At 37.1% G+C, this 72,089-nt stretch overlaps 1 protein-coding gene and 1 long non-coding RNA gene across 3 annotated transcripts; one reads left to right on the plus strand and one right to left on the minus strand.

Annotated features, from left to right (window-relative positions):
- Positions 1 to 15,258: 15,258 nt before the first annotated feature.
- LOC129255364 (translocating chain-associated membrane protein 1-like 1) lies at positions 15,259 to 50,145 on the plus strand. Of its 2 annotated transcripts, XR_010293776.1 has the most exons (11): positions 15,259 to 15,331; positions 17,962 to 18,083; positions 19,094 to 19,210; positions 21,135 to 21,224; positions 25,732 to 25,785; positions 33,202 to 33,272; positions 35,276 to 35,386; positions 36,051 to 36,194; positions 37,358 to 37,509; positions 47,143 to 47,336; positions 48,058 to 50,145. XR_010293776.1 is itself a non-coding variant. In XM_054893728.2 (10 exons), exons 1-10 carry the CDS (start codon positions 15,259 to 15,261, stop codon positions 47,259 to 47,261), a joined length of 1,053 nt encoding a protein of 350 aa, XP_054749703.1. In that variant the 3' UTR covers positions 47,262 to 50,145. The 2 variants fall into 2 exon arrangements, 1 of the variants encoding a protein (XP_054749703.1); XM_054893728.2 differs by having other exon boundaries at positions 47,143 to 50,145.
- Positions 50,146 to 62,424: 12,279 nt separating this feature from the next.
- Positions 62,425 to 69,205, minus strand: LOC135154397 (uncharacterized). Its single transcript, XR_010293810.1, has 2 exons — positions 68,861 to 69,205; positions 62,425 to 63,190 (listed from the first exon to the last, which is right to left on the minus strand). It is a non-coding gene; the product is annotated as an uncharacterized LOC135154397 (long non-coding RNA).
- Positions 69,206 to 72,089: the final 2,884 nt, after the last annotated feature.

The raw sequence follows: 72,089 nt of genomic DNA on the forward strand, positions 1-72,089 counted from the left end.
GCTGAATTTCTTACTTTACACCCTAATTTCGCTCCATATCCTTCCTCCGGTTTATACTATAGCCAGGCTCAAAATTGGTGATTTAGAGTCACCCAAGGCTAAGGGTTCATCATGTTCATTATTTATTTACATGCCGCCGCACACAGAAAAATCAAGCCATAGAAGTTGTGTGTTGTGGACACCAGAAGTGAGATCCCAGCACTCGCGACCCACTAGTTAGAAATCCACTGCCAAACGCGGTTCATGGTGCGAGGTTAGTATAGTATACAAATACTAACCTCGCAATACGTGTGAGTGATTTAGACTATTAGAGTAGCCTTGGCCTTGCCAAGCCCCACTCACACAACATGCGAGGTTAGTACAGGGGCCGCGGAACCGGGGGGGCTTCAGCCCCCCCACTTTTTTCCAAAACGGTGTACAAAAACGTAAAAATTACCATATGATTGTGATTGTTAGCATGGCATGGTCAGCCCCCCCACTTTGAAAACCGTTCCGCGGCCCCTGTAGGCTGTAGTATACTAACCTCGCACAACACATGTAATTTCAGACATATAGGGCCTAGTGCATTTTGACGTTTTCATTCATCACCCGAATGTCGGAATGAAACACGCCAAAAAGTTCAACATATTTCCTATACGTAATTTACAACAATCTAGCTTAATTTTATAAATTTATTCGAAATTATTTGTAAAAATGATTTTTTAATGCTTACCTCCAAATTTCGGCCAAGATACTCCGTCTGTCCGTCCAAGTACTGCGGTGAAAATCACGCAAACAACAATTGAAATGTGATTTTTTTTCCTATCGAACAGTCTCGATTTAAGTCGTCGGCGCATAGGAAATTGTAGAAAAAAAATCAACAGGTTGCATTTCATGTATATACTTATAGGTAAAGTACGCCATCTTTTGACAGATGATGATGAAAGTGGATTGAACGGGCAAGAAAATAATGCTGAGTGCCTAGAATGCAGCTAGCAGTACAAGACAAACCGGCATATGAATGATATCGCGCGCCCTCTTAGTCTTAAGGCCAAAATTGATATCCACACTGATCAGGAGGCATCTACGTGAAGATCAAGCAAAAATGCTTTTTTTTATTAAAAAAAACAGCAAAGAGAATTCAACAAACGATCCATATGGTTCGGTAATTGTCATAGCACAATTAGAAATCTTAGCTATAATGGGTTAGATTTGCGTGCACCAGGTGCATATGAATCCTTCGCACGCGAGATGAATTGAACCCATGGGTGGCCAAGCCCTTGCCCTTGAGGACTCCATGGATGAATTATATTCTTTATTATATCCCTTACTTAAGATTGTTGTATTGAGAGTGTACACAAGGAGAAAAAGAATAGTTTTACTATGAAAAACGTCTGCCATGAAATAGTTCATTTTCTTTGCTGACGTCACGCATAGTCCATTTTTCCCTAGGGAAAAAGTGAACTATACGTTTTTTGACCCCCCCCCTACCTCGCGATTCGCGAGCTGTGCGGTGCGATGCGAGCAGAGCGCTGCTCAGCCAAATGGTACTCTCCACTGCATGCCACGGAAACTTACGGCGAGCTGCACTAACCAGGTGCGCTCGCTGAACAGACGATCCATACGGCAAGACTTATTATTTTCTCAACTTCTCAACGATTGTTCTACATATCGACTTATTAAAAATCGTTTTGCTATAAAATGGTATGAGTGGTAGGGATATAAAAGAAATATACAATGACCCATTCTCGGAACAGGCTAAAACTATTCGCACTCAGGAACATCACATAGTACTATTCTCCCTCGGGCCGATGGCCCTCGGGAGAATAGTACTATGTGATGTTCCTTTTTCCTTTTGATGCGAATAGTTTTAGCCAGATCATCGAGTGTCATTGTATATTTGTATAATATTTTGACATACCGCACCTTTTTCTCGGCGGGATAGAAGCAAAAGTCGGGGGTGCGGTTTATCCACGGTGATAGGTCTGAGCCAGACTCGACCTGAAAAAGAAAACAAGTCCCATTTCCCCCTGAACGAAGGTTATTCACAGGGAAATCGGTTTTGGTTTAACATGATATTAGTAGGGTTCCCAAAAAGTCGGCTGATCCTCTTGGCAATATTGCTATGGGCAAATGAAAAGCCAATGCACGTGCGTAAACAGTGCGCATAGCTACCCATCGTCTGTTCCCGACGGCAAAAACAACCATTGAAATGCTTTTTCCTCAGCAAATTAGTTAATCTAAATGAAAATATTACAAACTATGATTTGTATATTAAAATTGACTTATGTGGGATGAAGTGTCTTACCTTCATGTGGTATCGAAAGTGACGTTTGGAGGTTAAATCCACAAGAAATCCACAGAGTATCGTCGCGTGTATTTGCTATAGGGATAAATGCGTGCGATGGCATGCGTTATTGCAAGCTTGAGATGGCGCTGTTGAACATGGTCTGGAAATTCATAAAAAATTAACAAAATCCTTTGAGTAGGCTCACAATAAAATCATAAAAAATATACTTTATGGTTTAAACGGCAGATCACGTGCCCACACATATCATACTGATTGTCGCGTAAAAATTCCTTTGTTTATGTACAAAATATAGCAATAAATGTTTAAAAACTTATGTTTTCCACATGGAATATTTTTGCAACATCTATAATAGAAGAAAAAATTGATTTTTGAATGAATTCAAACTAAAATGAAGTATATACATGCCTGTACTTTTTCATACTACTAAAAAAACTAAATGGGCCGTCAATCAACCTTGGTTACCTCGGCAAGTAGGCATGGTCTATCGTGAAGTTTGTTGGTGACGTGCCTTTCTCGCTAGACTTTACTCAGCCGCCGAATTTAGTTCATTCTCCGCGCACATGCAACTGCAACTTGTGCACTTCTCTCTGCTGGTGTTTGCCGCATTGAGAACAGATGAAACAATACTGATAGAGTTGCGCGAGTACAATGAGTGAAACAGCGCGATCGTTTTATGATCGAATGACACAGTGTGCCTGTCGAGATAATATTCATCTGCCATGTTATTTTCTACGATGTTTTATACAACTGCAATTGATTTGTTATATTATTTTCCTGTATATATATATATGTATGAATTTTCTTTGAAGTGAATGAATTATGCTGGTGTCCTTGTCATTGAGGACAGATGAAGATGAAACAATACTGATAGAGTTGTACGTGTACAAGGAGTGAAACAGCGCGATTGTTTTATGATCGAATGAAACAGTGTGCCTGTCGAGATGAAATTTATCTGCCATGTTATTTTCTATGATGTTTTATACAACTGCAATTAATTTTTAGATTATTTTCTGTGATATTTTCCTGTTTATGTATGTATGAATTTTATTTGAAGTGAATTAATAATATAAAGATTAATCCAAAACAAAGCAAATAAGTGTCGGCTTCATTGTATTCGTGATGAACAAATTAAGGTATCAAAAATTTATGCTTATTTTTTTATTTGAATGACTTTGAGTAAGAAGTAATTATCTAAATTGGAATTGAGTATTTCCTGTTCAGTGCACATTTTTTTTTCTTTTTCTTTTCATTTCACATTCTCAGGATGCGAACCTCCACTAATTAATGAATACCGGTACCATTAAATACAAAAATATTTAAAACATAAAGACTCGCAGAAATTTTAGTACTAGTGCAACGGTGGTTTGTTGATTTTGTTGTTTCATTTACTGGGAGGTACGACAGGCAAATACCCGGTGTAGATCCAATTTTGCCAATAGGGGGAATACAATTTTCTCCCCGATCGGCGCCTTTAAAAGCCGATTTTTTTTCTTTAACTATACAGCACTCTAACCTTTCTTTTTAATTTTGATTTTCGCACCGCCAGTAGGAGGGGGGGGGGGGCGCCGCCCCTTAATTGGGTCCCCACCTGGATCTGCCTATGGAATGGATGAGGAATAAGGAAAGGGGAAAAGATAAAGGTGCCCCCTCCCCTAATATAGCAAATATTTGTTAGTGGAATTTTGTCGTTCATACTCAAGTGAGGACTTTTTTGTCAACTATTCCCAGGGACGGAACATTTGCGTATGGAATTATTTTTTCCTAGCAAAATTTCACCTATTAAGGAGGGTGGGGGTCTAGTAAACTGGGTCTTGTTTATGTTTTGTATTGAATGCCCCCACTTTGGAAAATCCTGGATCAGCCCCTGTCAAGGTGTTGATGTAGATGAAACTAAACTTGAATAGGGCTCCACATTAATGATTTTCAAAATTTAGCCATAACCTATTTTCCCTGTTTAACACTGTGAGGTGAATAATTAAAATGCTTTCATTCTTTCTCCCACCACCATCGCTACCATAGAAGGATCCAGGGGGGCCGGTCCCCCCCCCCCCCCCCCGGGCGGATTAAAGACCAAAAAAGGGAGAAAGAAAGAAGAAAAACAGAGGGGAAAAGGAAGAGGGGGAAAGGGAGGGAGAAAAGTGAATAAAATTAGGGAGGGGAGACTTTGATGATTAAAAATAAACATGTAAAATTGAAATTTTCGCTCGCGCTTCCATATTGCTCAATAGGCTGATATATATATGGAGCTTGAAATTTCAAGCTTTGCAGTCAAAATACAAAACATATACTGTACGGTCAGCTTGGACATTGAACTTTCATTGATTTTGATTTACGAATCAATATAAAAGTGCTTTGTAAAATATTCGTTTTATGATCTGAGTATCAACATTTTTAGCTCACGCTGTGCCCTAGCATTATTTGATTTGTGGAGTACCTATTCTCTTCCTGTAGGCCCTATTCAATAAATTTCTCAAAATATAACTTTTAAGGTCTGCTGGTCAAATATCCTATCAGCTAGCATTGCGCCCACGTGCTTGAATTGGTGAGTTATGTATACCTCAAATATATTAATTATATATAACTCAAACCACTTAAAATCCCCTTTTCGTGACAGTTTATAAGAAAAATTCGCTCGCAATTGCCGTTCGCATTAATTTTCAAAAGTATGTTAATTAATTCCTATTCATAATTTCAAAAGTGCTTAAAATGTCCAGTTTTAAGGCTTTAATATCAACAAATTTAGCGCTCTCATTAGGCTTATTAGATTAGTAAAAAATCGACATAGTTTCTTTTTGAGGAATCGGAAGACAGTTATTCATATGATGAAAAATTGTCCTTAGAATGTCTCGGTCCTAGGCCAGAATAAGTTCAGCTCGTGCTTTGCATTCGCCTCATTTATTAAGAGCGATCCATGTCCACTTCACAATTATTTTCCTACACAGTGCTTTAAATAGTGCTTAATTTGACCTTTTCACATCGGAATATCCAATATTTTCAGTTCGCGCTTCGCGCTCACATTATTGATTTCCGTGATAAAAAGTGTATTTAGAATGCACAAATTCTGAACACGCATGTTTATTGAGATAGGCTGCTTATTCTGTATTGAAAACATGCTTAAATTATCTCGCTTCAGATCAGAATGTCAAAAATTTTCTCCTCGCGCTTGCATTATAAAATGTCCTTTTCACGTTTTAGAAAACATGAATATAAAATATTGTTCCGTTTTTAGGTCAATATCAATTTTTATCCGCTCACGCTTCGTGCTCGCACTGTGTACCTATATTACTTATTCTGTTCATGATTACACAAAGTGCTTGGAATGTCCATTTCTATGGTCAGAATTTCAAACATTTTCAGCTCGCGCTTTGCGCTTGCATTATTTTGATTGAAATATGCATCATCTTCATGGCTAACTGTAAACCGCCATTAGCAAGTCCCTTTTTGATCAGGCCAGAACGTATATTTCTCTCTCTCTCTTTTTTTTTTCTCGTCCTTCGCGCAATTTTAGTTAAATATGCATCTTGTACAAGTTCGCAAACATTGCCCAGAATGTTCAATTTTGAGGATAAAATACATGAAATTTCAAAAATATTTTAGCTCGCGCTTTGCGCTCGCACCATAGCGGCTATGAGATTACTCTATATTGTTTTGTGTGTGTACATGTATGTTATGTTAATAAGATTAAGAATAAAGAAGTGACTGTTAGGACTACCCCTATCAACTTCGAGCGGCTGATTGTGGAAAATATGGGTGAAAATATTTTTCGGCCCCTTCCCCGGTTTATTTCCAATTTGTTTGATTGCCAACTCGTCTACTATCGTTTGGTCCATCAGTTCGTCCACTCACCACATGGTCTTTTTTTTCATTTAGTCTAATGCCATTCTTTCTAATGACCAGTTGACCCAACAGCCATTTGGTCCATATACCATTTTATCTAATTAGACTATACAGTAAGTGTTAATTGTGCAAAATGAATGAAAATAAAATAGGTATTAGACCAACCGGTTATGAGACTAAATGATCATAGACGAGATGGTTATTAGACGAAGTGATGATTGGACCAAATGGTTAATGGACCCAGGCCTCTACAAAAAAAAATCAACACTTGCCCGACAGGGCAAGTGTTGATTTTTTTTGCCCAATAGAAAACACTGCTTGCCCGATTTTTTTTTCAAAAATTATTTTGCTCTTACTTATTCTTTTCTGTCCTGGCTGAACTTGATTTGCTGGCGCTGCCCTTGGCATTCCTCTTTCTTGACTCTTGTTCAAGTTGTTCTGGTCGCCGATTACGACGACAAAAGTCGCCTATTTTAGTCTGACGACTCATTGCTTATTTGGTTTGAAGTTGAAGCCGAGTCCTGGCCAGGGTGACAAGATTTCACAAAATGAAATACAGGACAATCGACAAAAAAAAAGATCAAGAAAGAAGGCTACACAGTGTTAGACTGAAAAACAACATTGCCGATCTTTGCTGGGCAGCCTGGGCTAGCTAGCGCGCGCTGAGCTGCGGCTCCAATCAGAGGAGTTAATTGCGTAATGCTTTCAATTTCGAGATCAGAGCGGACCCATTTCGTGGTACAAAGTCGCCCCAAAAAACATCGCTAATCGAAGGTACATCATAACGAAGCGGTTCAAGGGTCAGACCTATTGTATTTGCTTTGTTGACAAACGGATTGAGGGATCTACATGAGATCGGTCTGGTAAGAAACCTCTCATTTTTGCCATTCATAGTGAAATAATTTTTATCTCTTCTAACACATTAGGCGTTTGAAGGTTCAAATATCAATAAAATTCACACTTAAAAACCGATTTCACCCTGTATTTGGATTTCCTTCGGATATCCATCTGGGTGTGGAGGTCTCGAGCGTCCTTCACACCCTCGCGCATGCGATGTTTTGAAATCGGCAGCGAATTATTTATACGTGTTAGGAACTCCAGGTTGGCTCTAAATCACCAAACATTCTAGTCCCAGTTGAAAACATATTTGATCTGCCATTATTCCATGTTAACAGTTTAATAGTGTGTTTATTCAGGAGAATTCAAATTCTATTCTTTTTCGTTTGCTATTGTTGTGTGTTGTGTTTATTTTCTTGAACCGCCGTGAGCACCGAAAGGTGGACCTGTGCGCTATATAAGTAGCCACCCTTATTATTATTATTTATAAATTTTGAGGCTAATCGGAGGATGGATATGGAGCGAAATCAGGGTGTAAAGTAAGAAATTAAGCTTTTATTTTGTTTTAATGCCGTTTCAACGTATATTTTTTACAATAAATATGCATTTATTCCCACCTTTGCCACTCGGAGTATCCGAGCGAGTTCACCACCTTGATGTTCCGGTAGGTGGAGCGTAGTGTAGCGGTAGTGAAGTGGAGTGGAGCCTGCACGAACATCACTTGAGGTACAGGTAGGCCAACTTCATCAGTCCGGTACGGTACAATTCTTTTCATTCACTTGCTTACTGCAGCCAACCAGCATGCGCTGTGCGGTGCTGTGATCTAACATTATATGACACCTAGATAGATCCTTGTGATTTGATTGGTTGTTTGATATCTATGCAGCCCATTTTGCAATGATGTCATCAACCTAGCAATTTTGGATCCATACGATTTTGTCCATTGCACGCTGCAGTCACCGGCAGTGCGCATGTTGTAATGATGTAGCAGACCGAACTCGCACTGCATGAGCATGTTTTGCATTGAAATTCCTGAATTTCACAGGCAGAAAGATTCAAATGGAAAGACGAGATAGAATGAACAGAGAAAATTAGAAGTATTCTTTTCTTAAAAGTGAGTGAAGTCCTGAAAAGGACTGTAAGCCAGATGAGATGAGCTGAATATGGCTTGAGTAGCGATGGTTTGAGTAGTAGCAGGTTGAAGTGAAGAGAGGTTACTCGACGTTTCGGGCAGGTTGACTGTCCGTCTTCAGGAGTGAAGGATGCTAAACGAGCGCGGGGTACTTATGGTGAGAATGCGGACGTCAGAGGAATCGGTGGCCGGTCCGTTTGGCGGCAGGCGGTCAGTGGTGGCGCTGTGACTTCGTGGAGTTGTGTGGGCGTGAGTGCGGACGTCCGAGGGATTGGTGGCGGGCCGGGTCGGCGGCAAGGCTAAAGGTGGTGGCACTGTGATTCTGAGAAGTTACGTGGGCGTGAGTGCGGACGTCGGGTGGATTGGTGGTGGGTCGGGTTGGCTGTGAAGTTCCTTGGTGCTTGTTTGGTAGGCGTGGGCGGCGATTATAGCGGCATCGTTGTGTCGGCGGTGCGGCGATATCAGGTGTGGGAGATGCGGCGGCTTGGGTTGTGAGTGGTGTGGTGGGCTTGGTCGTCAGCGGAGCGACAGGCTCGGTTGTCGGCGGAGCGGCGGGTTTGGTTGTCGGCGGGAGTGTAACATTGGTGGATGAAGAAAGATTGGTGCCTAGGTGAAGGATTGGGTGCCAGATGTTGTTAAGGAGAAGTCCAGAGTCCTGGACACAGTACCCCAGGACACTGGACTTCACCTTAACAACATCTGGCACCCGACATAGACAACTGGTACGAGATGAGGTCATTTTTTGGCCTCTTATTTGCGTCAGGTCCTCACCCTCGTGGACTATCAGAATCAGGGTTGGCATGTTTTAAACGGTAGCACCACATAGGCTTGTGTGTTGGATGTGATTTTAGATGATTTTTTTTTTTTTACTTTTATTTCTGAAGTGGTGTATTATTTTCATCTAACTAATTAGAATTCTTTTTCAACAACACTCTTTTTCTCTTTCCCCCTTTATTCTCCCTTTCTCCATTGCTTTGTCATGTTCCTTTCCTCCCTGTTCAATTGTGCACATCAATCCATGTTAAGAATATTCTCATTTTAACAAAAATATCTGAGTGTTGTGCTCACTCTTTGGACAGGGAAAGAAACACTTTTTAAAATAAGCTCAAATACATATACATGTAATAGTAGTACTTGAATGAAATGGAAGTGTTGCACAAGCATAATATAATTGCCACTTTTCGCAAACCTCGGGGATGCGGCATCAGGGTTAACACAAAAGTAAACGATCAATTGTTCACTCAATTTTTACAATTGATTGTACATTATATTCAATGGAATCAATCGTAGAAATCTGTTCTACAATCATTGATAAGCTTTGTGTTACAGCTTCTAGATCTGCGTTTCGTGTGCAGAATTCTTTCATGTGACACCATGCATGCCATTCACAAATTGTGAGACCTTTCCTGTATGTACGATTGCTCATGGAGCATGCCTAGGGACTCCGGCCGCACTGCTTAGGCTGGAGATTTCATCAGAAACCATTGGCGTACATGTACATGGTGTATTGTGACATGGATAAGAGAGTGGTTTTTTAAACAAATCAAGTACATATTAAGTGAGGAAAAACTTACTGAATTAAGGCTTACATATGTAGGTATGTATCATTACAGTCCATCGAATCAATATTGCATATAACGTGGATTATTGATGGACCGCTGGCAATTAAATCCATTGGTCTCATTATTTACCTCTCCAGCTAAAACATTTTGCATGCGTTATCTGCGTGCACAGCAAATCTGTTCACAAACAATCCGGATTTGTGTTTTTTCTTTTGTGAATAATTATTCAATAGGTCTTTTCAAAGTCAGCATTGCTGAATATTGAATCGCGTAATGCAGGCGAGACAGCCAGAGGCGTTCCATTTGTTTTCTTTTGCTAGTTCCTCCTACACAAACGGCAAGCCATCTCACACCTAATGTGAAAGACATAATGCCTGTGTGCATGGTGGGCATTATGTATTACTTTCCCCCAATATGGGGGATAAGTTCAAATTCCCAGGGGGACTTCTTCCATTGATGGGTGGATACCACTTTAGGTTTCGAAAAGCACCCAATTACGTTAAATACGTAACGTGCCCACTCTTGAAAAGGAAATCCCTTTTTACGCGTGGACGCACCTGGTATCCACTCGTCAATGGAAGTGGCACCCCCGGGCAGCTTCCTCAAGCTCTGGGAGGAACCAATTGTGGCTCTGGAAGCTCGTCCTAAATTACCTGATATGTCACTGTTACCATAGTATTTTGCACACGAACTGCAGATTTAATGTTTCTGTTGTGGATGCGAAAGGTAAACGAATTCTCATGTCACACAACTTGCATTGCAGGACAGTCTTTTACGACGGGCCCAAAATTCTCTTCCAAAATCAACCACCGTCGTAAATTTGCGTCCATGTTCTCCAGTGAAAAGTCGGGAATAAACAAATAGACTAAAACTGACATTGTACTCTTGAGGTATACACGAAAGCAGGTGAAACTTTGCACTTCGTAATGATGAAGAAAAGTACTTTAAACAGAATAAGATAATCTAGCTAGTAAACCTTAACCCTACCTATCCAAGATGACCCTAGTGATCCCCTAAAAAATTTCTATGATAAATCCATAAACACAACAGGGCCACACCATATCGTTCAAGACTATTTTGGGGATGCATGAATGGGTATGCGGTTATAATATTACACAAGTGCATGTCAGGCCCCGAATTGCTCAAAAACGTATAAACGATTCATGTATAAAGCCAATTTTGAATTTGTTCTAAAAATTTGTATCTGTTTCATTATTTGTACTTGTTGTTAATGATTGGAAAATTATTGCCAATACATGTAATTTCCATTCAAAAATTTAAAAAAAAAAAAAAAAAACGTACATAAGAAATAATAAAAAAAAGCAGAACGCTGATCGTAAACCCACAAAAAGGTACGTTTCAAAACGTAGTTTGACCAGAATCAGGGTTTCTTGGGAAGATAAAGAGAACCACAATCGTAATTGTGTTTAAATGACGTCATTTGGTATATACTTCCGGAGAGATGAAAATCTGCGGGCAAATACAGTCACATGGTTCTAATGGGGACTTACCTCCACGAAATTACCTCTCATCTGACCAATGTTCATTTGAATGTGTGATTATTAATTTAAGTACTATCACTAATACTACTCTTCTAATTTGTCATTACAATGAATGTTGAGGGATTTACAAAAAAAAAAGAACATGAGTTACAATGAGGAGACATAGCTGAGCCAGAAGCCCCAGTAGCATAAAAAATAGATGTCTTAGTATTTTATTATGTCTACTATAATCTTTATTTTGTCTCACTATTATTCTCACCATGGTGGAAATTCTATGGCTATGTCAAGTTGCTAAATGCAATTACTAAAATATCGGAAATTGTTTGATGTTTAAATAATAGGCGACCATAACAATACTCAGAAAAAAAACTGTTGAAAAAGGGCGCGCCCAATTTGACCTCGCTTTCCAGCTCAACGAAAATTATGATGCGAAGCCAGCTGGAGATCATGATTTCGCCTCTGAAAAGTTAAGTATAAACAGCACTCCAGAAGCACGTTTACGATCAGCTTTCTGAAAAGACGTTTGAAAAAGCTGATTCTGTCCTCGCAATGGAAGCATAAACACACCCATACATGTAGTTCCCACCTATGGGTGCATTACATGCCGCCGTGCACAAGAACATTGAAGGCACGGGGCGTGCAACACTTGCATGGGATTTTGGCTGTACGCGAATTCAGAAATAGCTTTAATAAAATCAAGTCCTACGAAACTTACCGACCGATGTGAAATCGATTCCCCCTAATGTCATGAATAGCCCTCCAATAGCGTCATTCAAGCGCTGATTTTTCTTCTCGTTGACTAGATATGGAGCTTTCTTCGCTTTTCCTATTTTTCGGCTAAAGAGGGTGCGTGCGATTTATCTTCGTATCAATGACACTGCAAGGGAAAGACTAGGCACAACAACTATTTTACATGTTAATCGATGCAAAGTGTTACACGAAGTCGGCAAAGTGTCCAATCTTTTATTGTACAGATCTTGGTGGAACGTTTGTTGACAAACAAACGGCTCGCATTGCTGGCTTCGTTCAAGGCACGTAGAATTTCTATTTTTTGTTCAATTTGTCCACTTTGAATGTTTTCTAAAGAGTGTTATCGTCAGCAAAAATAATCTTTAAAATATGTTTTTATCTCACCTGCATAGCAGAGTGAGACTATAGGCGGCGGCGTCAACACCAAATCTTTTTGTTTTTGAAATGACAGCATAACTTACATGTAGAAAGTATATGGACCTAGTTCATGAAACTTGGCCATAAGGTTAATCACGTATTACTGAACGTCCTGCCTGAGTTTCAGGTCACATGACAAAGGTCAAAGGTCATTTAGGGTCAATGAACTTAGACCATGTTGGGGGAATCAACATCATAAGGTTAAGTTTTTGAAATGTCATCATAACATGTATGGACCTAGTTAATGAAACTTGGATATAAGGTTAATCAAGTATTACTGAACATTCTGCCTGAGTTTTAAGTCACGTAACCAAGGTCAAAGGTCATTTAGGGTCAATGAACTTTGGCCAAGTTTGGGGTATCTGTTGAATTACTATCATAACTTTAAAAGTTTATGGATCTGATTCATGAAACTTAAACATAAGAGTAATCAAGTATCACTGAACATCCTGTGCGAGTTTCAGGTGACATGATCAAGGTCAAGGGTCATTTAAGGTCAATGATCTTTGGCCATGTTGGGGGTATTTGTCACAACTCTGTAAGTGTATTGGTCTACTTCATAGAACTTGGACATAAGAGTAACCAAGTATCACTGAACATTCTGTGCAAGTTTCAGGTCACATGATCAAGGTAAAAGGTCGTTTAAGGTCAATGAACTTTGGCCAAGTCGGGGGTATTTGTTGAATTACCATCATAACTTTAACAATTTATTGGTCTAGTTCATAAAACTTAGACATCAAGTATAACTGAACATTCTGTGGGAATTTCAGGTCACATGACCAAGGTCAAAGGTCAATGAACTTTGACCATGTTGGGGGTATCTGATGAATTACCATCATAACTTTGAATGTTTATGTATCCATTTCATAAAACTTAGACATAAGAGTAATCAAGTATCACTGAACATCTTATGCGATTTTCAGGTCAAAGGTCATTTTAGGTCAATGAACTTTGGCCAAGTTGGGGGTATCTGTTGAATTACCTTCATAACTTTGAAAGTTTATTGGTCTAGTTCATAAAACTTGGACATAGCAGTAATCAAGTATCACTGAACATCCTGTGCGAATTTCAGGTCACATGACTAAGGTCAAAGGTCAATGAACGTTGGCCATGTTGGGGGTATCTGATGAATTACCATCATAACTTTGAAAGTTGAAAATGCACCCCTTAACAAGTATTAGCGTATGAAACCATACCCTATACAAGTATTGGGAACAAAACGGCATCCTTGACAAGTATTCCCTGAATTGACCTAAACAAGTACAACGATATCTCAATTGTTATGTCACGGACATCGGCTTTACCTTTACTTTAATTGGGTTTAGTATAGTAGGCCTACCACCCCACACACCTCATTCAAATGGACCCTAAACATGCTGTGTTGGGGAAAAAAATACATCCTTTATAAAGTATTTTAGTCTTTGTATGGGCCCTTGCAAATTGGACACCGTAAACACTTATTTTTCCTAGCAAAATATATACCCTTTTTTCATTATTTTAGTGTTTTTGACACCCTTATTATGTTACGTACGTAACGTGCCCTATATTGAAAAAGAGATCCCTTTTACGTGTTTCTTTTGGTCACGCATGGTATCCACTCGTCAATGGAAGTGGCCCCCGCGGGGCATAATTTTTCAAATTGCATATTGCCTCATTCTGAGCATAATATGTCATGGGAAAATATAATTCACACCAAATATGTCAAGGTCAGGAGGAAATAATGTGAAATATGAAAGATGAAGGGGAAAATCTGAAAATTTGTGTACAAAACAAATGGAGGGTTGTCCACAAAATCAGCCATTTTGAAGCATGGTTTGCCAATTTGAGGATCCCATGCAAAGTACAAGACTTTTTAAACGTCCGTATCTTGCCTATTTCATAACCGATTTTGATGAAACTTGTTTTAAATTGATCCTCTTGATTTACTTCTTGCAATAAGATTGCTTCTCTTCTTGGATTTTGGTTTCCTTTAATAATAGAAATTGCATTGTCCTTATTTTTGCCAGGAATTTGGGCCCCGTCTTACAAAGATTTATGTTTTATCCATTCAACCACAACCGTAAAGCCAGCACCATCAACATCTAAAACATGTTTGTTCAAAATATTTGCTTGATATGATGTGTATTCATACATTCATAGTTTTGAAAATTCAGTGGTTTCTCTTTGTTTGCAAAGGACATTGTGCAAATTTCCTGAAGAAAAAATTATGCTGTTGATGGATTTCCAAATATACTTGATCGGATCAGTTGTAACTTTTTGTTAAAGGAGAATGAAACCCTTGAAACCAGCTGAATCCATATCAAAGAGAAAAATCAAAGAAACATATTGTTGAAAGTTTGAGGAAGATTGAATGAATAATAAAAAAGTTATGAGCATTTGAATATTGAGATCACTAATGCCATGTAGATCCTCCCATTGGCAATGCGACCAAGATCTGTGATGTCACACACGTACAACTCCCTCATTACTTTAGTACTTATTTCACTTATATTCTCACTTTTATAGAGTCTATCACAAGGTGAGGTGTTCTCTTTATGAGAGGACAAGTACAGAGGTTTCACAACATTATATCATTAATGAATCGTTTGTCATATGATTAGAATGAGCAAAAAGATATGTTTTGGGGTATATTTTCAGGGTCAAAAAGGGGAGAGTTGTTCATCTGTGACATAGATCTTGGTCGCATTGCCAACAGAAGGATCTCCATAGCATTAGTGATCTCGACATTCAAATGCTCATAACTCTTCTATTGCTAGTCCTATTTTACTCAAACTTTTGTTGATCTTATCCTTTGATTTTTCTGCTTTCACAAAAGCTAATTTGCTCCAAGAGTTTCATTCTCCTTTAAGACAGGGCCCTGAGCTTCGCCGCTGTCTGTAGCTCTCTGAATTATAACAACAAATGCATTGAAACAATTATTTTCAATTTTTTATGCAGGTTACCACCCCATTGGCATCAATGTTTGTGATTATGCAATACAATATCACCAGCAACATGACAGAAGGTTAGTAATATGGAAGGGCAGGGGGGTCCTACAGCTACAAAGGTCCTTAAGCTACACACCACTCATCACGTATGCATTTTCAATGGCAGAATGCGCACTCTGTTTGTGTGGAACTGTGACGAATGATTTCTAATATATTTTTCTACATATGCTGCAATAAATGACTAAATGCAGGGAAACCATCAACTGTTTGACATTTTGGATTCATATTTACTTTAATTTTAGATTTTCCTATAATAATATGAATAATATTTTAGAAATTATGGCCAGGAAATACTTTTTCTTTGTGTGATGAATTGAGTGCGTAGCTTTAGGATCCCTTCTACATTGGGCGGCAAAATCAAGAGGTGTGCGGAAAACATGGCAGGATTTTTCAAATAAGTGAGATTTGTGGTATTTGCTTCTTGGTTCAGGATCTTTAGAATATTTTACAAAAAGTGAAAGATAATTTGTTCAAAGATTTAAATTGGCATAGTTTTTATCGCTTCAAAACAAAGAGCGTAGCTTTAGGTCCCCCCATCATACAATAATTATTCTGAGGTTTGGTGCAGAAATTCAATCAAGGCCTGCGAAATCCTTTAATTCTAAGTGCAATATTTTTGTTTTTCATGACTGTGCTTCTTTTATCCTTGTCCCTTCCTGCTCCATATAATTTTTCTTTTATTTCCTTTTCGCAGCGCCTTGAGCACATAATCAATATGGATTTGGCGCTTTAGAAATTCTCTATTATTATTTTCTGACCTATTGCAATTTCTGTTTATTTTCGTCTCGCTTAATTTCCGCTTTTTATCCATCTTTCCTTTTCATCCTACTGCTGATGTGCTGGAAAATGAAATGCACAAGAATGAACAACAAAAAGTAAAGTCTGGAAATCATGGAGACAGCTTGAACAAAAATGATACTCCTTCAACTTGTTTCTTTTAGTCTCTTTGTGTTATGTTCATTAAATTTCATGTTTGTACATTGGCATTTACATATCTCTAAAAGACTGAAATATAAGCTAGCAATTTAATTTGCATGCAATTTCTTTGAGAGCTCAATGAATCCAAGTCAATTGTAGTGTACGGCATGCATTTGACACGTGGGCATATGATACAACATACATTGTAGGCATTGAGAAAATGTGGCCAGTATGGAAAATTTATTTAAATCTTGGGAGTATTTTATTAGCAAAGGACACTCTCTGGATTCTGATTGGTTTTTATACGCCCGTCCTAGACGGGACGTAGTATGGTATCACGCTCAGTGTCCGTCCGTCTGTATGTCCGTCCGTTAACTTTTCCTTGTAAACACAATAGCTTCAGTTTGACTTAACCTAGGCTCATATAATTTGGTGTGTATGATACTAGCATGGATGCCAGGAAGCTGATTGATTTTGAGGTCCAAAGGTCAAGGTCACACTGACATGTTTTGATCTTACCCTTCTGCATTCCTTGTAAACGCGATAACTTCAGTTTAACCTAACCTAGGCTCATACATGTATAATTTGGTGTGTACATGTATGATACTAGCATGGATCCCAGGAAGCCTAAGGATTTTGAGGTCTAAACGTCAAAGGTCAAGATCACAGTGACGTGTTTTCATCTTACCCTTCTGAAGTCCTTGTTAACGCGAGAATGTCAGTTTAACTTAAACTAGGCTCATACAATTTGGTGTGTATGATACTAGCATAGATCCCAGGAATTCTATTGATTTTGAGGTCAGAAGGTCAAAGGTGAAGTTGCTACCTTCCACTTTTCTTGCTTGACCAATAACTCCATTTTCCGTGTTACAGGCGGGTGTATTATGTGCTCGCCTTAGTGACACTATGTAAATTGATAAACTAATTTTCTAATTTTTGCTTTCTGAACACAAAATAACTATTTTGGCTATTTACTGAAAACCTTCCTTGGTGACTAATTGTTGGTGTAGGGTGGCTAGTCTCATTCATGGTCAGCGAATTTTGATGATGTTATGGTATCAAATTACAAAAAGAGATTTTTCAAGATGAATTTGAAAGCCCCTCCATGTAGTCAATGAAACTTACATAGGGTCATGTAGTAAATAAGTATAAGAAAATGTTAAATGTCAAGAAATGATGCAAAGGTCAAAGGTTACTTTGGGTTGAAAAATTGGTATCAATTCATGAACAAAAAATAACCATAGTTTTAATATTTAAAATTTCAAGATGATTTGCAATTGTGATTCTTAATTTTAGTAATCTTGGGATGTATTTCAGGTATGAATGAATTAATGAATGAATGAATCTTTATTTCATTCAATTCTGATATTAAACAACATCAACAGTAAATCATTGCGATACAAGTAAATAGCAAAGAACAGAAGTAAATAATTACAGAATAATATACATAATACATGCACTACTTTTTATGGAACATAAGTAACACCCATGAGACAAGATGGAAATGAAACGTGGTGACCTGCTAAGAAGCTTAGCTTGTGGGCCATAGGCCACCATACATAATATCATATCATGATATTTGGTCACTAGATCAAAGCCAGATGTTATTCAGATAAATTTACTGCTGTTCCTCATACGCACTTGTACAAGTTCAAAATGATACTGTAATTCTCAAATTTATGAATTAATCTTGACGTCATAAACTGATTTTGATTTCCTAATATAACAGGAGAGAGTGGAGGCGAGGAAGAGACTCGTTACATGTATGGATCCAGAGATTCTTTCTGTATTGCATTCTACTTCCTCATCAGTATTGTTCTTCATGCTGTAGTACAAGAATACATCCTTGATGTAAGTTGACTAAACCAAAAAAAAAAATCCTTAAATTTCCCCAAAGAAAGAAAAAAATATGCTTATTGTACATTACAATGCCCGTGGGCTGATAGTGCGATAAACTTGTTCTGATTTTACATTGCCGTCACCAGCTTTTTTCAAAACTTACCAACTCCAACATCAGGTAGTGATGCGGTTGGTGCAGATACATGTATGAGCTTTGCTACACTGCACTAAAATTTATATCTAGCCATTTCGCACTTCACAAAAAGGTTATTTATTCCGGTACTGCCTTTAACAAAGAATGCAAAAAAATGTCAAGCCAAAATTTAGTTGTTTTGGAGCTTTATTTCAACATTAATACCTGAGTTCTGTTATTATACAGTGTACGTTAATCACTTTTTTTATGAAAAATGAATTTAAACAATTTTATTTTAAATAGTTAACTGTTAGATTTTAGAGTTTACGTCCTTAGTGACGTGCATACTAATATCCGCCGGGAATGCATGATCAATGGCAGAGATCTAAGAGAGGTACCAAATATATTCCTATGATGATCATAGACTAAATTGTAATATTGGCGTGAAATATAACTTTATTTTCATCAAATAATTTTGCTATCTTTAATATGAACCAAGGTACTAGGTGTTTTTTACAATTATTTTTGTGAGACAAATTGAGCATAAATCTGTTTGTGCCTTATTATGATGCGTGCATGTGTATCCATTACTTTTATCCTTTTAATTTTTATTTTACATCTGTAAATAGAATTGCTACTACCAAACAGGTTCTTTAATCTTGGTAACTGTAGTTTACCATAAAGATAAACACTTATATATATATCTCAATTTAGGAATTCTCATATCTTCATCTTCTCTTTCCCCATTTTATACATTGCAGAAATTAAAAAAAACCTCAAATGATGATGTTTTGCCTGGATTCACATGTTCACACATTTCATGTTAATTTGCAGATCTTGAATTAAGATTATCACAACTTTCATTCTTGTATCCTTTTTCCCCTTGCAGAAACTGAACCGAAAGTTGCACCTGTCTAAAGTTAAACACTCAAAGTTCAACGAGTCGGGTCAACTAGTGACCTTTTACCTCTTCTCAATTTTTTGGGGCATTGATATCATGATGAAGGTGAGATACTTCATGCAAATAGTGACCAATCTGTGTTAAACTATTAATTATGTCAATCATTGAGTAGAAAGTGGTCAAGCACTCTTAGCACGTAGGCTAAGGCTGACAGATTTATACTTCAATATTCAACCTGTTAGAGACTGAACATGTGTGACCAGATTTCCCCACTTGTAGACTGAACACACATACAGTGTACATGTATACATGTTCACTTTTTGTCTCGCCCACAAGAGGTGAAGGCGAGACTTAGGGATCCAAATGTCGTCCGTCGGTCACAAACCTAATGACACATAACTCCACAACCATAAGTCGCTTTTCAACCAAACTTGGATGGTAGATGGACTTGGGGGACCTGCATGTTATGCTGCAGTCGGAGGTCACATGGTAAGGTCAAAGGTCATTTTCAGGTCAACAATAGAGTTTACATGCAAGACTCTCTTATGACACCTAACTCCGCAATCATAAGTCACTTTTCAACCAAACTTGGATGGTAGATGAACTTGGGGGACCTGCATGTTATGCTGCAGTCGGAGGTCACATGGTAAGGTCAAAGCTCATTTTCAGGTCAACGTTAAAGTTTACATGCAAAACTCTCTTATGACACCTAACTCCGCAACAGTAAGTCACTTTTCAACCAAACTTGGATGGTAGATGGATTTGGGGGACCTGCATGTTATGCTGCAGTCGGAGGTCACTTGGTTAGGTCAAAGGGCATTTTCAAGTCAACGTTACAGTTTACATGCAAGACTCTCTTATGACACCTAACTCCGCAACCGTAAGTCACTTTTCAACAAAACTTGGATGGTAGATGTACTTAGGCGACCTGCATGTTCTGCTGCCGTCGGAGGTCACATGGTAAGGTCAAAGGTCATTTTTAGGTCAACATTAAAGTTTACGTGCACGACTCTCTTATAACACGTAACTCTGCAACCGTAAGTCACTTTTCAACCAAACTTATGTGGTAGATGAACTTCGGGGACGTGCATGTTATGCTGCAGTTGGAGGTCACATGTTAAGGTCAAAGTTCATTTTCCGGTCAATGTTAAAGTTTACATGCAAGACTCTCTTATGACCTACAACTTCGCAACCTAAAGTCACTTTTCATCAAATCTTGGGCTGTTGATGTACTGAGGGAATCTGCATGTTATGCTGCAGTGGGAGGTCACATGGTAAGTTCAAAGGTCATTTTCATGTCAACGTTAAAGTTTACATGCACGACTCTCGTATGACACATAACTCTGCAACTGTAAGTCATTTTCAACCAAACTTAGGAGGTAGATATACATTGGTGACCTACACGTTATGCTGCAGTCGGAGGTTACATGTTAATGTCAAAGGTCATTATCAGGTCAACGTTTAAGGTTTACAAGCAAGACTCTCTTATGACACATAACTCTGCAACCGTAAGTCATTTTTCAATGAAACTTGGATGGAAGATGTGCTTTGGGGACCTGCATGTTATGCTGCAGTCGGAGGTCACATGGTAAGGTCAAAGGTCATTTTTAGGTTAACATTAAAGTTTACATGCAAGACTCTCTTATGACGCATAACTCTGCATCCGTTAGTCAATTTAAAATCAAACTTGGGTTGTAGCTGTACTTAGGAGACCTGCATTATGATCGGAGGGCACATGGTAAGGTAAAAGGTCATTTTGAGGTCAACATTATAGTTTACTGCAAGACTCTTATGACAAATGTTATTCCATCCCAGTTATTTCACAGTGAACTTATCATACAATTCTGTTGCATGCCCTTGCAAGTTGCGATATTTATGGTCATTGTCACAAGTGGGCGAGATATAACATCGCTTATGCCTTGTTTTAAATAGATAATAGTGTTATTAATTTTTATAGGAAGACTTTAATTAAAATGGGGCACACCATGCAAATCGGATATTAACTATTGTTCATCTTTATTCTTTACAGGAAGGCTTCACTCAGAACTTGGCTCACTTATGGGAAGGTTATCCTCATATCTTACTCTCATTTAGATCAAAATTTTACTTCATTATCCAGGTTTGTGACACATAATTGTATGATTTCTGATCCAGTGTGTTGGGATTGGGGGAAAAGGACTACCATGTACTGTCCCATTTTATCAATGGAATATCAGTAGAGAAGTCTTATGCGTTTTTCACTATTATAAATGCGTAATTTCTCTCGCCTCTATACAAATCATTCAGCATGAGGTTCCAATAGGGTTAGGGGTAAGGGTTCCAATAGCTGATTTCCAAATGATGGAGTCCACACATTAAGAGTAATTTGTGTTCAATCCTTTTTAATACAGGCTATTGGTTTGATTAACGCTTGTGTAAAGTAGTATTGATTGGATAACAACATGCGCCCTTGGAAACAAAGGCGCACGTCATCGTCGACAGACCTGTCTTCCGGGAGCTCCAGCCAAACTAAAAAATATCGGCCTAAATCTCACCAATCGTAAAGTATATTTTGTCAAATTGTGTATATTATGATTGTTATTGTTATTTACTATGCTCATGTGTCAATTTTGTTAATTATGTCTTTCTAAAAATTGGGCTTTTGGGCCTCCCCTCGACCACCTTCTACCTATGTGAAAGCGGGATTATGTCACAGTGTATGAGCGAATACAGATACAGCTTTCTCGGAGATGTCTCCCATCCATCCAAATAAGACATCCTGCTGGTTGCATCTTCTTTTCTGCATTGCATTTCTACTCAGATTCTACCACCATACGTCGATTGATAAACTGAAGGAACATTCGGTCCTAGCAGCTGTCTCTTTTCATACTGATAACTCTAGAGCCAAACAGTTATATCTTGACAGATCGACAAGAGCAATACGTCGTGGTATTCATGAGCAAACCTACGTCAAGCAAGTCTGTTTATCACTGATTCTGCTTCTTTCTGGGGATGTCCAGGTAAACCCGGGACCCAAGACTGCTGCCATCTACCCTTGTGGGTAGTTTGGTACCACAAATCGTGTGAGGATCTGAATACAAATGACATAGAACATCTTGGACATGACAACGTTGTTTGGCATTGTTATAAATGTGACAATGCGAATGTTGAGACGTTTACCTTCAACTCCTTCGAACTTTGCACAGCAAATGACTTTTATCTCCTGTCTCCGGAGCATTACCCATTAGGCATCAATTCTTTTACATCTGATGACCCACCTAGCCCGATAGGTGAGAGCAGCCCCAAGTCGAGAGTGGACTCTGATGACAGCGCCGCTCCCAGAAGCCGGCTCTCAAGCACTGGATCAAGTTCTCACTCCAGCAAGAGTTCCACGAGTATATCCTGCGGCAAAAAATCCAATCTGCGGCTTCTCACTGTTAACTGTTGTAGCATCAAGAAGAATCGTTCTGAATTTGCTGCTGCAGTAGACTACATCAAGCCAGATGTCATCTGTGGGACTGAGTTGTGGCTTTATGGTGTCAAGCCAGGGAAGGATCCTGCAATCAATGCAATCAGATCATCAGAGGTTTTCCCTTCCTCACATCAATTCTCCAGGAATGATAGAGAATCCACCGGGGGTGGCTTCTTTATTGGAGTCTCAAGAAACATCACGACAGAGAATAAACCAGAGCTCTCAACGGACTGTGAAGTAGTTTGGAATAAGATCAAACTGAAAGGTGAAAGGGAACTCTATTGTGGCTCCTTCTATATGCCTCACCGTGACATGAAACACCTAAACCAACTCCGCAACTCGTTGGAGCGCACCATGGAAAATCTCAGAGACCATCATGTTATTTTGACCGGGGACTTTAATTGTCCAGACATAGATTGGGAGCACCTCAGCACTCGACCAGGCGCCGCTGAGAGAGAAGTACAACAAGCTCTTATTGACATCACTTTGGACTTTGGCCTCCATCAAATACATGAGCAACCTACAAGGCAAGACAATCTGCTAGACCTCGTCTTCACTAACAACCCATCATTGGTGAAGAGCACGCCGGGGATTAGCGACCATGCCATGGTAGTAACGGACTTTGAGATCCTACCCCACATTGTGAAACACAACAACAAGAAGTGTTACATGTTTCAGAAAGCTAACTGGACTGAAATTCACCAGCGAGCTGCAGTGTTATCTACTGAACTCGTCACTAAAACTGACTGTGAAGTAGGAATCGAAGAAGTTTGGACTCACTTCAAGACATCACTGTTTCAGATCCTAGATGAACATGTTCCCTCCAAGACAGTGCGAGGTAGGAAATCTCTCCCTTGGTTTTCACACAGCCTCAAGCGAATGGTGAAGAGGAAAATGAGACTTTACAAGAAAACCAAGAAAACCACCCACGGTACAGCCAAGAAGAGTGCATGGAAGAAGTATACAGACTTCCAGAAGGACTGCAAACAGGCTTTCAAAGTAGCTGAAGAGAATTTCATCCTATCTTCAGTCATGCATGGTTTGGAGGAAAACAATCCTAAGCCCTTCTAGAGATACGTGTCCTCGAAGAGGAGGGATAGAACTGGTACCCCAGCACTAAAGAAGGATGGTAATCTGATCCATGATAGTAGACTGAAGGCACAGATGCTGTAACAACAGTTCAAATCGGTCTTCAACTTGGACACCTTCATCCCACCAGTTGAAACAAGAACTACCAAGTCTGCACGCAAGATTGACGATCTGCACATTTCTGTCTCTGGTGTGGAAAAGCTACTTGCCAAGATCAACATCTCAAAAGCAGCTGGTCCAGACCTTATTCCTAACATCATTTTAAAGGAATGTGCACCCGAACTTGCTCCTGGCATTATAGCGATGTTTAAGCTGTCAGTGGACTCTGGTGCTCTACCCCTCGACTGGAGAGATGCACACGTGTCACCAGTGTTCAAGAAGGGTGATGTCCACCAAACCAGCAATTATCGCCCAGTCTCCCTAACTTCGGTTATTTGTAAGCAACTGGAGCATATCATCTGTCGCCATATTATAATGCATCTGGAACGCAATAAGATCTTGTCACCACTCAATCATGGTTTCAGAGCAGGCCATTCTACTGAGACACAGCTCTTGACTGCCGTACACGACTTTCTCACAGCCAATGATAAGAAGACCCAAATGGACATCATTATTTTGGACTTTGAGAAGGCTTTCGACACCGTCCCTCATTCACTTCTACTACACAAGCTGGAAAGATACGGCATCGAAGGTCCTTTGCTTCAGTGGCTCTCATCTTTCCTAACAAAGAGACAGATGAAAGTTGTTGTGAATGGGGAACACTCATCTCCAACGAAGGTAATGTCAGGAGTGCCGCAAGGGACAGTGCTCAGCCCCCTTCTCTTCCTTTGTCATATCAACGACTTACCAGACAATGTCAAGTCTACTGTCCGCCTTTTCGCTGATGACTGTCTCTTGTATAGAACGATCAAGTCGCAGCGGGATCATGTCAGTCTTCAAAACGATCTGTCCAAGCTGCAGCAATGGGCGATTACATGGGGAATGAGATTCAATGCCACGAAATGCCAAGTACTGAGTACTGATCAGAAGTCATCCTACTTCTATAACATCAATGGTCATATTCTCAAACACATTTCCCAAGAGAAGTACCTCGGAGTCATGCTGTCTGATGACCTTAAATGGACCCCTCACATCAGCATGACAACGAAAAAAGCAAATTCCATCCTGGGACTTCTTCGCCGAAATCTCCAGTTTTGCCCTGAGCAGTGTAAACGTACAGCCTACATCTCCCTTGTACGGTCCATTCTCGAGTACGGAGCCTGTGTGTGGGATCCATACCTGCAGAAAGATATCCAAAGCCTTGAAAGGGTTCAGCACAGAGCTGTGAGGTTCATCACAGGTGACTACACATCTCGCAACCCAGGCAGCATCACCAGCATGAGAGAAAAGCTAAATCTGCCAACACTATCCTCAAGACGACAAGTCCTGAAGTTATCTTCCTTCTTCAAGGTGGTCGAGGGGTTGGTCCCAGCCCTTCCTATTGAGAATTTCTTGACTAAAACAAGGCCAAAACGGAAAGTCAAAACAAAACAATTTAATGACTTTCAAGCACAGAATATCTTAGAAAGACAAGTAGTGAACCACAATAAAGGTTACACTATTCAATCAACAAACACTGAACAATTAAAACAATCTTTTTTTGTGAGTACCCCTCTGGCTTGGAACCATCTCCCACCTGACACAGTGAACAGCACATCACTAGAGGTGTTCAAGTCAAAATTCGAAAAGAGCTACCTACGATACGACTAAATATCACCGTGCCCTCTCTCACCCGCTGCATTCATACCAATTGGTCCAGCAGTGTACACATCCAGAACATGCATGTACATGTATGGTATATTAACAATACTGGTTGATGATGTTTGAGCAAAGCGGTATCCCATTGGAGAAATGAAAAAATTATGATTTCCTTATCGTTTTAATTGACAATGTGGTAACTTTGCAATACAAGAGATGTTAAGGTTTGTATTTTTCAAATGGATATTATAAAGCTGAAAAATAAACATGGCAGCATAAGATCTTCCTATTCTTATTTAAATACTGGCCATTTGGAATTGAAATGACAAACATATATTTTTTTTTACAGATAGCCTACTGGATCCATGCTTTTCCTGAATTGTATTTCCAGAAAGTTAAAAAGGTGAGATTTGTTAATTAGGCATTATGTAAAAAAAGTTACATACAAATTTTTTTCCCATCATCTATCACAAACAATGTGACAGACCGTAAGTCCCTTCTCAAACAAACTTGGGTTGTAGATACACTTAGGGAACCTGCATGTTATTGTGCAGTCGGAGGTCATTGGTCATTTCAGGTAAAACGTTCAAGTTTACGTGCTAGATTCTCTTATGGCACATAATGCTGTAAACGTATGTCATGTTTAAACCAAACTTGAGTTGTAGATGCACTTTAGGAGACCTGCATGTTATGGTGTAGATGTAGATCACATGGTAAGTTCAAAGGTCATCTCGGGTCAAACATTAAAGTTTATGTGCAACTCCTTTTACACATATTTTGCAAGCAACCGTGTCTCACTTTTTAACCGAACTTGGGTTGTAGATGCACTTAGGGGACCTGCATGTCATGGTGCAGTTTTAGGTCATATATGGGTCAAAGGTCATTTAAGGTCAAACATTACACTCTATATGCAATACTCTTATGACAAAACTGCAATTATGTCTCACTTTAACCAAAACTCAAAAACTCTGTTCTCTTCTTTCTTTCTCTAAATAATAAGCTTGTTATGGCACTACATCTTCTGGAGCCCTAAAGTATAATGCACCCACACACACATTTACTTTTACACAGGGGGGCAGTTTCACGGTAACTGACATTACACGGCACAATTTTAAACACCTTTCATTATGTGTATCTCTAAAACAACAAATGATGTGAGTTTGCTTTTTATATAGTTAATAAAGTGAACCTAGCTGTATACTCTGATACTAAGTTTTTCAATGTAACCACATTTGTTACGCATCAGCAAGGAAAAATGTGTCGGTAACTGACGTTACGCAAAAAGGACATGCAATTTCAGGGTGTTCAGTTAAATTGAAATATCTCATGTCCCTGAGTAGATGGAGTAATAATTTGAATATGTAGATATACCTTCATTACTAGGTTAAGATGTGTCAAAATATTAAATAATTTGTTATTGTCTTTTGGGGGCTATGATAATTTTTCCACGACCATGCTGGTAACTGACATTACGGTAACTGATGCTACACTTAATTTGCCATAGAGATAACACATGGAAGTCAAATGTGCGGAATAATTGCATTGTATCTTCTGTGCAGGGCTTCACATGAAAGTGAGCTTGATGTGGTAGTATACCTGAGTTTCGAGGAACATTTCAATGAAAAAACTTTATCATTTTTTTAATTTCTTTGATTTGATTTGTACATTTTATTATTGTCAGTAACTGACATTACACACTAACATTTACCAGTGCTATATGATTTTGCAAAGGCATAATTTCTTGGTACTTTTATGTAAGGCTTTTTAAAATCATAAAAGTTTCATAATACTTTACATTTTAAATTATCAAAAGTTAAGAAATGTATGTTTTACTTACTCGGGGGGGGGGGGGGGGGGGAGGGGGTCATAGCAGCTACATGTATTGCTATAGTAATTAAATATTGCATTGACTGTACACATGGATTATTCTGACTATACACCCATTCACATATATTCATCAGTTTTATATTGACTTTTTAAACCTTTTCCTTCTCCAACCTCCCCCTCCCCTCAAAAAAGGCAAAATTAATAAGGGTCTCCCCTAGGCTACCCCTCCCCCGAATCTCAAGCAGCCATGCAGTTTTATTGATTTCTGTTCTGGTCAGTGCAAGCAATGCTTGTTCATATCTGTGGGATCTCAATTTTCTTCATTATTTGTTTAATCATTTTCTTTGCTAATTTCTTTTGTAGGCTGTCAACAGAAAATAAACTCCAGCTTCTAAACTGAAACTGAACTATTTGTAAATTAGAAAAAAGACAGTTTTAGTAGATCCATGCTTATCACTTACATGTATCATCTACACTTGTAAACCAAAAACAAAAATTGTATCACACATCTACACTACTAACAAAAACCAGGAATTTACTTTTAACCCGGCAATGTTCAAAAGAATCCTAAAAACTAAAAAAGGGGCCCTAGAAACTCAATTCATCGCAATCAAATGTTGCAGATTTAGGCAATAGGTTGGGAAAAGTAACCCCTCCCCCCCCCCCCTGAAAAACGAAAAATAATGTTAAAAAATTTGTCTGATACAAACAATTAGGTAGTTGGTAAGTACATGTACATCTGCAAAACAATTTCATGTAATTTTTTTTGCACAATGGGAATGCAACTTCCTTCATGTATACCTTTTAAAAGTCAATAGCATGCTCCTTCTGGTGTTATTTAACGAAGTGAAAGACTTAAATAAAAAGTATACAATATTTCTTCACCATAAAATTGACCACATTTACATTTCACTATTGGTAACCAACGTTTTATCATGGTAACTGACATTGCATCTCAGTAACTGACATTACATATTTCACTTGGTAACTGATGTTACACATATTTAATGGTACCCTCTGGCTTGATTGTTAATTGATTATCTTTAATATTGGTGTCGAAGGGAGGGATGCTACCTAAGGAGGAAATCTACCAATTTTCAAATAATACATCGTCTTTTCTGGGAAATGAGAAAAAAAAGTTCACGTTTTTGGTAACTGACGTTACATACCATATCACATACTTCATCAATATTTTTTATCAGATAAATGAATTACTGGTGTTTCTTTCTATAGGATTTTATAAAGTGTTTTAATAGCAAGCTAAATCACAGGGGAGTCATTCCATGCCAATTCACCCAATGAATGTGCAATTTTGCACCCGACCCTCTCAGAATTCGTTGTAATTTGGTACACAAAAAATTCCCCATTGCCCAAGCACAAAACAAAAAAAATTAGTCAAATCGGTCCGTCGGTTCTCCCGCTACGGCCCGCCCTTTTCTCCTGGTTTTGACAAAAATGGGTGTGACCTTCAACTTTCAATGGCCATTGCGTCGTAACATGTTGACCAATTTTCACGAAACTGGTACCATTCAAAAGGAAATTCAGAGAGGAATCCGAAACAAGCATCAAATAATGTATTGCAGCGATTTAAAAGGTCATGACCTTTGACCTAAACTTTGACCTTGAATTTGACCCCCGGACAAATAATTTTTTAACTTGATTTTCGTGTATGTTAATTATAAGTATAATATTGACAAAATATGTTAAAACCAATGATGATATTTTTTTCTTCACCTTTTAAAACTCTTCCAAAGATACCAAGTATCTGATCTGAAATTTCACTCTAGTCCCACATACTGATATTCATTTTAGTAAAGTGTTTACCAGTTCCATGATGTATGATTTCTTCCAATCTTAAGTTACAGTATGTAAACAGATAAAAAGAAATTGAGCTCATCAGTTAATAAATGAAACATTAAACATTTATGCTCATGAATAGGTATCTGTTTAGGCATTTTGATGTTGGGCAATATTTAATAACTCATTATTAGAAAACTGCTGGGAACTGCAATATCCTGCTTTCTAGTAAGCTGTACTCCTCAAAGTGGACACATGACACATCCAGTTTTCCTAATTGCTTTCTGAAAGCAACTTTTAGGTAATCGGCAAAACACAGTTTCTACATTTTGCACAAGATATATTAAGCATTAACTTTTTTTATAAGTCGCTCCATACTATTTTATTTCTCAAGTATTCCTTTATCATCAAATTGTAGAATGCTAATTTCAGGCCAAAACCCCCCATATAAATTTTGTTGTTATGTTTTGAGATATTGGTGTAAATGTAGAATTTAAGCAAATACTAAGTTAAATGCAGTACCCACAGATGAAGAACATGTTAAGTAAACTTATTTTTATCAGGGCGCCCTCTGTGTATCTAAGGTATTATTTTCCCCTTGAAATACATGTACACAATGACACATTATTTCATGGTAATGAAGCAAGTGATAATAAAACTGAATGGAATTCTGGTCCATGTGTAGATACATGTACAGCGTTTTTCCACGAGCATTCGCTTTGACTTTCCCAGAGTAGGCCTATCTACGGTACATTTCTTCAATATAAAAAAAGAAAGAAACAAAATATTTGTTTTGGGAGCCTTAAATTATTTAAGGCTCAACAATTTGATGATAAAATAATACTATAAAAAAGAAATAAAATAGTTTTGAGCATCTTTGGAAAAACAAAAAATACTTAATATCTTAACTTGTGCAATATGAAGATACTGTCTTTTTTCAATGGGGAGGCAGCAAAAGGGATACCTGCTGGGTATAGCTAGATACAATATTATCTGTCCTATTGATCACCATCTCTAGCATCATCATTATAAAGAATGTATCCAATGCTGATGCTTCAAGGATCTCAAGGGTGTTTTCACTTTGGGGGAGTACAGCTGACTAGAAAGCAGGATATTGCAGTTCCCAGCAGTTTTCTAATAATGATTAATTATATATTGCCCAACATCAAAATGCCTAAACAGATACCTATTCATGAGCATAAATGTTTAATGTTTCATTTGTTAACTGATGAGCTTAATTTCTTTTCATCTGTTTGCATACTGTAACTTAAGATTAGAAGAAATCATATATCATGGGACTGGTAAACACTCTACTAACATGAATATCAGTATGTGGGACTAGAGTGAAATTTCAGATCAGATACATGTACTTGGTATCTTTGGAAGAGTTTTAAAAGGTGAAGAAAAAAAATATCATCATTGGTTTAACATATTTTGTCAATATTATACTTATAATTAACATACACGAAAATCAAGTTAAAAAATTATTTGTCCGGGGGTCAAATTCAAGGTCAAAGTTTAGGTCAAAGGTCAAATCGCTGCAATACATTATTTGATGCATGTTTCGGATTCCTCTCTGAATTTCCTTTTGAATGGTACCAGTTTCGTGAAAATTTGTCAACATTATGACGCAATGGCCATTGAAAGTTGAAGGTCACGCCCATTTTTGTCAAAACAAGGAGAAAAGGGCGGGCCGTAGTGGGAGAACCGACAGACCGATTTGACTAATTCTTTTTGTTTTGTGCTTGGGCCATGGGGAATTTTATGTGTACCAATTTACAACAAAAACTGAGAGGGTCGGGTGCAACCACTGGGTGAATCCAGATGGAATGACCCAAACATCATGATCAAACCTGTACTTTAAAAATCTGTCAAAACAAAGTATGTATCAATATACCATTTTCAACACTAATTTGTATTCATACTTTGGCGGCCATTTTGAATTAAAAAATGGCTGCCAGAGTAAAAAAAAAAATTGTCCCAGAAACTTCAGGTCTTGTATTATTAAAAAACATAAAGCATTTTACTTGAATATCAATTTGATTTTTGGCCTCTGTGTCCATCTGTGGTGAAAATGCCCAGGGGCCGTATTCTGAAATTTGTCTTAAGAGAAATATTCTTGTATCTTTAGAGTTACAATAAAATCCGTATTCTGAAAACTCTTGTATCTTTTCTTGTCGATTTTCTTGTAACTTTCACTAAGCGCTTATGAAGTCAGAGTTACAATGATGCGTAAAGTTAAAAACGGCGCATATATCTCTGTGGGCAAGATAACATATCGAGATAAAAGGTATTCTGAAAATTCTCTTATCTTTGCATTCTCTTAACTTCCTTGCAAAATACAAGAGGTAGGGGGCTATTGTAACTTAATGTTGAATGCGATATTTCTCGGTCAACAATAATAATTTATTGCTGCATCCCGCAAGAACATCATGTTTTACAAAAGGAGATATTCCAAAGACGTTATAATGACGGATTGGTAGACTTTTCAGTAATTGAAATTTAGCATCGAGATGATTAATCTCTTCAGAGAAAATATGACTCTGAGAAAGGCCATGTGTATTCTAGCGCAGTAGCGTACGAGCATAAGCGTCGGTGGCGCAAAGGAAATTACGCCGAATGTCATCAATGAACAATGCGCTTAATTATTTTTTTAGAAGGGACGCTTCTATTGGTTGACCGAAACACAAACGGTTTAATGATTGGTTGATGATAAAATATTAGGCGTGTCAGAGATAAAATAGGGGACGTCCTTACAGAGATAAGACAATTTTCAGAATACCACCCCAGGGGTGGTACAGGCAGGCCTGAGATTCTCCCGATATTTATCGGGTTCCCGATATTTTTTCACCAACATAGGTGGTCTTTGAGATCGATGTAAATCCGGTATAAAATTAAGGGGGGTTAGGGTGTCTATTTTCAATGCCTTATTCGCAAAAATTGCTAGAAAATGAAGGGCACATTGCGCCCAAATTCACACAAAGTTATAAGTTCTGGCAACTTGCTGTCGTTACTTTTCATGAAAATTGCCGTCATGCATTTGAAAACTTGATTCTTCGACGGCTATTTGAAGTTTATCGCACACGGTCGGTATTGATCATGGGCGCTGCCATTTTGTATTACCCACCAGACCATTCACGCGTTGCAGTGGAGAAAACAGCGTGCACTCGGTGCGCGCGCGATGGCTGCATTCAATTCATGCATGCGCATGCAGGCGCTAGGATAACCCAGGGAACTCCGGCCCGCGAAAGGGAACTCTGGCCCGGTTAGCGCTAGGCGTGATTACGGTGATTTGTCAATACGGGAGTTCTTTCGTGCGAGCGAAAAAACAAGAAAAGTTTGTGAAAAATTATGGCTTTTCAACAGAAATTTCTTGATCGAGATGAAGAGGCGAGGGTGAAAGGGATCAACGCTTCAGTTCGTGAGAAATGGACTTGGAAGTGGGTTGAAAAATCAGTAGATGGAAGGGTGGCAAGTGAGCGCATACGGAAAATTGAGGAACCCGGTAAAGCATACTACGTGGTGTAATAAGGAAGTCAAGTACGTGAATGGTGGCTGGAGCATGATCAAGCAGCACATGTATGATGCTCACAAGTTTTACTATAGAATTATTTAATGTACGTATTCTGCATTTGATTCAGAAATATTGAACTCAAAATCTCATAAACCTCTTACATGTATAATTGAGTGGTATTGTTGCATGCACTACCAATGAAAGTATATTTCCTGGTGAATTTAAGCACTTTGTGCCTCAGAAACACAATTCTTTCCCTTTTATACAGCAAATTCCAGGTACTTCATGGTGTTGAGGAGATGCCTTCTAGATTCTCTGAAAACCCCCAAATCCATGACCTTTGGGGGGCTTCGCCCCTCGACCCCCTCCGGGGCGTTGCCCCTGGACCCTTGGCCGTTAAGTGCGAGACTCTGTTCACTTCGCTCCCTACGTTCACAAAAAAAAGATATTTTTGAAAAGGGCCACTCTCAGGCCTGGGTACAGGGAGAGGTGAAAGGGAGTAGCATTTAATGAAATAGCCCTTCTCAAATTTTATTTCTTAACTACATTCTTTACCAATTATTTTCACAAGTGGGTGAGACACAATATTGCTTATGCCTTGTTTGAATACATTTACTCAGTTTTGATTAATTAATGTGACCCATTCTGTGTTTTTTTTAATATATTTATGTGTAATTGTAGGAAGAAATTGGACCCAGGATTCAGTACTCTGCCTTCTATCTAGTTTTTGTTGTTTCTGCTTATCTTTTAAAGTAAGTATCAATGTTTTTAACTTATTAAATATTCAACGGATATAAATAAAAGAAAAAAATGGGTGTGTAGGTAGATGACACCAAAATACAGGCTAAGTTCGAATTTTGAGTCCGCAGGTCAAAGGTCACAGCTCATTTAATATGCGAGTTGGTTTCCGCATAACTTTGGGAATCGACATCAAAAAGTTAACCTTCGGTTAACTTTGTGATGTTGATTCCCCCAACTTGGACAAAATCTTAACCGAAGGTTAACTTTTTGAAATGTCATCATAACTTAGAAAGTATATGGACCTAGTTCATGAAACTTTGACATTAACCCTATCTTAACTGGGCTATTTTGGACCAGTATATACTGGGGGGGTCAATTTGACCCCCCCCCCCCCCAGATCTTGGCCGCTAATTGCGCAATCGCCGCAAAAATTTGCAAGCGCGTAGAGCCGGATTTAAACTACAAGAGTGTATAGTAAAATTTTTTTAATAAATATTTTGTATTAATTATGCAAATAAGCATATGAAATTTGCCATAGATTTGTTTTTTTGGTGTATGTATTTGCCTTTAAATCAATTTATATAGCTAGTAGAATGCTAATTTCTGGTGGGAGTATCAATTATTACATTTCTAACAAATATCTACAAGAAAATAGCAAAAATATAATTAATTTCTTATGTATTTTATTGTTTTTCCCGATGAACTTTGTCGAGGATCCTTTTGCGATCATAAATAGCATAAAATAAATCCATTTAAACCAACAAAACTAAAAATAATCATACATTTATGATTTTACACGGAATCATGTTTTTGAGCAATTTCTGGTCTGACATGCACTTACAAAACGTTGCGTAATTTTGGAACCGCATACCCGGGCGTCGCAAATTTGGTCTCAAAAGATGCGCAAGACTTGAAAGTAAAAAGTCAGTGAGCGGGGCAGTCAAAAAAATTCGTGCGACGGCGTAGTGACAAAATTGACCCCCCCCCCAGTTTAATAAGGGTTAAGGTAATGGTATATCACTTTACATGCTGCCCAAGTTTCAAGTCATATGAAAAAGGTCAAAGGTCAATTTGGGTTAACAAAAAAACTTTAGCCATGTTAGGATATTTGTTTAGGCAGTTTGGAAGCGTTAATGGTTAAAGTCCTATTTCCAGTCAGTTTCTGTGTTGTCATGTAAAATGATAATTCAGAGTCAAAGAACTTTGACCATGTTGGGGTTAAAATCTTACCCAAGGTTAAGTTTTTGAAAGGTCTTTGTAACATTGTAAGTATAAGGGCCTACGTCATGAAACTGGGACATAAGAGCTATAAAGTATCCGAGTATCACTGACCATCTGGTGTGAGATGCAGGTCACAGCATGTTCAATGTCAAGGGTCATTTTAACCATTAAAGCTTAACTAAGGTTTTGATTTTTCTAGATGATTTTGTGTATAATTCAATTCAGTGTTTAGTATTTATTTCCAAATTCATTTAAAAAAAAACCTCTTTCGATAATGGTTAATGGACAAATGTAAATTTAAGTTACTAGGCAAAAGTTCAATGCCATTTGAGGTCTATGAACTTAGGATTTAAATATCAACTGAATGTCCCCCCCCCCCCCTTATTGAAAAATTATCCATTGTACAATTCAAAGTCAGCACTGCTGCTACATTGAATTGAGTGATGCAAGCAAGGCGTTCCACTTGCTCAATTGGTGCCATTTCTTATGATTAATTAATTAAACATTAAAACTAATTCAATACCATATTATGCATTAAGTCTAGCTTCCCATGATTTTCTATCCAAAATTTGAACTTCCTTTATGTTTTTGTTATTTGTTTGAAATACTTATAAATGCTCTGGCATGTATTTGTTATAATCACACAGAATGTTTTCATGTATCATGTTAGCTGTAAGAACTGATATCATGGGTTTATGTTAAGTACCTTTGTTTATTAATCATTGATAAAGAGGTGATTTTTATCTTAAATAAGCTTATCTTTTATGTTCTCTGTTTTATTTTATTTTAACAGTCTGACAAGGCTTGGGATGATTTGTATAGTCATACATTACATAGCAGAGCTGACCTTTCATGTTGCCAGACTTTTGTACTTCAGTGAAAAAACAGATCTATCAGCACCTTGGTGAGTACTTATCGATCTCATCAATTCTTCCCCATCAAATTTCATCTACATATTTGATAACTTTTTTTTAATTCAGTAAATTCAGCATACGCACATTGGTTGTCAACATGAAATCTTTACCAATGTTAAGTTTTTGAAATGTCATCATAAATTAGAAAATATATGGACCTATGAAAATTGGACATAAGGTAATCAAGTATTACTGAACTTCCTGCCTGAGTTTCAAGTTACATGGTCAAGGTCACTTAGGGTCAATGGACTTAGAACATGTTAGGGGAATTGACATTGAAATCTTTATTAAAAAAAAGGTTATTTTTTTTTCAATTTTGTCATAAATTTTAAAAGTTTATGGATTTCAATGTAAACGATGTGGGATTATGTGCACAATGTACAGCATACAACCTATTGTTTTAATATTTTTAATGTTTTAAACCCTCTGTTGTTAAGATAAATTGACAGTATAAACTTGACAGAAAGTCTCATCCCTGTAAAACTGACAGCACCAAGTACTAAAAAAGACACTTAAAAGTGTAATGCGACTGACCGTGGAATCGCCCACCTACATAATTTTAGTTCATCCTGCAGTTTTGTGGAGTAGATGAATTTCCATTAGTTTTTACCTAAATTTGATTGATTACTCTGATATTCTTACCCATTTTGACAGCTTTACATTATGGTCCATACTATTTCTTCTGGTTCGACTGATGACTATCTCACTCACCACACTGACAGTGTGGTTTGGATTAGGCAAAGTAGAAAATCAGGGCCTTGATATCTCCAAAGGAAACTTCAATTCCCCTTTATCAAGGTTAGTCCCTGGTACATGTTCATTGATTATAATGATTTGTAAGATGATTATTATTATTATTAAGATGAGGATGGTGATGATGATAATGATGACGATTATTATTTTTATTATTAGTAGTAGTAGTGGTGGTAGTGGTGGTAGTGGTAGTAGTGGTAGTAGTAGTAGTAGTAGTAGTAGTAGTAGTAGTAGTAGTAGTAGTAGTAGTAGTAGTAGTAGTGGTAGTAGTAGTAGAAGAAGTACAATGATGATTGCAATTACAACACATCAGGATACGGGTGAATAGGATTTCACCTGTAGGTATCTGGTCGTAACGGCTGATTTTTGCATGCATCTGGAATTAGCAGCATTTAAATATCTCATTCCACCAAAATTTGTCAAGCTGATTTTAAAAACTTTCCAATGTATCTTCCTCTGCAATTTCTCGAGGTAGAATGTTCCAATCTCTTACAAGTCGTGTAATACATTTGCTCCTGGCATCTTGTCTTGATCTTTTTATCATGATGGTGAAGATGAAGTGAATATTGTGATGATCCTTAGGATGACAAAGTAACAATGATGTTTATATGAAGGATGATGATCATGGTGTTTGTTGCAGTGATAATGATTATGATGATCTAATGATGGTGATGACAGTTACAGTGGTGAGAACTTGTTGATTCTGGGCATTTATTGATAGGTCTAAGTTTAAAGCCTGCCTGCCTGCAATATTTGTAGAGATTCAATGATATTACTTGTGTACTTTATACCCGAATTTTACAAAAGAGTAGGGACATACATGTAACTATGTAGTTTTTTATTGTCTAGTTCTTTGTAAATTCATTTTCCAGTCAAAGAAATATTAGTGCCATGTATTGGTATTTATATTTTCATCCCCCCTGCATAGCCTATCATAGTACTGACAAAGTTCTATATGTAGCATTCATATTATTTTATGGTATTGATATTCCTAATTTTACCCATACAACAGGTTCCATAATTGCATAATTTCCAGTGGTTTTGACCCCATAGATATACTTCATACTACTCTTCTCAACTAAGTTGATTACAGACTAGCATTTCAATGAAGGAGCTAGAAAACTGCAGAAATTTATAGCTGAAAAATTGTGCCACAGTTTTGTTTTCTAAATGTAAATAAAACATTTATTTTGTGTTTCAATTATTAGACTGACCATCTTGACAGCAGTGTGCCTTTTCCAGGCTTGGCTAATCTTTAACTTCCTCATGTTCCAGCTTCGTAGACGTCGAGAAACACAGCTTGCAAATGCTAAGATACAAAGAAAGATGGCTCCTAAGACAAAGAAGAAGAAAGACGATTGTAAGTTCTTTGCTCATCTCTTTTAAATCTAAATCATACCCGTGTAAACCAAAAAAAATATTGCAAACATAGCTTGCAAATAAAAGCCTTAATTTTTTAAGTAAATGTATATTATTGTTATAAGATTATTACGTTGTTCTTGGTGTATTTTTGTGAATGAATCTATGTGTAATAGCGACTTCTCTTCTACTCAGTCACAATTATGTGTTCAGTGTAATGCTACCATATTTCCATTCAGCCCAGTTAATGGTGATGAATAATTTAACATGTATGATTTCTTTTCACTAGAGTGATTGATAGATTTTATTTCTCACAATTAAAACATTGCAAAAATAAACTCCTCAAATTTTTTTTTGGAAATCTGACTTTGATCGATAATCCCTCCTCAGTTTTAGTAAATATTAATGTAAGATTGATACCTATGAGTAGATCATTTAATTCCCTGTAAAATGATACCCTACATGATATGATTTTGGTTCACATGGAGGTGCATTGCCTTGAAATGTGGGGCAAGGTCAAAATTCAAAAGTTGCAAAATGACACAATATTGAAAGTCACAGTTCTTTTTTTCTGTGGTGATGAGTGATTTTCTCAGCTTTTTTTTTTTTTCATGCACCTTAACATCAACATTAACATGGAATCAAACACATCTATGCACAAGCGAACACAAAACAAACAAACAAAGCATGGGTATTTCAAACCACGACTCAAACCATGTTAGTAAATAAAGAGGCTTTAATAGGAGGTAATAATAATTTGTGAACAAATTTTCGGCATTACTCCTATGTGTTTAAGATCGCATGCTCGATCTGTAATGAAAATCATAAGTCAGAAAAAAATTGGAACCAGTGGGATTCAAACCTGTCATCTACTGCTCGCTACTATTATTACCTCCTATTCAAGCCTCTTTAATTACTATCTATTGTCCACGGCGGACTGCATTTGCATATCAATGAGTCAGAAAGAAGAGGATCGAGGGTATTTGTATTCCAGTTCATCTTGACTATAAAGCCATGAACCAGAATAGCCTGGACTCAACCAAAAAATTACACGGGGGCGGCGGGCGAATTCGCCCCGGAAAGTCCAAAAAGAGCCCCGGAAAAGGGCTAAAAACATTCACACGAGGGCGACTGCAAAACTCATAATCGCCCCCGTCAACTAGGCTTGGGAGCCAGCGCCGGGTAATCGAGTCTACCCGATTCTCAATGCCAGAGTCGGGGAGTCGACCCTGATCTCTGGAGACTCGAGTACCAAGCGGCGGCGGTTCTGAGCTGAGATAAAGGGACTCGAGTCTTTGCCATGCTCTCTCATTCATGGACGAAAATCGGCCCCAGCGCCGACTCCAAGCACTGAGATAAAATAAATGTAGAATTTGGAGCCGAGGAGTCATATTCTTCGAGCAGAACGTTTCTCTGCTTGTGTGCTTTAGGCTCAGTGTGACTGCATGTGGTATGGGGATGCATCGTGTGCATTGTGTGTAGTGTGTATTTCTGTGTGTGTGACTGTAAAATGCCAGTAGAGACCACGTGCGCATGTGTTGAGCGACACTTGTGATTGTATCATGAACTGGGATTTGTGTGTGGATTGTGTGAGAAGTTTGGTGAAGGTGTAAGATTTTGGGCGATTGCTCCCCCCTCCCATTTATGTACACTCTCTAGCCCCATGTCGAGCTGCAGCCACCCATCTTGATCCTTCCCCCCAAAGCTTGTCTCTCCTCATTCCTTCTTTTCTTCCAAACTTTATTTCCCTATTATTCTTGTTAATTTCTCCTTTTAGTCAAGTGTTTATCACCTCTTGTTTGTTTTTAAATATTTTTATATCTCTGTTCAAAACAAGAGTCTCGTCTATCCCTTAAAAAAAAATCACGCTTTGATTTTTTTTTCTTTCATTCCAAAATCCCATTGATAACGTTTGCTTGCTAGTCTTAAATGGGAGTCTTGCCTTATTGGAATATTGGCAAGAAGTTAATAAAAAAATGATGTTATTGTTCTGTCAGTAATTAAAGTAGAGATTCAACTATGGATATTTTTCAGTCATATTTCATTTAATCTTCGTTATTTTAATCCAAACATTCATTTTTTTCAATGATGTATTTCACCTTTGGCCAGTTCGCCATTTTCTTAAGTGACTGAAAACGTAGACTAGCCCCTTAATTCAGGGACAGCAACCCTCGGCAATTTGTTTACATAACTTTCTTTGTCTCCGTCATGTATTGCACAATCTTGAGAAGCACATGTTTGGAAATCTGATATTCTTGTGGTGGTGGTGGTGGGGGGGGGGGGTACGAGATTGCCGCCCTTTTCATTCTGTTTTGGTTTGGCTGCCACATGGCCTCTCTCACTGTGTGGAGAAATTAGGTCAGGTATATTTGCAAAGACGTGGATAAGTTCATTTCAATTAGAGGCCGTGCAAGGCTAGGCATTCATGATGGATGATGGAAATTGCCAGTTTTGGTTCTGGTAGGCCTTTTTGTCATGAATCTGTGTAACTGATACGAACGCTTAACAATTCAATGACCTTTATGATTATGACTTATATCATTATTTTGTATGAATAATTTTAAGTCTTTTTTAAAAAGTGTCATTTAAATAACTTTCAGTCAAATATGTACGAAGGATATTTGTTCAACTTCATAACATTTGCAGGTACCTATATTGTATGATAAAATAAATTACCTCAGAATTGTACAAATTCAGAACTTTCTTTTTCTTTTTCTTTTACATTGTCTTTAGACACGAATACAGATCTTTCTAGATTAATTTGGCAAATGGGCTATAACACTAAATAGTAAACACGCAAAGCTCACGTCAACCAAGTATCAAACATTCAAACTTCGATTAATTCATGGAGGTTCTACCTCCATGATTTAATCTGAATAGGTCTGTATTAGGTCCATGAATCAACTCAGATATCGTTCAAGCATCAAAATCAATCTATCATCACAACACTAAAATCATAAACCATCACTTCGAAGAAACAATGCGAAGGTCAAACCAGGGAAGTGTTATACTTCCCTGGTATATGCTAGCTACCGTGTATATATATACACACACACACATACACACACACAAACGCAAAAAAGCCGCGAAATAGCTCCAGAAATTGTAGCCCTGGAAAGTGGAAAAAGAGCCCTGGAAAATGAAAAAGTAGCCCTGGAAAATTTTTAAGTTTCTCCAAAAAGAGCCCTGGAAAGAAAAAAATTAATTTTTTGGTTGAGCTGCCTGGTGGTTGAGTCGCTGCCCGGCAAGCAGTAGATGACCGGTTCGAATCCCACTGGTTCCAATTTTTTCTGACTTCTGATTTTCATTACAGATCGAGCATGCGATCTTAAACACATAGGAGTAATGCCGAAAATTTGTTCTCAGACCATGTTATCTCACAGAACCATCACTACATAAACCACAACAAAACATCAAAAAATGAAGAAGCAGGGGCTTGATTTAAATGGATTTTCATCTCTATTGACACAGACAAAAGAATCATGTTAATGATGTTCTTTATTGACCCTTCATGACTATTTCTGCTCGTTTTGCAGCTTTTCAATTCAGACATCATCCAACACTTTTGAATCCTGCTCTTTTCGTGATGGCATGATCATAACAAGCATGGTATCATTTTAAAGAGAATTAAATGACCTTTCGAATGATAGCAAATATGTATTGTGTAAAATTGGGAGTTTGGAGAAATTAATGGCCAAACTCAGATTTCCAAACATTTTTTGAGGGGTTTATATACATTCAAACAATATAAGCATGATAATTTAATCATTAATAAAGTGAACAGGTACCGGTATATGGCCTTGAAATTTTACAACTTTTAAGAGAAATATGGGAAAATCCAAAAAGCTACTTGAGCTTGCAAGGGGTTATCCCAGTTGCAGATTACTATTGCTGAATATATACATGAACATAAAAATAACATACAAAGAAAGTGCAAATAAACTTATAATGTAACTTACCCAAGAGAAATATATGCTAAATCCCACCTCCCCCCCCCCCTTAAATAACAAAAAGTTGCTTTTCTTCTGACTAATATTTAGCTAGAATTTGATCTTTTAATTTCTGTTTAAATGCCACAAATCAACATCGTCTTCACCAAATTTAAAACGGTGGGAGACATTTTGACCTTGATGTCTTACTGTATTATTTAATGTTCATTCGAAAAACTCAATGGCATTGAATTTGCACAAAATTTTCTGTACAACAGGGTTGGCGATTTTTTAAATTTTATTTTTAAATTTAAGAACTCAGATTTATTTGATTTAAATCAGATTTTTAAAAATTTAAGTCAGATTTTTAAAATCTTTTTAAACAATTTTTTTTTAAGAAAGCGCAAACACCAAAAAATATAACCCTTTACACTGACATCAATTTTAAAATCATACATTTCACTACTAAAATTATCCTTAACAATCTATTTCATAATTAAATCTAGTCAAAATATTAAAGTCATGAAGATGCTGACTTTTCTGCTGTGTCTGCATGCTCGGGTGTACATATGTAGAGAGTTTCTACTGACTGGTTCATTCCAAGTTGAGGAACTGTATGGGTACAGCAAATGCTGTAAAGTTGGTGTTCCTATTCAAAGCTCTTAACATGAAATGAGGATCGGTTTATTTGGAAGAATTCCATTACTCAGAGATTCAAATTCTCCAAAGATAAACACTTTTTATGTTCAGGCCAAGGATGAAGATCATATGTTTGTTTTGTTTAAACATCATTTAGGGTGTACAGTGTGATTTTTTTGCAATTGAACAGCAGTTTATTTACAAAAAAGTATGTGTGATACATAAAGAAGAAGCACAAACATACTGAGTTTGATGACTTTTCTCTCAAAGGATAAAAACTGCAGCAAAGCTTCATGTGTATTACAAAAGCAGTATTTTTTTTTCCAATCTGACACAGCTTATATGGTACATGTAACTGATACTGATTGCTACTTATTTAATGTGTTTTAGCAAATTGTATTTATAGAGCTCTCCATTTATTGATGCAGATGCAAAATTTCTGTTCATATTTGTAGCACTGCAACTGAGAATGAAATGGGCCAACAGTGACTTAAAAGAACTTTATAAGAGATACATGTATGTTTTAACAACAAATTGTGTCTTTAACTGCATTGGTATAAATTTCATTCTTTGTAAAGCATCAGATGTTTGATAATGGATTAACAATGCAAAATCTGTTGACAAAAATTCATCATCCATATGACATGGCAAAAGTAGTTCATGTGAATGATCAAAGTAAAAGCCAACTGCCAACAACCCTTTACTTTTATATTTTCTTGAAAACTGTCCTCTTAAACACTTTTGGATGTTGACATAAAGAACTTATGTCAACTTATGTTGATGTAAAGTAACTTTGTTTTACTATCAACAAAATCAAATTTCACAGGGAAAGTTTTGTAAATCCACTTATAAATGTGGAGTGGGGTCGAAGTGTTAACCACATTTATGCTACATGTACATGTATGTACATCTTTGGTTTTGCAAGATTTTTGTTGATTTTATTTCAATTGTTATGAGTACATATGAAGGATTTATTCATGTGTTGGCATCAATTCACTATAAAATCTTTTTTTTTGTGTGTAAAAAAAAATACTGCCACTTAAGTTACACCAAAAAATTGTAATTCATTTGTACATGCTTGGTTGGTGTTGGAGTTAAGTTGGCGCTCTTCAATCTAGTAGATTATCTGCGCCAGGTTGTTTCCGAGTTAGTTGCTGAATTCCCGCTTCAATGTCCTCGGCATTAGACTAGTCTAACCTGTCATATAGCGAGGTGCAATACTGTATAATTATGATTAGTTACCTCCACCATTAAATTGTGCGTTTTTGTACTTCATAGTATGCAAACTTATATAAGAAGCTAGGTCGAAGCTCAATTTTAGTAGTCTAAGAATTAAAATCACTAATCATCAGTACATGTTCCATTGGAAGTGATTTAAATCAATGATTTTTGTAAAAATATCATAGTGATTTAAATGTACATCTTTGGTTTTTCAAGATTAACCTGATTTTATTGACTGGATTTCAATTGTGTTGAGTAGATATGAAGGATTTATTTATGTTCTGATGATATAAAGTTGATAAAATACAAAACGTAAAGCTGCTACACACAAACAAAATTTACATAATTTGTTCATGTTTCAATGGGAGTGATTTAAATCAATGATTTAAAAAAAAATCATAGTGATTTCTTTTTTGGTTGCCCCCCAAAAGAAATGGAGAAAAAAAGATGGGGAAAAGAAAAACGAAGAGAAAAAAGGGAAGAAGAGTATAGCTTTACTGTTTTTTTTTGTCAAAAGAATAAAATAAAATAAACGAGACGTTCTTCTCTCTCTTCATACAATTTTTGCTTCCGCGCTCCACGCGGGAAAATATTGAAATTGCCTTTCCCCTTTGTTTCCCACAACTTTTTGTCTACTTCGTTTTTTTCTCCCCAGCTATGAGAATCATATATTCTTGCCAGAAATTATGAAGTATAGTATGGGTGTAAAGAGTATAATAATTTCTTTGATATATATATTTTTAAATTCATTGACACAACATTTAGGCTCTTCTGTTCGGAGCGGGTAAACATTCCCGTCACTCCCAACTCCCAAAATGCTATTTCTTCCAATTTTCGGCAAGCAAATTTGGCGAAGTATCTGCTCAAAGAGGGAGGCATTAAATTTGTGCCGTGCTAAATTCAAAACTATGTACGAGGAAACTTTATTCTATATCATCCATCTCCTGTCTTGTTTTGCGTCATTGACTGGAAATTTTGAATATCACTGAAGTTTCTTAATCATACAAAAGGAAGTGCTTGATATGAGCAAAATGGGAAAGGAAGAGTCACTCTTCTAGCTCGCATCATCCCGTTCACATTTTGAGCTTTTTTCTTCGTTATCGAGTTATATAATCTAAGAAATATCAAAATTAGAGCAGGTTTAAGTTTCAGAGAAATTTGTAAAATTCAGAACTTCAACGCCATTTGCAAGAAGGAATATTTCCTCCCTGCATATACCCGTCTTTTACTCTGTTTTGCGAGTTAACTAAATTTAATGTGGCTCAAGTTTTTACAACCAAATCTGATATGACCATGGTAGGCATTTTATACCACTTCTATTTTCATAAAAAGTTTTCACTTCCACGATTCGCGCGGGAAGAGGTACAGTATTACTTCGAATTTCTCAATCTTTCCCATTTTTTAGCGCTCATAATTTCTTTAAAATTTATAAAAAACAAGTTATTTAATCACAGCAAGTCAATTGAATTTGAGGCAATAACTAGAGACACAAGTGACATCTTCTTTTTATTTGAATTTGTTGAGATATCAAAAACTGCACTTTGCGCGGGATGGGGAAAACTACCCCCTCCCTACACCCTCCACCCTAGGGTGTGCGCTTTGCGCGATCTGCAAGTGTTGGCATGCTTCGCGTGCATTTACCACCCCCTCCAAAATTAAATCCTAGCTATGCAGTTGTGCACATCCAGGATACAAGTGATATGTCATTTTCTGTGCATACATTTTGTGCAGTGTATCAATTTAAAAACATGAACTGCTTCTTTCAACTCATGACCTAATAGACGGCAGAACACAGTAGGATCAAAGTCGACAAATATGACGAGAATGTTATTCAAAGCACAATGACAGTCATATATGTTAGTGAATTTATTAATTAATCGATGAGTGTCGGTCCATCTAATATGTCCATGGTTGGTTAAAACAGGCCTTGTCAGATAAAACATCCAACAAGTCCTTTCATGAAACACTTTCCAGGTATTGTCACTGATCAATTGGAATGAGTTTCTAGTCATGTAATCAAGTTCAAAGGTCACTTTGACCATATTCTTTTAACAACATAAAAAAAAGTTGACCATGGTTTAGATTTTTGATTTTAAAGATTTTAAAATTATAAGTCCCTATTCAAGAAAACTTACTTACATTCATATTATCAAATATGGGCAAATAAATGAAAGCAATTTCAGGAAGCTAGGCAAAGTTTAACCCTACGAAGACTGTCAAGGGGGGGGGGGCTGAATCAGCCCACCCCCCTCGATATTTTTCGCGATAAATCCGCCGCTCAAAAAAATTTTGACTGCGTCGCTCACTGACTTTTTACTTTCAAGTCTCGCGCAACAAAATTGTGACCCCCGGCCCTGGGTACGCGGTTACGAAATTACGCAACATTTCTTAAGTGCATGCAGACCCAGAATTACTCAAAAATATGAATTTGTGTACAAATCCAATGCAAATAGTGTTTTTAGCCAAAATTTTAAAATGTATCATTATTTTTCCTTTTACTGCTTAAAATCAATTAATTTTATCTTGTTAATGGTCAAAATAAAGTCCCCGACTATTTCCATTGAAAAAACATAAAAAACAAAGAAATACATAACAAATTTAGAAAACAATAGAATACATAAGAAAATGAATGTGATGTTGAAATTTTTGAGAAACAAATTTGATCAGATGCCTATCTAGAGTATGTGAAAAAAAAATTAGCATTTTAGGGGCATTATTTTATTAATTAGAGCAAACTTATGATTTTACACATAAATTAGTATAATTAATGAGCAATGAGATTTTTCGCAGAATTTGATATTGTAGTTTTGTAGATAATGCCATGGGTAACGCGCTTGCCAATTTTCGTCGCGATCGACGGCCAAGATCATAAGGGGGAGCAGAATCAGCCCCCCCACCCCCCCCCCCCCCCCCGTCTTCTTAGGCGTCGAAATAGCCCAGTCTATTTAGGGTTAAAGGCCACTCAAGGTTTATTGAACTCAACTTATAAATAAACTTAACAAAAACTGAGGATTTTGAATTTTCAAGATTTAAAAATTATCATTCAGCAGTACCGTAAGGGCACTAGTATTCAACCCGTTTGGAGAGTTTCCTCAAATATATAGAAATATAGAATTTACCTGAATTTCAGACCCGTCTTATTTCCAAGAGCAAATGCTGGTTATTCTTTTTCCGTTATTTTTTTCTTCAACCAGTTGACTGTGTGCGCGGGCGATTGAATTATACGGCGACGGATTTTGGTACTAGTATTCAACCCGTCGGCACTAGTATTCAACCTAGCGATGAAAGATGGCCCTGTCTCTCAATCTGCCCTTGTCCCATCCGACTATGGACTAGACCATTTGAGATGAGACCAAATAGGGAATTAATCAAAGCCAGAAATTTACATAGATCTAGATCTAATTTAGCAATCTAAACCCTTTTGAGATTTGCTATCAATCCTCACTAGGTTGAATACTAGTACCATTCAGTGCAAAAGGCCATCGCCGCATAATTCGATCCTCCGCGCATACAGTCGACAGATTGACAAAGAAAATATCGACAACAGATTACCCTGGAAATAACAAAGGTGTGAAATTAAGATAAATTCCCTATTTCTAAATATTTTGGGGAATATGTCAAAATCTTTGAATTATGCCGGGTTGAATACTAGTACCCATACGGTATATTATTGAATATAACTTGGTATCAGAAAGTAGACGAGTAGAATTTCAGGTAAATGGGCCCAGGTCAAATGTCATTTCAGATCAACATTAAATATACCTGTACATGTATTTTGTTTTTGTGTTTTTGAAGAAGATATTTCTTTAGTATACTGTGAAGTTCATATTTGTTTACTTTTACAGTGCGAGTTAACGATGGTGGTGACACTTCTGATGCAGTCTCAGCTTCACCTATTGTATCCGACTCCCCCCACTCAGAAAATGGAACTGTCCGTGCAAGGAACAAGCCTAAGAAGAAGTAAATCCTGTTATTGAATCCTATAAAGTGGTTGCCTAGCAACAATTTCCATCAATTTAGCCTTGTTCTTCACCTTCACATTCATGTGACCTTACATCCATTGGGAGGAGAGGAAAAAGAGAAACGGTCTAGGTTTCTTTGAGAACCTGTCATCTCATATAATACTTTTTGTTTATTTGTTTCCTTTTGATTTTATCAGTAAATGATATTAGAATTTAGCACTTTGCTTCATTACATTTTTTATGTGAAATTCTCTTATTGGCTTTGGAAGTCTCTTTGAATTTCATCTTGGTTTCTTCTTTTTTGAATAGTTTTCAATCTTCCAACTTATGAGCACAAAAAGAGGCCTTGGCTACATCATTTAAGGGAGAGTCATGTGTTTTACTTTTCTTCTTTGATTTGACTCATTTTAAGTGTGACTTTGCTGAATAAAAATTTAAAAACAAACAAATTTGTCCTGCCTGCATAGCAGAGCTAGACTCTATGTGCGCCGCTTTTCCGACAGCGGCTGTGAAGGCAGCGTCATCAACACTGAAATCTTAACTGAGGTCAAGTTTTGAAATGTCAAAGTGAATGGACCTAGTTCATGAAATTTGGACATAATGGTAATCAAGTATTACTTTATCATCTTGCTTTGGGTTTCAGGTCACATGACCAAGGTCAAAGATCATTTAGGGTCAGTGAAATTTTAACCAAGGTTGAGTTTCTAAATGGCATCATAACTTTGCAAGTACATGGACCTTAATAGTCAAGACATAAGGTAATCAAGTATCACTGATCATTTTGGAGTGTGAGGTCACATGATCAAGGTCAATGATCATTTAGGATCAATGAACTTTATGTGAATTTTCTTTTTTTTTGTGAATAATAATTGTTTTCAAAGTCGGCACTGCTGCTATATTGAATTGTGTAATGCAGGCGAGACTGCCAGAGGCGTTCCACTTGTTTTATTTATTTACTGATAGATTTAACAACAGAGATCACTTTGGGGGATGTATTTCATGTTTTTGAAATCATAATTCCAACAAAAAATTTACTGAAGAATTGTTTCATGTACATCCTATTTGAATCTGAGATGCATTTTTCTTGTTTATCTATTAAAGTACATGTATGTATACTCTGTATGCCTATTGAATTGTTATCTGTTATAAGATTAATGCAAAGAAGAATATTTCTTGTCAAGATTGAATGGATTCATTTCATTTAAGACTAAAGATTGAGTTAATGATATGTATTTTCAGTATTGAAAGTTGTTCATCAAAATCATTTCCAGGTTGTGTATTATGCATGTGGATATTCAAGAATTTAATTCATATACTTAGCTAGATGTAGACATTCCTTTTTTCTGTCATTAAAGTTACATATGAAGTACAATATATTGTTTGCATGCACCAGATTGATTTTCTTTAAAAGTATGCATGTCATGTAAAAAGTTACACTATTTTTCTTAAATTCATTAATTTGGTAAGTTTGTAAATTTACTTCACAATGAGAAAAGAGGGAGAGAAAGAGAGTGCCTCTACATACATTATGTATTGGCTCCAGACATTGGTTGTATCACTCCAGTATGTAAGATAGTAGCATGAAATAATAACACATTTTGGCACTTCATGGTTTGGTGATAGGTAAGGACCTTTTCCATACTCAACCAAGTTAGAGGTATACAAAACTGAATGTTCATTACGTCAGCCCCTCGTTGGGGAGACGACCGCAGTTCAGGCCCTGAACTGCGGTTGTATACCCCCTTAACAAAAATCTTGTTAGAGGATCCAAGATATTTTTGAAGCTATTTCAACCCTGCGTGCTTAACCAAATTAATCCCTCTTATGTAACATTTCACCTCCACAGGCAAACCTGAGCTTTTGAGCCAGGGTTAGACAATAAACAGCAGCTGTGATATTACGTAAGAGCAGCTCTGCCTGTAGTCGGCACTTTGGAATGAAATTATTGTATTTGATATTTAATCCAGTTTTCAAAGGCATATTGTATTATAATGATGGGGGTTTGCCTAAAAGCAAACTCCCATCTGTTGTTTTAGAGATAATCATACACACAATGAAAAGTGTGCAAAATTGTGCCATGTAACGTCAGTTACCGCAAAAATGCCCACGTTTAGATACTCAAGGCCTGGGGTGATTTAGTTTTATCATGGTTTGATACTGGGGTTTGCCATCTCCAACGATTGTTTTGCCTCATGTTTGTTATGAATGAGTTTGTTGAAATGCTAAGAGTAATATTTTGGTAGTGATGCCAACCTGGAATTGTTAAGGCACGGACGTCATCAGGTCAGATAGAAAACATTTTATACAGAAACCCTTTATTATCCTGGATGCTGTTTCATAAAACTGTGAAGTTATACAAAACTAAATATAAACTAAAAATATGAAGTGCAAACATGCACACCTAGGTTTATACTTGATGTATTTACACACCACCACTGTGTTTGAAGATATTTCTTATAAATTCAGGCAGAAATATAGTTTGCCCTTAATTTGATGTATAAAAATTATGAATGTAGATGGATTAACCATGTTATTAAAGCTAAAACTTGATATTTAATACTTAAGAATGTAGATGAATTTAGCATATCTCAAGCTAAAATTTGATATTTTTATTAATAATTGTTTGGCATCACCTGTGCCTGGGAGGCGATAAAGCGAACTGAATCATTCTGAAGGGCCGTCAGCCTGCATAAACCCCCAATGATACACATGTATGAAGCAAGTACCCTGGCATTGCCCTGTTTACCAAAAGACTGGAGTTAAAAATGTTGGATGTAAACAATGTTTTATTTTTCAAGTTTGCCATTTGTGCTCATTTACACAAAATGTTGTTTCTTTGAGCTGGCCAATTTGGGGGTTAGTCTATACTCTTTAGAATACTTGAAATTAATTTACTTGAAAAAAGTAAGTTGTATCCAATTCATTTCTATTTTCTCCTTTTTTAAAATCATTTTGCAAAAAAAAAGAAAAAAAATGTTGGCAAAATTGTTATGACCACAGAAAGCCTATTAAAATGATATCAGTCTGGAATAGCACAGATAATCACACATTTTTATGATTATGGTATCACGCTCAGTGTCCGTCCGTCCGGTAACTTTTCCTTGTACACGTGATAACTTTTCCTTGTACACGTGATAACTTCAGTCTGACCTAACCTAGGCTCATATAATTTGGTGTGTATGATACTAGCATGGATCCCAGAAAGCCTATTGATTTTGAGGTCAAAGGTCAAGATCACAGTGACATGTTTTCATCTTACCCTTCTGAAGTCCTTGTAAACGCGATAACTTCAGTTTAACTTAACCTAGGCTCATATAATTTGCTGTGTATGATACTAGCATGAATCCCAGGAAGCCTATTGATTTTGAGGTCAAAAGGTCAAAGGTCAAGATCACAGTGACATGTTTTCATCTTACCCTTCTGAAGTCCTTGTTAACGCGATAACTTTATTTGAACTTATCCTAGGCTCATATAATTTGGTGTGTATGATACCAGCATAGATCCAGGCAATTGATATTGAAGTCAGAAGAACAAAAGTGAAGTCGCCACCTTCCACTTTTCTTGCTTGACCAATAACTCCATTTTCCGCGTTATAGGCGGGCGTATTATGTGCTCGCCTTAGCGACACTCTTGTTAATATTACCTTGTAATTCAAAATGTATTGGATCTGTACATATGACACATTTTATTAGTTTGGGTCTGGCAGAAAGTCAGTTGTAACTTCAGCCTGAGAACCAGGGCCCGTATTCCATAAACGAGATAAGCATGCTTAAATGAAAAATCTAAGCATTTCGTCTTATTTTCTAAGACAAAATTGTTAGCCAAAACGCGTATTCCATAAAGAATTGGCTAAGAATTTTGTATTAGAATTTGGCTAAGAGTTTTTGTGCGACTAAGACAGATATAGGATGAATGGCTAAGTAACTTTTCTTAAAACTGCAGTCTGTATTCCATAAATACAACATGGCTAAGAGTTTTACCCTAACTTTAAGACAGTTATGAGTTGTCTTATATTGTTTTAGTTTCAAGGCAATTTCCACCCACGCCTTTTCTTTATCCTGAAACGTTAATTATGCTTCGGTCTCAAGATCTCTTTTCTCTCTTATTTCTGCTATTAGCGTAATTTTCTCTACTTCTGTGAAATTGGCCTTCCTGATTTTCTCAGTCTCCATCTTGATATTTGTTATGATGCGATTTTTGCTTTAACACACAAAACGCATAGACTTTTTACCGCGGAGCAGCTGTTACGTTTGTGACAAAAGTTGCATGGCGTTGCAATTTCCTCATGACGTCATAGAATTTAAGACTTTGGCTTAGCCATATCATCTGACTTGTGACGAATGTCTTAAAGTTTATAGAATATCATTAGCGAAGATTTCTTAGACAAGCAAAATGCTAAGACAAATTGCTCAAACTTAAGCAAAAAGCTTATCTTGTTTATGGAATACGGGCCCAGGGCGTTCCATATTATGAGACAAATGATATTAAAGCAAAACTAACAAAGAAAAATGATAATGTTCAGTTTCTATGTAGTGCAAATTACAATCTTAGCTCTCTTGAAAAGATGGAATAAGAAGGATAAAAACAAAGAAAGCAATCATATACTGGAACCTCCATGCATTATTTTATTTGAAAAAAAGAGGTTATGTAACATCAAGAGCCTCCTGTGTTAAAATTTGAAAGAGGCGACTGAATGAAACTTCAATCTAGGGTTAAAACAACTCTTTGAATCGCGTCTATCCAAAAAGCTGTGGCATAACTCGATACTAATTATACTGTGCATTTATTTTTTGTAGGCTTTACATTTGTCTTGTGACATAAGTATAACAAGAAATTTTGTTCCATTTGCACTCAATTTTAATGGAGATATTGAGCAAAACAGTGTATATATCGCTGATTCATGGACACATTGTACAAATACTATTCATTTACAGTCCTATATTAAAGGCAATTGGGTTGACCAAAATTTGATATAAAAGCACATATACTTGTTCAGTCGGGTATCTATATACCTCAGATTACCTATGCATAATTCTATTTTTAAAAGAACATGAAAATTTACCTATTCAACAGTTATCAACCGAATGTCACAAAACCTTAACATGGTATGCCCCCCATGTCCCTGTAGGCCTTAATATTACAAATTGCAGCATTGGCCAAGCATATATTATAAACAAATATTGTATTGATATGGCTCTATGTGGTGGTGTTGTGATATAGTGGTTATGACTCTCTTCTTTCAATCTGAGGGGTGTGGGTTCAATTTCCAGCCATTGCGTGTTTTCCTTCAGCAAGAAATTTACCCACATTGTCCTGCACTCAACCCAGGTGAGGTGAATGGGTACCTAGTAAGAAGAAATTCCTTGAATGCTTCAGCGCCTATATGGCAGTGTAGCTAAAACCGGGGTAATAATAGCAGCGCTTGCTTTCCTCAGGCAAAAAGCCTCCTTTATAAATCCAGGTATTATTATTTAATTATGCAGAATTTTTTTTCCAAGGGGGCAAGACTGTATAATATTTTACAAAGAAACTTGAAAACGAGGGAATCCAATGGCCAAGCTTGTATTGAGGGCTGTTGTCTTTTCAATGTGAAATCTAAGGATTTTCATGTACACTTTAAGTGAAATTTGTGAGAAATTTCAGTAAAAAAATAATATAAGTTTTCAAAATTTAGGAGGTGGAATGCTCCTTTCATGTCACAAGAAAATTTGTTCAATTTACACTTGATTCTAATGTTATATAGTTATAGAGTAAACGGTGTATATCGCTGTTACATGGACACACAAGGTGTACTACTAGTATACATAAGTATCTAGGTATTGGCATTGTACAAGTACATTTGGTCCGAGAAGGAAATTGAAGGATTTCATGCATACTTTTGTTGAATATTTTGAAAGTTCAAAATTTTAGGGGTGGAGACTGCCCTCCCCCCCCCCCCCCCCCATTTCATGAACAAGAAGTGGAAAATTACCTAACTTAATGGAAAAGCCAGTATTAAGTAACTAAAATAATTGAATTTATTTAAGAGAAATCTGATCAAATTATGGAAATAAATTGATATGCTACTGCTTTAGTATGACAGTGAGAAATCTTAGTGGGTGTCACTTGTGACATCTGATTTTGTGTCGCCTGCATAGCAGAGCAAGACTATAGGCGCCGCTTTTCCAACAACGTTGTCAACATTGAAATCTTAACCAAGGTTAAGTTTTTGAAATGTCATCATAACTTAGAAAGGATATGGACCTAGTTCATGAAACTTGGACATTAGGGTAATCAAGTAAATATTACTGAACATCCTGCCTGAGTTTCAGGTCACATGACCAAGGTCAACGGTCACTTAGGGTCAACAAACCATGGCCATGTAAGGGGTATTTGTGGAATTGTCTAGTTCATGAAACTTTGACATAAGATTAACCATGTATTACTGAATATCTTGTGCATGTTTGAGGTCACATGACCTAGGTCAAAGGTCATTTAGGGTCAACAAACTATGTTATTTTTGGGGATATTTGTGGAATTGTCATAACTTTTAAAAGTTCATGGATCTAGTTCATGAAACTTGGACATAGGAGTCACCATGTATCCCTGAACATCATTTGTGCGTTTCAGGTCACATGGCCGAGATCAAACGTCATTCAAGGTCAATAAACTCTGACCATGTCCAGGGTATTTGTTGAATTGGCATCATAAATAAAAAGTTGATAGATCTACACATGTAGTTCATGAAACATAGACATAAGGGTAATCAAGTATGAATGATTGTTTTGCACACATCTTAGGTCACATGATCATGGTCAAGGGTCAGTTTGGGTCAATGGAGTATTTCATTATCATGAGTGTTTTCTTTTTTGAATAATTATTCAATAGCTGTTTTCAAAGTCAGCACTGCTGCTATATTGGATCGTGCAATGCAGGCGAGACTGCCAGAGGCAATCCACTCGTTGATGGAGTTGGGGGGGGGGAACCACACCATGAATGATTACATGATTTGTTGTGTTGGGTTCAGCTGTGTACTCATCTCCAGTAGTTGACAGGTTTTAACTATTCATTGTTAATATGAAAAAGCTGTTGTGATGAAAAAAGTTCAGTGGAGAGGGAACCACCATTTGCTTACATGTACATGTAAATCTAAAAGCGATAGTTTTCTATTATAATGTGTAAACTATTACTTTGTTGACATTTTCAGTTTAAGTAGAGTTTGAGACAGGCTTTGTATCAGTATTAAAGCAAACCCTAATTCAAATATACTGTATTAGGAATATCCCCCCCCCCCAAAAAAAAAAAAGGGGGGGTGTTCCAGATTATTAGGGATAGTTGGTAAATTTACTTTGTATGTACATGCATGTGATAAAAAGTATTATCAATATTTGTTCCAGAGGTTTGTTAAAAGATCACAATTATTATGAACATTCTTTGTACATGTATCAATCTTCCCTGGCTATGTATTTTCTCTTTTTGCTTCTGAATAAAAGTAAATAAATTTAACAATGTTAATGTGTAATATTTGTTTTCAAGTCAAGTTTGAATAGTGACTATTGTATACAGAGCAGTCATGTAAAATCTGTAGCAATTTATCCAAACTTGTATCGGCCGCACAGAAACGCTGTTTTCGTTTCGCATCTGGAACGGAAACATTCAATCTGCGTTTCGTGAGCAAAATTCTGGTTGCTACTATGGTAACAGCGATATATCCGATTTAGGACGACTTTCCAAAGCCACTTTTGGTTCCTCCAAGAGCTCGAGAGGCCGCCCGGGGGGCCCACTTCCATTGAAGAGTGGATACCAGACGCGACCACGCGTAAAAAGGGAAAGAGTGGGCAAGTACGTTACGTATAGGCCTATGTAACGTTATAAGGGTGTCAAAAAATGATGTTTATAATACTGAAAAAGGAGGATATGTTTTCAATACTTGTAGGGTTTCACAAGCTAAATACTTGTTAAGAGATGCATTTTCGTAATCTGGAAAAGCCTTGCTTCCCTTGTTTAGGGTGCTTTTCGAAACCGCATGGTCGTGCCTGGTATCCACTCATCAATGGAAGTGGTCCCCCCGGGAATTCGAATCTAATCCCCCATTTATGGGGAAAGTAAAGCATAATGCCCATTACATTGTGTGCTAGAGGCATATCGTTTGTGTAGGAGTTAACAAAAGAATAAAAACCCGCACGTATACATGCTGTGTACATAATCAACGCATGCGAAATGGTTTCGGCTGGAGAGGTGATTTGACCCATGGAATCAATTGCCAATAATCCACATTAAATGCAATATCGATTCAATGGACTGTAATGATCTATATCTAAGCCTTAATTCATAAAAACCACTTTCTTATCCATGTCATAATCTATTTTAGGTCCTGCATTTCGAATATCTCCAGCCATCAGTCGTAATGTACATGCATGTATGGTGCGGGTGTCGCGGGAAAGAATTTTGCACACGAAAAGCATATCTGTAGGGCCTGTAACCCCCCTGTAACATATATCTAAGCCTTAATTCAGTAACTTTTTCCTCAATCTGTACTCGATTTGTTTGAAAAACCACTTTCTTATCCGTGTCATAATCTATTTTAGGTCCTGCATTTCGAATATCTCAAGCCATCAGTCGTAATGTACATGCATGTATGGTGCGGGTGTCGCGGGAAAGAATTTTGCACACGAAAAGCATATCTGTAGGGCCTGTAACCCCCCTGTAACATATATCTAAGCCTTAATTCAGTAACTTTTTCCTCAATACGTACTCGATTTGTTTGAAAAACCACTTTCTTATCCATGTCATAATCTATTTTAGGTCCTGCATTTCGAATATCTCCAGCCATCAGTCGTAATGTACATGCATGTATGGTGCGGGTGTCGCGGGAAAGAATTTTGCACACGAAAAGCAGATCTGTAGGGCCTGTAACCATCCTGTAACATATATCTAAGCCTTAATTCAGTAACTTTTTCCTCAATATGTACTCGATTTATTTGAAAAACCACTTTCTTATTCATGTCATAATCTATTTTAGGTCCTGCATTTCGAATATCTCCAGCCATCAGTCGTAATGTACATGCATGTATGGTGCGGGTGTCGCGGGAAAGAATTTTGCACACTAAAAGCAGATCTGTAGGGCCTGTAACCCCCCTGTAACACAAAGCTTAGCATTGATTGTAGAGCAGTTCTCTACGTTTGATTTTTATTGACTATAATGTACAATCAATCTTAATCAAGTGTATGATTAAGCGTTAACTTTTGTGGTAGGAGACCCTAAAATTAGCGTCCGTGAGGATTGCGAAAGGTGGCAATTAATTCTATAACAAACTACTTAAAATCATGAGAATCACATCCCTTACAGTGTAAAGGAAATATCCTCACGATGGTCTCGATGAGTGGGGAGGGGGGGCACAATGGCGCTCTATGAAGTGGTTTGTGCAAGGAAAAGTTAAACAATATCTTCTAATCAATCTTGCTAGCTAGCTAAAGTTCATGTGTCCTTCATGATTAACGTCTAGTTTTATTCAGATAATTATCTCCAAATTCTGTGCAAATCATTTTTCATGAACATTAAAAAAAAAAGTGGTGCTCACTTAAGCGGAAAGATTTTTCGACAGTTATATCGTCATTGCTTAAGGAGATCTGTACCAATGTTTAAATGTGGAAAAAGCTTCAGGATATTACAAGTATATAATTTCACAGTATTATTTCTAAAAAGTGTTAATTTTCTATTGATACGCACTGTATATAAGCCTACTAAAAACAAGTTAAAAAGCCCGGGTAGAAAGTTTTATGCTCGTTACAACATAATTTATGTGATCTGCTGTCCACAAATTTTTGACGATGTCCACTGCAAGCTTAAGTTTATATTTTTGGTGAAAATGAAATGAGATTTGAATAAAGTGCATCATTTTTTTTACTTTTGTACTTCACAGATTCATTACAGAAATGTCAACTTCTGAAGATCATTGTCATCTTTCACAACAAGGTGGTATAGCCTTAAAAGGGCAAACAAATAGCAATAATATGAATTAATTCTCTATATCCAGAATACACTTATGAACTATTCTGTAAAATTTGATGAAATTTACATGGATTTTGACATGCTAATAGAGGTACAGTATAACCTGAACATAGTGATCTTGTGGAGTCTAAAAACGCAAAATTCTTTAGAATGTGCAATTCTCGAGAACTTCCAAGCTAAAAAGCAAAGTAAAAATCAAGCACATTAACCCATGTTGTTCTTTGCATATTTGAAATAATCAGGTGCTAAAGTAACTCTGTACAAAATTTTGTGAAAATGACATGGATTTCATTTTTACGTTGTGAAATTAAACCTTTGGAACAAGTAGGCTTGTGTCGAAACAGATAAATCAAAGAATAAGAACAAAGAAAGTTTGAGAAAAATCGGACAAATAATGAAAAAGTTATGAGCATTTGAATATTGCAATCACTAATGCTATGGAGATCCTCCCAATGGCAATGCGACAACGATGTGTGATGTCACATGTGAACAACTTTCCCTTTGATGGACTATAAAATACCCTTAAAAATGTCTTGTTTTTGCTTTTTTTTTATCGATACAAACTCTTTATCCATGATGTATTCTTTAAAAATCTGTATTACATGCCCTCCTATAGAAAGAACACATGATCTACTGATAGATGTGATGAAAGAGGCAATTTAAGTGAAATATATACTAAAGTAATGGGGAGAGTTGTTCACAAGTGACATCACACATCTTTGTCGCATTGCCAATAGGAGGATCTCCATATACTATTGGTGATCGCAATATTCAAATGCTCATATAGCGTTCTCATTATTTGTCCGATTTTTCTCAAACTTGCGTTGATCTGTTTCTTTGATTTTTCTGTTTTCATACAAGCTATCTTGTTCCAAAGGTTTCGTTCTCCTTTAATGATAAATGACATATTTAACTCTGAATAGTTGCTTTGAGTGCAGAATGAGTCAGTGCATTATCACTTATATGTATATGTTCATGATGTTATCATATCTTCAATATTTTGCCTTATAGACGGGTCGATATATGGTTTGACCCGGAAGAAATTGCAACATATGATTTTTCAACTGTTTCTGGCAGTATTTGACCTCAGGAATAACATACTAAAAATCTACAAAAATCTGCGTGTGGGAAAGTAGTTATTTTCAAGATGGCTGCCATTCACTGAAAATGGATATAACTCACTCATTATCCACCCTAGAATCCTATTTGGGTTCATATTCCATGGTCCAGTGGGTAAACAAATTTATTGATATAAGTTGAAATGAAAATTAGCACTCCAGGGTACCAGGAAAATCCAAGATGGCGCCCAAAATGGCTGCCGTAGGTTTAAAAAATCCACAATTCATCTATTACTTACTTAAGTTGCTTTAATTTGGTTTCTATTCAATGGTTTTAATGGTGAAGTCGCACTTCGGGATAAGTTACAAGGATAGCCAGTGGTCTGGTGTGTCCAAAAGTCCAAGATGGCTTCCAAAAATTGAGTTTAAAATGGCCTTTAATACTTCAAATGGACATACTGTAGCTCATATCACATCCACCTGACAGATATGATTGTGGTGTCTACAGACCATGGTTTCAAAGGTCAAATAATACATTGGGGCAAGTTACAAGGACAGTCAGTGGTCCGGTATGTTCAAAATCCAAGATGGCTTCTAAAAATGGAGTAAAAAAATGCTGTAGCTACTTAGAAAAAGCCCCAACAGAGTTTGTTCAATATCTGGGAATATGATTTTTGTGCCTATACCATGGTTAAATGTGCCAAATAATACATTGGGATAAGTTACAAGGATGATGGGTGGTCAAGTATGTCCAAAAGTCCACGGTGGCTTATAAAAATAGTATAAATTAGCCACGATGGTATTTACAAATGGACATAGTTCATTTAATATCCGTCAAGGGCATATGATTTTGATGTCTATACCATGGTTTTAAAAGTCAGAAAATTAGTTACAAGGACAGTCAGTAGTCCAGTATGTCGAAAATCCAATATGACTTCCAAAAATCGGAGTCTAAAATGACAGCTGTTACTTAAAAAATGGACATAGTTCATTCAAAATCCACCAAGGATTATAATTTTGGTGTCCACACTATGGTTTCATGGTTTAAATAATACGTTTGGACTGGTTACATTGATATGCAGTTGTCCAGTTTGCCTAAAAATCCAAGAGGGTTTTCAAAAAAGGCATCTAAAACGACTCATATCACTCAATAGTGGTCAGAGCTCTACAATATCTATCTGTAAGAAATAATGTTGGTGTCTAAATTGTGGTATGAAGGGTCAAATAATACATTCGGACAAGTAACAAGGATGATTTAGTATTCCATTTTGTCAAAAAAAAAATGGATGGTGGATTCTAAAATTTCATCAAAATAGGTGCTGTTACCAACTCATAAAACAATACAGTGCGTCCCACAAAAAACGAAACCGAGATTTATCGATGATTTATCATTAATTAACTTAATCGCAAATACAATAGATAAATGACCTACCATTTTAAAGCTTAGAATCTCCTCTTTCATCTGAAATTACTTAGATTATTTTTCATTCACGCATGAGTGAGCAAAAACAATTTGAAAAGGGGATACCAAAAAGTCACTTGGCGGGCCGTATCTGGGTTTTAAAAAGAAAACCACATTTTTAAAAAGTTCAATATCTGCTCTTTAATTTGATACCTCAATTACAGAAAATGGTCAAGAAATAACAAAGTTCTGGTTATTTGAAATAAGGCTTGAATTTCAATAATTTCATAAAATGAAGAGGTTTTACAGGCTAGCGTTCAAACTCACTCGACACTCCGTTTTGTTGACGATCAGCCATGCATTAAGTCTTTTGTTACCGTGCGATAGCTTCAGTGGGAAACCGGTGAAAACACGTTTATTTAATGAAATTATGGAAATACAAGCATTGTTTCGAGGGATCATAACTTTTTTACTACTTGACCATTTTCTGTGATTTAGGTATCAAAGAAAAGAGAAGATATTGAACTTTTTAGTCATGTGATTTTCTTTTTGAAATTCAGATACCCCCCGCCAAATGAGTTTTTGGCATCCTTTCTTCGAATTGTTTTTGCTCAATCATGCGTGAATGAGGAATAATCTAAGTAATACCAGATGAAAGAGGAGATTCTAAGCTTTACATTGGTAGGTCATTTGTCTATTTTATTTATGATTAAGTTATGATAAATCATCGCTAAATCTCGGTTTCGTTTTTTCTGGGACGCACTGTATAATAACTTATCCCCATGCATTGAGGAACCAAGATTATTTCTTACAGGTGGATATTGTATGAACTATGTCCATTTTTAAGTAACAGCAGTCACATTAGAACCCATTTTTAAAAACCAACTTGGATTTTAAGGCAAAATGGATAACTGCATATCATGGTAACCAGTTCCAAAGTATTTTTTACCCTTAAAACCCTCGTGTAGACATCAAAATAATATCCCCAAGGTGTATTTATAATGTTCTATATCCAATTTTAAGTAACAACAGTCAAGACCCCCATTTTTAAAGCCATCTTCGATTTTTGGACATACCTGAATCCTGTCCTTTTAACTTAACCCAATGTATTACTTTACCCTTTAAACTCTAGTGTAGACAGCAAAATCATACCTCCAAGGTGTATTTCTAATAAACTATGTATACTTTTAAGTAACAACAGTCAATTTACACCCCATTTTTTTTAAGTCAACTTGGATTTTTTAACATACAGACAACTGACTGGTCTTGTAACTGACCCTAGTGTATTACTTGACCCTTTAAACCATGGTTTAGACACCGAAATCATATCTCACAGGCGGATTTAAAATGAGCTATGCCACTTATCACCAGCCATTTTAGAATCAATTTTTGGAAGCCATATTGGATTTTTGGTCATACCAGACCACTGACTGTCCTTAAAACTTGTCCTAATGTATTATTTTGACACTTAAACCAGTGGTTTAGACACCAAAATCGCATCTCCCAGGCCGATATGAAATAAACTATGTCCGCCTTAAGTAACAGCAGTCAATTTAGAATCAACTTTTGGAAGCCAACTTAGATTTTTTGACAAACCACGCCATTGACTGTCCTTATTGTTTGCCTGAATGTATTAATTGATCCTTGAAACCAGCCCGGGGGGCCAGTCAAATATATTGCTGTACACATGAGTGACCAAGGAATTTCCAAACACCCCCTAAACGAGTTTTTCTCTGTGTGCAAAATAACCCCCTAAACAAGTTTTTCGCAGGCTTTATTTACACATTTTGGCCCCTAAACAAGTTGAAATATGACCTCGGGGAAAAAGCTTGGGAAAAAAACATACCCTAAACATGTTTGGCTAGTCTTAAAAAAAAAGCTTTGGGGAAAAAAACATACCCTTAATACGTGTGACCCCGCGATTGACCATTGACCAGTCTTTCAAAACCACCCCTTTTCTTGAAAATTTGTGTTTTTGATACCCTTAATGAGTCCATGCGCGGACCGCGTCCAAAACTGAAAAAACACCCCTTTAAATGCGGTTTTTTGGTCACGCGTGTGTACAGCAATATATTTGACTGCCCCCCCCCCCCACCCGGGGAAACCAGTGGTTTAGACACCAAAATCACATCTCCCAGGCCAAAATGAAATACCATGGTGTAGACACAAAAACATATTTCTGGATATTGAACAAACTATGTCGAGTTTTTTTTAAAAGTAGCAACAGCAATTTTAGACTCCATTTTTGGAAGCCATCTTGGATTTGTGGACACACCAGACCACTGGCTGTCCTTGTAACTTGTTCCAATGTACTACTTCACCCTTAAAACCATTGAATAAAAACCAAATTAAAGCCACTTAGATGAATTGTGGATTTTCAGCCTACGGCAGCCATTTTGGGCGCCATCTTGGATTTGCCAGGGACACTGGATGGCTTATAATTCATTCTAGCCTAAATCAATTTTTTTTAATTCCGTATACCATGGAATATGAAACGAAATAGGATTCTAGGGTGGATAATGTATCAGGGATGCGGATTTTGGTAGATTTTTAGTATGTTATTCCTGAGGTCAAATAGTACAAAAAAACGCTGAAAATCATTTGTTGCAATTTGTTCAGGGTAAGGGTATTTTTGGTCGTATATTGACCTGTCTATTAGGAACAAGTGTGCATTGCAGGACCAACAGGAAAGAATATGAGACATACTTCAAAAATCATAATATCATAGGTTTATTTCTAGAAAATGGATATCACACATTGCTTCATACATACATGTAGATACAAAAATAGAATTACTGGTCAAAACCTTTCGGAACAGTATTTTTTTTTTTTTACTTCAGTCAAATTTCACTAAGAATATATACAGATTGTACATGCTTTTAACATTCTGGTCTGAAAATTTCTAAAAAGGTTGAAACTATCATTGAATTCCCATAAACACAGGGAAACACAAGAAAATTTCTATGCTGACATTGATAAAATAGCCAAACTCTAGAACATAACAAATCATTTTTTTCACATTAATTTGCTAATTAATAACTGAATAGGTAATTAGGAGTTCTAGAACTGTACATCAACTAAAGACATCATTTTTCTATCCTTAAGAGTCACCTTTCTTTCTTTGAATATAGATTTATGTTAGCTGTGTGTCTAAATATAGACAAAGAGTTTGAAACTACAAAAATATTTTAGTACCGTTATTCAGCACGTATGGGTATTTAGTCATTTTGTAAGCCAAACTAGAACGCAAGTTGGATAGAATGGCCAAGCTGGTCCTCTCATCTCATCAAGACAGCATTCATTTCTTCCTCATCTTGGCTATACAACTTCAACTTTTCTTCTTTCCTTTATTCCATTCCATGGCATGAAGTTTAGATTTCATTGCTTGAAGTATATCATGAACAAGTGATATAATCAGCTCAGATCTCTATCAATAGTAAGCCCTCTCTCATCTTCCAAAAGAGTCTCCACTCGTGTTCTCTGCAAAATAATGAAAAAACAAAACAACAGACATTATTCACATTGATTTATCGACAAATTCAATGAAGAATGCAGCCTAGAATGTGACTCTCAGAGCTGCATCAACAGAGCAGGCACGATTCTACATGTAGGGGTAGCTTTGGGGACTGAAGTTCCTCAAAAATCGTTGAAGCCCCTCCCCCCCCCCCCAAATAAATAAATAAATAAAAATTTGACTACAAGTACAAAGAAAAAAAAAAGATATAGACTATAGAGGCCCTATATGTGTACATGTATATAAGTATTGACTAATGCAATGTTCCTATCATGTCATCAAATACTCTAAAATTAAAGCTTTTACTACCGGTATTCATATTTTGAATTTTCTTGCTGGTTGCTACATGCTACCTTGCAAAATAGCAGCTATTACATTTATTTGGAAGTTCATAATAAAGCGCTCTCAATGCTAAGTTCCACTTTTAAATGCTTTGGTCACACTCCCTCCTATGATTTTAAATAGGTTGGTACCATTAATTAACACCCCATTCCCTGACCTATTCTATTATACCTTATACTACGTTCAAAACTCTCTAAAATTTGAAAGTAGCACATTTGACAGTAGCCGCATGGTGAAATCAGTATAATTTCCCACGTACACTAGCCCTATAATGCCTAGGATAGGCCATTCCCATTGTATTGAACCAATGTTGAAAATTTTCTCAAGCCCCCAGAAACCCCCTCCAAATCGTTTGTCTAGAACCGTGCCTGCAACAGAGTAAATATCTCCCAGTTGACCAAACAAAATGGCCCATATTCTGAAGTCGGGTTTAACTTAAACCATGGTCTAACTTTGTGCTAAAATTATGGGGAGCCAAAAATGTCACAAATTGTTAACATTGCATGTTCCTTATGTTTACCTTGATCTTCCCTAATTCTTTCATGGTGAAGACAATTATCTTATTAATATTTGTCAGACAGTAAATAATGAATCGAGAGTGAAATTAGCTGATACATTGATCTTCTATTGTTATGTATTCATGTCACAATTGACTATACATAATTAAACCACAACTTTAAATGAGTGTTTAAATTAAATACAACTTCAGAAAACAGCCCTTTGCGTATGATAACTGCAAGCTTTATCATTAATTAACATGCTTCATATACGTAAAAAACAATCCAACATGTTGAATCTCTTAGGACAGTGTGATTGGATACGACTTTCAAACTTTTCACCATACTAATTGTATGTAATGTCACTGTCATAACCTTTTTAATCAATCTAAAAAAAATAAGAAAGAAAAAATTCAATAGATTTCCTGAATCACACTATGCAGTTAAATTTAGACTTAAGTTGTAATGGTAAAAATTTCAAGAAAATGACCATCCAAGTGTTGTTAAGTTGTTAAAGTATACACACAAAGAAAATTCACGAAAGTGATGATTATAGACAAATTATATATGAATGGAAAGGTCTTGTCTTTTTATACACAAATATGTCACTAAAAAGTCTTATCGATGTCGTGGAAATGCAAGAAATGAAATTATTAGAGACCATTCTAAGCCCCCCAGCCGCCCCCCAGACCGACAGTTCACGCAGTGAAAACAGTCGAGAATAATGACGTCACACAATAATCGAGCTCATCATCCCTCTGTGCATAATACACTGAATCACCTTACTGACCTCTTCAATATCTTCCGAATTTACCGTTTTCTTCATGTAATGTGACATCCGAATTCTGTTTTCGACAACTTCAGACTATAAGGGAACCAGAACTGTGTTATTTTGCCCGTTTTTTATTGAATTGTGAACTGGAAAGATCGATTTTGTCCACTCGACAGTCTTCGTTGTGTTGCTCTACTAACTATTGAAAAACTCCAAGCTGCACGGTCCCATTCACTTGCTCCCGATGCATGTTGCAGGCTACGCTGTTTGATCCAGTCAAAAGTCAAGGTAAGCATGTTTGGAAACTGTACTTGTTCTGACGATGCATTCAGGTCAGATGACAGATACAGATCTGATATAAGTTTAGAATCATGCATTTTGGCATAACTACTATTAAAATTAAAAAGTTTTTATTTTAGAAATAATGTTTTTGTACAATTCCACCCAAGGCAAGGGTTCATTACATGCCGCCACGCACAGAAAAATCAAGCCATAGAAGTCGTGTGTTGTGGACCCAAGAAGTGAGATCCCAGACGCCTCCAGGCTAAGCACGCGCGACCCACTAGTTAGAAATCCACTGCCAAACGCGGTTCGTGGTGCGGGGTTAGTATACTTAATACGTGTGAGTGGCACAATTCCAGCAGATTTTTTCTTCAGATTTCTAAAACTGGTCAGGACTCAGGCAGGCAATTAAATTATTTAGGAGCACTGAGTGGTATGGACCATGGCTGAAAATCTGCTGTTTCAGAGGAATGTTTAAGTTTTTATTATACACAGAATTATATCACCATGATGCCGATGTCATGAAGCCAGACAAATTTTCAGCAGTGATTACCCTGATTCCTGGCCAAAATCACTCACACGTATTGCGAGGTTAGTATTAGTATACTACTAGTACGTATTGCGAGGTTAGTATTAGTATACTAACCACGAACCGCGTTTGGCAGTGGATTTCTAACTAGTGGGTCGCGCGTGCTGGGATCTCACTTCTTGGGTCCACGACTTCTATTGCTTGAATTTTCTGTGCGCGGCGGCATGTAATGAACCCTTGGGTGGGCCAAAATTAGAGTCTGGTGTTTCTTTCTGATTAGAGTGTTGCTGCATATATGTATGCGTAATGCCTTCAACAATGAAGATAAATGCAATCTTTGTAATGACACAGAGACTCAGAGAGCACCGTACCTCAAGTGATGTTCGTGTAGTCTCCACTTCACTACTGGAGTACTGCTACAGCCTACACTACGCTACACACTTACCCGGGTAGGTGTGGCGTACATGTACGTTAGTGTAGCGGTAGTGAAGTGGAGTGGGGCCTACACAAACATCACTTGAGGTAGAGCACCAGTGTTCTGAGTGGAACTTTTCAGGTGTCTAAACCTACTATCATTTGTTGTTGACCGGGAATTACATGCCACCGCACGTCATCAATCATCACGATAATTAAATTCATACTTTGATTTGATTATTTAAACTATTTCTTTTTTTCTCTCTTCTACACACAGATCTGCACAATTGCTAACTCTGGTGACTTCTGGTCTCTGCTTGCTACCTCAATCTGGGAGATTCCATCATGTCCTTTTACTATGATTTGGATATAGCCATTTTTTTCTTCACTCTTTCCAGGACCTACGGTTTGCAAGTTGTGGAATGATAATGATACAAAAGAAAAAATTTCTTTATCAATCTTGGAAACAATTTTGAGCACAGTTTTGGAGAGAACTAAGAAATTTTACTCGGACAGGAATACAGCTTGTCAAAAATAATAACACACAATTTAAAACGAAAGAACAATTTTAATGTTACTAGGGCATTTTGCGAGAAATGTTATACTCAATCACACGTCCCAAATCAAGGGAAAGTCCTTTGATTAAACATGTAGTTGAATTGCGATTGCAACTCGACCTTATTACGCTTAAATTTGAATTTAAGACTTTCGCTTGATTTGCAATTGAACATAAGTTTCTTGCAGTGCCCCATAATTATGTTTTGTTATCAGATATTTAACGTGCTGATTTTTCTCGAAAGGTATAATATATTTGTCCTTTTAAACGGTATTTGAATATGGGTACGCCTTTTATTTGTTTTCCACAATATTTATTGCATGTATGAACAGAAGTGAAATATTTATTGTGAAGCACTGTGAATGTTGTGTGATGGTTCATCATCAGACTGAAAGCCTGGTGGATGTGAGGAAGTGGCCTGGATGAAAGAAAAGTGAACATGTGTCCAATTACTGATTTGCATATTCTAAGACAATTTTGTTTCTGGATAAATTTTGCTATGCATTCCCTACATTAAGAGTAAAGGAGAAGTCCACGCAATCAAAAATTCATTTGAATTTAAAGAAAAATAACAAGATATTGCAGGAAATTTCATAAAAACTTTGATTCAAATTTATATAATTACTATTTTAACAGTTCCGTAAATATAACCTATTGTGATCAGATGAAGAGTTTCCTATCGTCAAATCTGCAAAGAATAAAAAACAAAATGCCACAAAAAATAGAAACGAATGTGATGTGAGTGACAACTCTAATTTGCATATCATTGTTTTGTGTATATGACTGTTTTGAGTAAAAAGAACAAGGGAAATCACTCTATTCAAATAATTTTTAGTTGATGTGGACTTGACTTTTAACTCTACCCCTCCCATCCCAAATAAGAGTAGAAATAATCTAATCAAGAACTTGAAAATCAAAAGCAGCAATTAAGAAGCAAGATTTGATAAATACAGGTCTGAATAGAATTTCACAAGAAAATAAAAAGAGAAAAAAAAGATGGGTAGGGACGGGGAAGGAATAAAAAAAAAATACCCAGAAAAAAAAAATCCGAGTTTCGAACCAGGGTCCTCGCACATGACAAAACAATGGCCAACGCATTTGGCCACAGACCATCGCCCTAACAGGAAGGCATTTTTAAGATATATGAAAGAAAGTCCGCTCGCCGCTGTTTCCTAATAATGCTTCGGTAATTCAACTGCAATTTCAGTCATTTCGCGATGGATATTGCCGTGTTTTTTTTGTGATTCCTGACTTTGCTACTTAATGAAATTTCATAATATTTGTTCAGTCATAAAGAAGAATGTCTATGCTTTATATTGACTATAACATTAATGTGACGCAAGTGTGATTTCTACGTGAAAATATGCTTTGTTTATTCACCTATATTTCTTGAAAAAAAAAAAAATTATAAGCTAAATATCGGTCACCAAAATACGTTAAATGTGCACTTTTTTTCACTGTTCAGTAAATTCAAACTTTTATCTATATAACAAGACCAATCTTAAGAGGCATAAACAATTCTAAGAGCAAAAAACGCTGATGGGAAAGATCGTCTCCAATGGGCTGCTGTCAGCTCAGCTGCTCACTGCTCATTGTGTGACGTCACTCAGCTGGAGCTCGCAAGAGGACCGGTGGAAGGCAGAAATATGGCATGAAAATAAATCATTTTTGAGAGCTGATTTCTGCAATCTCTGATCACTATTTTGAAAAGTGAAGTTATATATCTGATTAGTAATACTTCCCCTTTACAATGATGACCACATAAAGTCATTATAAAATACTTTTGATTCTTTGGATGTATACTTTAATTAACAGAAATATTATCTGAAAAATGATTCTAGTGTAAAATGAGCTCAAGAATTAGCAAATAGACATGGCATTCTGTCCATAGACATGAAGCAATATAGTCCTGTGCCCACATGTGCATTTCAATATCTGTGTTGGCATTTCTAGCAGGTTATATTTCATTACTTCACAAAATACATGGTTGACATGAGCTATACATGGTTAACATGAGCTATGACAAACTTTACTTCATTTTATCTACATAATGAAAGAGTACCTTGATTTTACAGACTTAACCTCAAAATTATTGCTCACTGTGACTAATCTACTTTTAGCTTCAACAGATATAATTCCATGTTTTGGGTTTCTTTAGTAAAATTCAAGATGAAAGCTCTTTACCTCTAGCTTATCCAATGAATATGAATGACTGTTTTTGGTATGTGTGGGACCATGACTTACCTCTAACTTATCCAATGAATCGGAAGGACTGTTCTTGGTATATGTGGGACCATGGCTTACCCCCAACTTATATCCAATGAATCTGAAGGACTGTTCTTATCTGGTGGGTGTTTCATAAAGCTGTTCGTAAGTTAAGAGCAACTTTAAGAGCGACTGGTGTTCCTTTCTTATTGTAAATGGTATATTCATTGGCTATAGTTTAGCGCGTAAGAAATTATCACCAGTCGTTCTTAAAGTCGCTCTTAACACACGAACAGCTTTTTGAAACGGCCCCCGAGTATATTATCCGATGAATCTGAAGTACTACTGTTCTTGTCTGTTATATGTGGGACCATACGGCTTACCTCTAACTTATCGGAAGGACTGTTCTTGTCTGGTATATGTGGTACCATGGCTTACCTCTAACTTATCCAATAAATCAGGACTGTTCTTATCTGGTATATGTGGTACCATGGCTTACCTCTAACTTATCCAATAAATCGGAAGGACTGTTCTTGTCTGGTATATATGTAGGACCATGGCTTACCTCTAACTTATCCAATAAATCGGAAGGACTGCTCTTGTCTGGTATATGTGTACCATTGCTTACCTCTAACTTATCCAATGAATCAGAAGGACTGTTCTTATATGGTATATGTGGGACCATATGGCTTACCTCTAACTTATATAATAAATCGGAAGGACTGTTCTTGTCTGGTATATGTAGGACCATAGCTTACCTCTAACTTATCCAAAGAATCGGAAGGACTGTTCTTGTCTGGTATATGTAGGACCATGGCTTACCTCTAACTTATCCAATAAATCAGAAGGACTGTTCTTGTCCGGTATATGTGTACCATGGCTTACCTCTAACTTATCCAATGAATCAGGACTGTTCTTATATGGTATATGTGGGACCATATGGCTTACCTCTAACTTATCTCATAAATCGGAAGGACTGTTCTTGTCTGGTATTAGAGGTGGGCTATAGAGGGTGACATTTTCAGAACATGCTCATCACACCTTAGTTTGATGAATTAGTGCACACTGACACCATAATCAGAAAAAAAAATGAAAAAAATCTGAAATCCAGGGTGCCCCGGCCGAAAAACCCGAAAATCCAAGATGGCCGCCGGATTGCCTAAAAAAACATGTTTTTGGCCATAACTCAATCATTTTTTCATCCCTTAGCCTAGTTTTGGTGTCTAAACCTATGTTTTGGGGGTCACTGAACCCATTTATAGTATTCATTTTTATATATAAGTGTTAAAATTCATGTTATATCAATATTTAATCAACTTTCTACTTATTTCCCCAATATGCGAATTCTTACAATATTGATTCCAATAGATGACGTGTGCATCACAATTAACAGTTTAAGCCTTCCTTTTTTCCCTTCTTGTCTCATGCCCATTATCCCAAATTTTATATCCACTTTGTTTTGTTTGTAAGTACATGTATGCACAAGTAGTTACAGCACAGCTCCCTTCATCACCGCATGTAATGTACATGCATCACTATTACCACTCGAGCTCCTCATTACTACAAACATCAAATAGCACCATCCCTTAACAGTCAGCACATCCTAGCTTCTACACTTGTTGTGTGTGAGCCACACATGTGAGGATTTTGATGCAGGCAATATCTCTACCCTTGTTCAGCATGAAGTCAAGTTAGGGCTTCGTGAAATTTATTGCATACATGCCGACCCTGAAATCCTTCCTCAAGAAGAGTGTGGTCATAGCAGCATTACAGGCACTGACAAAACTAGTAAGTTATGACGGACACTAATCATCCATGTAGGAGACCTTCGAGTGTGAGGTTGCATCTGCAGGCAAAACAAGAACAGCCTCTTCAATGAACATCGATTTGGTCTTATGGCATACACTGCTGCAGCCATTCTATATCACATCCCGGAGTATGAGGCAACATTGCAGAACACCAAATCCAAGTTCAAGCCTGCCATCTGTACCTTGAGTGTGACTTAATCATGATAGTATTGAAGGTATTGGCCTGGTTCACATACTGCATAATCATCCCATTCCTTAACATGGTAGAAGTTAGCTCACAGAATGATCTAGTGACCATCATCCCACGTCTGCATGATGATCTGCTGAATAACAAGACAGACACACTCTCTTCATACACGGTTCCATACTCTTTCCAAGTTGAAAAACCTGAGAAACTGTAGGCGTGTATTTGCAGCAAATGTGTCAGCAAGCTGCCAAAGATTTTAGCCACTCAGAAAGGATGTGAGTATGGATATCAGCAAACGGCAGAAATACGTTTGGCAGAACCTAGAGCAACTTAACTCCACAAACTCACACAAGAAGATCTCACCAATCTACCTTCAAACAATTTGCAGTGTGAGCAGGATCTGTCAAATTTTGACAAACTAGCAAAGCAGTCTGCTGCTGCTTCCAATAGAAACTTCACTACCAAGAGTATTTGAGATGATATGACCTTGAACAAGGCTGGTGTAGTTACTGGAAAAAGTGACCCATAACATTGCAGAAGTGTTGGATAAGAGTGAGCAGAAATGGGTGGAAGAGCAAAACATCCTCTCTCGGGAAAAGCTTCAGCGGAATGTGGCCCAAGCGGTAGAGTACCGGGTGTGTGCATAGGCTGTTACAGAAATGTAAAAAATGGGGAGGTCAATTAAGAAACGTTGATGAGCTTCAGGAATGCCTGGATACCCAAAATTCAACCAAGCTTAAAACTATGTTACGTGCAGAGCTGTCATATCGCAGACACATACATGTATCCCATCTAGATTACTTGGTACGCCCACACTTGTATAAGGTCAACCAACTACGTGAAACAGAAATGAAGGTGAACTTGACTCTTCTAATGACTGGAGGAGAGTCTGATAATCTCCCTGCCCCTGATCTGCCTACTGAAGATGACATGCATTCAATCTAAAGCCACCCAATGGGATCACACAGCCAACTGCCCATTCCAACCTTGAAGAAAATACTGACAAAGAAGTGGGCATCAATGAGTTCTGCAGTGTGATATGGGATTATGACGATGAACGAAACTGGTACCTCGGTATGTGTCGAGACCAACATCATGAGGCATATGAGATCGAGCACATGGAAAAAGACTTCTAAGATCGAAAGGGACAGATCAGCATTAGCACTGGAGATGGCCAAAGCACGCTCATGTACAGACAGTACCGCCGATGTAGATTCTTCCATGTAATGTAATTGGCTCATGGGATACATCTTCCAGCAGAAACATTACATTT

The sequence above is a fragment of the Lytechinus pictus genome, chromosome 1 (genome assembly GCF_037042905.1).
Source record: "Lytechinus pictus isolate F3 Inbred chromosome 1, Lp3.0, whole genome shotgun sequence".
NCBI lineage: Eukaryota > Metazoa > Echinodermata > Echinoidea > Temnopleuroida > Toxopneustidae > Lytechinus > Lytechinus pictus.

Coding starts and splice junctions, on each gene's coding strand:
- LOC129255364 (XM_054893728.2), top strand. CDS start 15,259: ATGCAGGTTACCACCCCATTGGCATCAATGTTTGTGATTATGCAATAC. Junction 15,332..17,961: donor CACCAGCAACATGACAGAAG/GTTAGTAATATG, acceptor CTAATATAACAG/GAGAGAGTGGAGGCGAGGAA. Junction 25,786..33,201: donor ATTTCCAGAAAGTTAAAAAG/GTGAGATTTGTT, acceptor GTGTAATTGTAG/GAAGAAATTGGACCCAGGAT.